This window comes from Canis lupus, chromosome 14, assembly GCF_003254725.2.
Source record: "Canis lupus dingo isolate Sandy chromosome 14, ASM325472v2, whole genome shotgun sequence".
NCBI classification, from domain to species: Eukaryota; Metazoa; Chordata; class Mammalia; order Carnivora; family Canidae; genus Canis; species Canis lupus.
The window spans coordinates 9,887,879-9,959,967 of record NC_064256.1 but is presented as its reverse complement, the minus strand read 5'-3'; the positions used below and the strand labels follow the sequence as shown (position 1 = coordinate 9,959,967).

The 72,089-nt window shown below is 35.1% G+C and overlaps 1 protein-coding gene and 1 pseudogene across 1 annotated transcript; both read left to right on the top strand.

Moving 5' to 3' along the window:
- Positions 1-47,088: 47,088 nt before the first annotated feature.
- LOC112674796 (microtubule-associated protein RP/EB family member 1-like) lies at positions 47,089-48,677 on the top strand (annotated as a pseudogene).
- A 235-nt stretch (positions 48,678-48,912) lies between these two features.
- On the top strand, positions 48,913-54,051 carry LOC112674797 (uncharacterized). Its single transcript, XM_025471175.1, is given in 13 exon segments — positions 48,913-48,917; positions 51,200-51,425; positions 51,427-51,703; positions 51,706-51,892; positions 51,894-52,210; positions 52,213-52,293; positions 52,964-53,038; positions 53,041-53,194; positions 53,196-53,363; positions 53,365-53,566; positions 53,568-53,721; positions 53,724-53,981; positions 53,984-54,051. Coding segments are annotated over 13 exon segments (2,172 nt in total).
- Positions 54,052-72,089: the final 18,038 nt, after the last annotated feature.

Genomic DNA, 72,089 nt, shown 5'->3' with positions numbered 1-72,089 from the left:
TAAGGGCTGCAGCGCGCACGGCGGGACCCGGCGGGACTGGCGGGACCCGGAGCAGCTCGGGGGGCTCGGGCGGCGGCTCCGCGGAGGGGGCTGCGCGGCCCCGGGAGCAGCTCGGAGGGGCTCGGGCAGAGGAAGAGGCTCCGTGCAGAGGGGCCTGCGCGGTTCCAGGAGCAGCTCGGAGGGGCTGGGGCGACAGCTCCGCGGAAGGGGCTGCGCGGCCCGGGAGCGCGAATCCACCAGCGCAGGCTCCGGAGCACAGGGCGCCGGGACACAGCCCAGGATCCGGCCTCCCCCGGGACAGGCAGAGGCCGGGAGGGCCCAGGACAGCAAGGACGCGCCTGCCCCCAGCTGAGCAGATCAGCGGCCCCGCCCCGGAGCCTCCAGGCCCTGCAGACGGAGTTCCTGCCGGAGCTGAATCCAGATTTCCAGAGCTGCCCCGCCACTGGGGCTGTTCCTCCTGCGGCCTCAGGGGGTAAACAACCCCCACTGAGCCCTGCACCAGGCAGGGGCACAGCAGCTCCCCCAACTGCTAACACCTGAGAATCAGCACAACAGGCCCCTCCCCCAGAACACCAGCTAGACGGACAACTTCCAGGAGAAGCCAAGGGACTTAAAGAACACAGAATCAGAAGATACTCCCCGGTGGTTCTTTTTTTGTTTGTTTTTGTTTTTGTTTTGTTTTGCTTTTTGATTTGTTTCCTTCCCCCACCCCCTTTTTTTCTTTCTTTTTCTTTCTCTTTTTCTTTTTTTTTTCTTTTTCGTTTTTTTTTTTCTTTTTCTTCCCTTTTTTTTTTCTCTTTCTCTTTTCTTTCCTTCTTTCTCTCCTCTCTTTTTCTCTTTTTCCCAATACAACTTGCTTTTGGCCACTCTGCACTGAGCAAAATGACTAGAAGGAAAACCTCACCTCAAAAGAAAGAATCAGAAACAGTCCTCTCTCCCACAGAGTTACAAAATCTGGATTACAATTCAATGTCAGAAAGCCAATTCAGAAGCACTATTATACAGCTACTGGTGGCTCTAGAAAAAAGTATAAAGGACTCAAGAGACTTCATGACTGCAGAATTTAGAGCTAATCAGGCAGAAATTAAAAATCAATTGAATGAGATGCAATCCAAACTAGAAGTCCTAACGACGAGGGTTAACGAGGTGGAAGAACGAGTGAGTGACCTAGAAGACAAGTTGATAGCAAAGAGGGAAACTGAGGAAAAAAGAGACAAACAATTAAAAGACCATGAAGATAGATTAAGGGAAATAAACGACAGCCTGAGGAAGAAAAACCTACGTTTAATTGGGGTTCCCGAGGGCGCCGAAAGGGACAGAGGGCCAGAATATGTATTTGAACAAATTCTAGCTGAAAACTTTCCTAATCTGGGAAGGGAAACAGGCATTCAGATCCAGGAAATAGAGAGATCCCCCCCTAAAATCAATAAAAACCGTTCAACACCTCGACATTTAATTGTGAAGCTTGCAAATTCCAAAGATAAAGAGAAGATCCTTAAAGCAGCAAGAGACAAGAAATCCCTGACTTTTATGGGGAGGAGTATTAGGGTAACAGCAGACCTCTCCACAGAGACCTGGCAGGCCAGAAAGGGCTGGCAGGATATATTCAGGGTCCTAAATGAGAAGAACATGCAACCAAGAATACTTTATCCAGCAAGGCTCTCATTCAAAATGGAAGGAGAGATAAAGAGCTTCCAAGACAGGCAGCAACTAAAAGAATATGTGACCTCCAAACCAGCTCTGCAAGAAATTTTAAGGGGGCCTCTTAAAATTCCCCTTTAAGAAGAAGTTCAGTGGAACAGTCCACAAAAACAAAGACTGAATAGATATCATGATGACACTAAACTCATATCTCTCAATAGTAACTCTGAATGTGAACGGGCTTAATGACCCCATCAAAAGGCGCAGGGTTTCAGACTGGATAAAAAAGCAGGACCCATCTATTTGCTGTCTACAAGAGACTCATTTTAGACAGAAGGACACCTACAGCCTGAAAATAAAAGGTTGGAGAACCATTTACCATTCGAATGGTCCTCAAAAGAAAGCAGGGGTAGCCATCCTTATATCAGATAAACTAAAATTTACCCCAAAGACTGTAGTGAGAGATGAAGAGGGACACTATATCATACTTAAAGGATCTATTCAACAAGAAGACTTAACAATCCTCAATATATATGCTCCGAATGTGAGAGCTGCCAAATATATAAATCAATTATTAACCAAAGTGAAGAAATACTTAGATAATAATACACTTATACTTGGTGACTTCAATCTAGCTCTTTCTATACTCGATAGGTCTTCTAAGCAAAACATCTCCAAAGAAACGAGAGCTTTAAATGATACACTGGACCAGATGGATTTCACAGATATCTACAGAACTTTACATCCAAACTCAACTGAATACACATTCTTCTCAAGCGCACATGGAACTTTCTCCAGAATAGACCACATATTGGGTCACAAATCGGGTCTGAACCGATACCAAAAGATTGGGATTGTCCCCTGCATATTCTCGGACCATAATGCCTTGAAATTAGAACTAAATCACAACAAGAAGTTTGGAAGGACCTCAAACACATGGAGGTTAAGGACCATCCTGCTAAAAGATAAAAGGGTCAACCAGGAAATTAAGGAAGAATTAAAAAGATTCATGGAAACTAATGAGAATGAAGATACAACCGTTCAAAATCTTTGGGATGCAGCAAAAGCAGTCCTAAGGGGGAAATACATCGCAATACAAGCATCCATTCAAAAACTGGAAAGAACTCAAATACAAAAGCTAACCTTACACATAAAGGAGCTAGAGAAAAAACAGCAAATAGATCCTACACCCAAGAGAAGAAGGGAGTTAATAAAGATTCGAGCAGAACTCAACGAAATCGAGACCAGAAGAACTGTGGAACAGATCAACAGAACCAGGAGTTGGTTCTTTGAAAGAATTAATAAGATAGATAAACCATTAGCCAGCCTTATTAAAAAGAAGAGAGAGAAGACTCAAATTAATAAAATCATGAATGAGAAAGGAGAGATCACTACCAACACCAAGGAAATACAAACGATTTTAAAAACATATTATGAACAGCTATACGCCAATAAATTAGGCAATCTAGAAGAAATGGACGCATTCCTGGAAAGCCACAAACTACCAAAACTGGAACAGGAAGAAATAGAAAACCTGAACAGGCCAATAACCAGGGAGGAAATTGAAGCAGTCATCAAAAACCTCCCAAGACACAAGAGTCCAGGGCCAGATGGCTTCCCAGGAGAATTTTATCAAACGTTTAAAGAAGAAATCATACCTATTCTCCTAAAGCTGTTTGGAAAGATAGAAAGAGATGGAGTACTTCCAAATTCGTTCTATGAAGCCAGCATCACCTTAATTCCAAAGCCAGACAAAGACCCCGCCAAAAAGGAGAATTACAGACCAATATCCCTGATGAACATGGATGCAAAAATTCTCAACAAGATACTGGCCAATAGGATCCAACAGTACATTAAGAAAATTATTCACCATGACCAAGTAGGATTTATACCTGGGACACAAGGCTGGTTCAACACCCGTAAAACAATCAATGTGATTCATCATATCAGCAAGAGAAAAACCAAGAACCATATGATCCTCTCATTGGATGCAGAGAAAGCATTTGACAAAATACAGCATCCATTCCTGATCAAAACTCTTCAGAGTGTAGGGATAGAGGGAACATTCCTCGACATCTTAAAAGCCATCTACGAAAAGCCCACAGCAAATATCATTCTCAATGGGGAAGCACTGGGAGCCTTTCCCCTAAGATCAGGAACAAGACAGGGATGTCCACTCTCACCACTGCTATTCAACATAGTACTGGAAGTCCTAGCCTCAGCAATCAGACAACAAAAAGACATTAAAGGCATTCAAATTGGCAAAGAAGAAGTCAAACTCTCCCTCTTTGCCGATGACATGAAAACCCAAAAGTCTCCACCCCAAGATTGCTAGAACTCATACAGCAATTCGGTAGCGTGGCAGGATACAAAATCAATGCCCAGAAGTCAGTGGCATTTCTATACACTAACAATGAGACTGAAGAAAGAGAAATTAAGGAGTCAATCCCATTTACAATTGCACCCAAAAGCATAAGATACCTAGGAATAAACCTCACCAAAGATGTAAAGGATCTATACCCTCAAAACTATAGAACACTTCTGAAAGAAATTGAGGAAAACACAAAGAGATGGAAAAATATTCCATGCTCATGGATTGGCAGAATTAATATTGTGAAAATGTCAATGTTACCCAGGGCAATATACACGTTTAATGCAATCCCTATCAAAATACCATGGACTTTCTTCAGAGAGTTAGAACAAATTATTTTAAGATTTGTGTGGAATCAGAAAAGACCCCGAATAGCCAGGGGAATTTTAAAAAAGAAAACCATATCTGGGGGCATCACAATGCCAGATTTCAGGTTGTACTACAAAGCTGTGGTCATCAAGACAGTGTGGTACTGGCACAAAAACAGACACATAGATCAGTGGAACAGAATAGAGAATCCAGAAGTGGACCCTGAACTTTATGGGCAACTAATATTCGATAAAGGAGGAAAGACTATCCATTGGAAGAAAGACAGTCTCTTCAATAAATGGTGCTGGGAAAATTGGACATCCACATGCAGAAGAATGAAACTAGACCACTCTCTTTCACCATACACAAAGATAAACTCAAAATGGATGAAAGATCTAAATGTGAGACAAGATTCCATCAAAATCCTAGAGAAGAACACAGGCAACACCCTTTTTGAACTCGGCCATAGTAACTTCTTGCAAGATACATCCACGAAGGCAAAAGAAACAAAAGCAAAAATGAACTATTGGGACTTCATCAAGATAAGAAGCTTTTGCACAGCAAAGGATACAGTCAACAAAACTCAAAGACAACCTACAGAATGGGAGAAGATATTTGCAAATGACATATCAGATAAAGGGCTAGTTTCTAAGATCTATAAAGAACTTATTAAACTCAACACCAAAGAAACAAACAATCCAATCATGAAATGGGCAAAAGACATGAAGAGAAATCTCACAGAGGAAGACATAGACATGGCCAACATGCATATGAGAAAATGTTCTGCATCACTTGCCATCAGGGAAATACAAATCAAAACCACAATGAGATACCACCTCACACCAGTGAGAATGGGGAAAATTAACAAGGCAGGAAACAACAAATGTTGGAGAGGATGCGGAGAAAAGGGAACCCTCTTACACTGTTGGTGGGAATGTGAACTGGTGCAGCCACTCTGGAAAACTGTGTGGAGGTTCCTCAAACAGTTAAAAATAGACCTGCCCTACGACCCAGCAATTGCACTGTTGGGGATTTACCCCAAAGATACAAATGCAATGAAACGCCGGGACACCTGCACCCCGATGTTTCTAGCAGCAATGGCCACGATAGCCAAACTGTGGAAGGAGCCTCGGTGTCCAACGAAAGATGAATGGATAAAGAAGATGTGGTTTATGTATACAATGGAATATTACTCAGCTATTAGAAATGACAAATACCCACCATTTGCTTCAACGTGGATGGAACTGGAGGGTATTATGCTGAGTGAAGTAAGTCAGTCGGAGAAGGACAAACATTATATGTTCTCATTCATTTGGGGAATATAAATAATAGTGAAAGGGAAAATAAGGGAAGGTAGAAGAAATGTGTGGGAAATATCAGAAAGGGAGACAGAACGTAAAGACTGCTAACTCTGGGAAACGAACTAGGGGTGGTAGAAGGGGAGGAGGGCGGGGGGTGGGAGTGAATGGGTGACGGGCACTGGGTGTTATTCTGTATGTTAGTAAATTGAACACCAATTAAAAAAAAATAAAAATAAAAAAAGAAAAAAAGGAAAAAAAATAAAATAAAAATAAAAATAAAAATAAAAATGAAAAAAAAAAAAAAAAAAAATGAATAAACACATAGAGGTAAAAGCCTGGAAATTATGGCAAACATATGCTTAATATATTATGAGACTTCCAAATATTTTTCCAAAGTGGTTGTACCATTTTAAGTTCCTACCAGCAATGCGTTACATTTCAGCAGCATCACACCTACTACAAAACTTTGACAAATATACTTATCATTTTAGCCATTCTTATAAATGTGTAATGGTGTGGAGTCCCTTATGATTTTGGTTTATATCCCCCTGATGAAAGTGATGTTAAACACATTTTCATGTGTTTATTGGCCAACTTACCTGTCAAAATATTTATACTTTTTAAGAAAGTTTGTTTACCTTCATATAATTCATAAGATTTCTTGATATATCTGGCTACAGATATGTCACATATATGTACTGAAACTGCTCCCATTTGGTGGCTTGCATTTTTGTTTCCATAATAGCATCTTTTGAAGATAAAATATTCCTATTTTAAGAGACTCCAATTTCTCAGTTTTTCAATTATGACTTGCATTTCTGTCTCTTTCCTAAGAAATCTTTGTCTACCCAATGTCACAAAGATGTTCTTTTATGTTTTCTTCAGGAAGTTTTTTAGGATTTTAGCTTTCAAATTTAGGGTCTGATCCATTTTAAGTTAATTTTTCTATATGTTCGTTTTCTCCTAGATGTATAACCAAATGGTTCTAGCAAAATTTTTTGAAAAGCTTTTTCTTTTGCCATTGAATTGCCTTGACAACTTTGTTGAAAATTAATTGAAAATATATTGTTGGGCCTAGTCTATTTCTGAATTCTCTTCTGTTCCATTAATCTGTATGTCTATTCTTTCACCAATATCATACTGTTTGCTAATTGTACTTTAATATTATGCCTTGAAATTGGGTAGTGTAATCAGACCACTGGGTACTTCTTTTTCACAACCACTTTGGCTCTACTGGGTATTTATATATCTATAAAATTTTAGAATTATCATTAATTTCTCCAAAAATATCTGTAGTAATTTTGACAGTTATTACCTTTAATCGATACAATTGATTTTCCCCAAATATAACAAGATATGTTCAATTTTAATGTTCTTTGAGTTGGCAGTGTTCTGTAGATTTCACTGTAGAGATATTGCATGGCTTTAGTGAATTATTCCTGAGTATTTTATTTCATTTTTCTATTGTAAATGAAACTTTTAAATTTTATTTTTCAGTTGTTTTCTGCTAGTTTAAAAAGCATACATTCCTTTTCTTACAAATGGAATATAGATATTCTAACTTTAAATATCCTTTTCTATTAATTATATCAGCTGTATCATACTAAGGTCAATTCTTGTTATTTTCTTTTTATAATAATGAGTCCTATTGTCTGTTTCTTTGCCTACTTGATGGTTTTTAGCAGGATACCAGACAATGTAGATTTTCCTTATGGGTGCTAGATATATCTACATGCTATAAACATTCTTGAGTTTGTCCTGGGATGCTGTTAACTTCCTCAAAAGCAACTTAAAGCTTTTAGGTCTTGCTTGTAAGCTTCTCAGTGGGACCAGTGGATTATTTTATCTAAGATTTATTTGCCCTCCCATCTGAGACAAAACCCATCTGAGTATGCCAGTATCCGATGGAATGCAAGGTTTTCTAATCTGGCTGTTATGAACAGACATTATTCTTGGTAGTTTGTGAGCTGGGGTTGTTTCCCCCTTTAATCCTTTCAAGTAACTCTTAATTTATTATTTTTATTATTTTTCAAGAATATCACTGAATACAGAATTCTGCATTGACACACTTATTATCTTTTTATTTCAGGACTGCAAACATATTATTTCACTATCTTTCAACCTATGTGACATTTGATAAGAAGTAAGTTATCATCCCTATTATGTTTCATGTTTATGTAATTTATAATTTTTATATGAAATTTTTTATTATTCCCCCTTTCCTAAAATCTTTCTGCTTTTGTTCATTTTCCTTAGCTCTCACTTAAGATTCTCTCCAAGATTTTATAACTATTTTTTGCTGCAAAACCAGCTTATGAAGAATGTGCATCCCATTGGAGATACATCCTTAGGCAAGGAGATAACAGAAGGCCGGGAGATGACATATTTAAAGTATTGTTTTAAAACATAAAATAAAATAATAAAAATAAGTAAATAAAGAGAACTATCAACCAAGAAATCTATTCCATTAAAACTACTATTCAAAAATAAAAGAATGATAAAGATATTAACTGACAAATAAAAACTAAGAGAATCCAGTGTTAGCAGATCTGCCCCCCTAGAAATACTAATGGGAGTTTTTCAGGCTGAACTGAATGGACAATAGATGATGACTCACATCTGCATGGAGAAATAAAGAGAGTGGTAAAGATGATGGCACAAGTAAGTATTAATGATAGAATATATATAGTATTCTTTGAAACTCTTAGCTTCTCTATTCTCATTGAAAAGATAACTGTATAAAGCAGTAACTATAAGTCTATATTGATGGGCTATGATGTATAAAGATGTAATTAGTGTGACAAATAGTTTTACAAAGGAGGGTGGAAGGAAAGGAACTGTATTGGAAGAAGATTCTGTGTACTAATAAAAGTAAGTTGGTATTAATTAAATGATGTTGTTTTAAATGTTGGAAGCTAATTGGGATCCCAAGGGCAATTACTAAGAAAGAAAGTCTAAAAAATGTAGAGAAGAAATAACACAGGAATTGGAATGATATACTAGACAATGTCTGCTTAAAATAAGCATCTACATAAAGCCAGAGATTGGTAGAATTGGTTTTTAAAAATCTTATTCACTGTATCTTATGTATAAGAAATAGCTTTAGATTCATAGAGGGCTGGAGTGGTTATCCTAACATCAGATGAAATAGATATTAAGAAAATATTAATACTAGGGAAAGAAAGGACATTTCATAAAGGCAAATGGTGTAAACCATTAAGAAAATGTAACAATTAATTTAAAGAATATGTAACAATTATAGCCATATATGTATATAGGGGCAGACCACAACATACATGAAGCAAAATTGAGAATTGAAAAATATGTAACTAAACAACATCCCCATATTATAAAAGGGAAAAAGATTTTAAATCAATGATCTAAACTTCCACATGAAGAAAACAGAAAGGAAAAGAGTAAATTATACACAAAGCAAACATAGGAAAGGAAATGAGAAAAACTAGAATGGAAGTAAATAAAACAAAGAGGAAAATAATGATAGAGAAAATAATGAAAATCAAAGAGAGCTCTTCAAAATATTAACAGATTTGCAATAAAAACTATACTGATTAAAGAAATATTAGCAGATTTGACAAATCTTTAGACTGACCAAGAAAAAAAGATTTACTAAATAGAAAAAATACTAATAGAAAAATTATTAAAATAGAAAATGAAAGACAGAACATTGGTCCTGGCATTACAGAAATAGAAAGATTATAAGGGAAAGGGAGCAGTGTCAACAACAGTATATTAATAAATTAGACAAGTTAGATGTCACAGAGTTTTTTTTTGGTTTGTTTTTGTTTTTTGTTTTTTGTTTTTTTGTTTTTTTGTTTTTTTTTGATGGTGTTTGAGATGAGGAAAATAGCTATCATTGAAAAGTTTGTTTTTTTTTTTTTATTTTGGTAGATGCCCCTTTATCTTATCCTTCGCCTAACTATAACACAGATTTTATGTTCTTGTTTTGGGTCTATACTCAGTTGATATTTCCAGATTGCCACCTTCTTCAGCTCCAAGAGATAAAAGGAAACCCCAGGGAACTCACTACTGTGCTGTTTCTTGTGTACTGATGTCCTTAGCTGGTCTTTCTTCTCTTCACACTTCAGATTTTTTTTTATATATGTAATCCTCAGGATTCTTTATTGTTACTAATAAATTAAGTATTAAAATGGGTTAAATAAGTGATGTGGATTAAGGAGTACACTCACTGGGATGAGCACTGGATATTGTATGGAAGTGTTGAATCTCTATGCAGTACACCTGAAACTAATATTCCACTATATATATATATATATATATATATATAGTGGAATGATAATAAAGATTTTATTTATTTATTCATAAGAGACAGAGTGAGAGGCAGAGACACAGGCAGAGGGAGAAGCAGGTTCCATGCAGGGAGCCCGATGTGAGACTTGATCCCGGGACTCCAGGATCACGCCCTGAGCCAAGGCAGATGCTCAACCACTGAGCCACCCAGGCATCCCTATTCTATTGTATATTAACTAACTGGAATTTAGATCGAAGCATAAACCTCCCTGAGGTTGTTTTTTTTTTTTTTTTTTAAGATTTTATTCATTTAATCATGAGACACAGAGAGACAGAGAGAGAGAGAGAGAGAGAGAGAGAGAGAGAGGCACTGGCAGGCTCCCTGCAGTGAGCCTGACGTGGGACTGATCCTGGGTCTCCAGGATCACGCCCTGGGCTAAAGGCAGCACTAAACCGCTGAGCCACCCAGGCTGCCCCCTCCCTGAGTTTTAAATGTAGTGTTAAAACCATCTATTTATTTTTATTACTTCTGATTTGTTATTATTAGAAAACTTTACTAATGGTATTACTATATGGAAATGCTAAAGACTTTCTGGCCTTAAACATACTCATTTTTTTGTAAAAGATTCGTGTGCTATTGACAATTGATCACTGTTATGTTTAGGGTAGCTCTCTAAATGTGTATAGATAAAAGTTATTAACTTGTTTGTTGAAATCTTATATATTCTTATGATTTTTAAATTTATTTTTTAATCTCATGATCACTGTGTTATATTACAATGTCACTGTTAAATTATGGGTGAGTTTGTTTCTCCTTGATATTCTTCTTAAATTTTTGTTATAGAGTTCAAGCTTTGTTATTAGGTTAATGTAACATCTTAGTTTTTATCTTTAATTTTGAAAACTTGTTTCTTTTTTCATTATATAGTAAACCATGACTTTGCTTTCATTAATACTTTTACTTTTTCTCTATCTCTTCTGATAGCAGTACTTCTTTTAGAGATTTCTTTTTTTTAGTGTTTATCTGTTATGTTCTTGGAGTTTTGAGTCACATAATTTTAGTGTGTCCTTGCACTTTTTTATTTTATTTGATTTTATACATTTTGGGTAAATTTAATCCATGTTAGGGAAAATTGATATATTTAAACTGTATTGCACCATGCTTGTGTTTTCTATTTGTTATAAGTTGTCTTAACTTTATACTTTCTCATTTCTGACCTTCCATTCATGTCACAATGTATTTTTCATTTGATAAATTAATTTTCTTTGTAGTGGTTAACTTTACGTTCTAACATTGTATATCACTCCTAAAATAATTAAAGTTGTTCAGCATATCTGTCTTCCTCACAAAAAAAAAAAAAAAACAAAAAAACAATGACCTTGGCATGCTTAAACTACTCACTAAAATACTACCTCCCATATTCCTTGTTACTGCCTATAGTTTTCTATTAGTTAAACATAAAATAATTTTACACAGTCTCTGTTTTACATAAAATATTGATTAATTGATTGATTTTTTTAAAGATTTATTTATCTGAGAGAGAGAGTGTGTGTGTGTATGCTCATGCGTGGGTGAGGTACAGGGAGAGAGAGAATCTCAAGCAGACTCCCACTGAGTGTACAGCCCCATGTGGAGCTCCATCACATGACTCTGAGATCATGACCTGAGCCAAAAACAAGAATTTGAGGCTTAACCTACTGACTCATCCAGGTGCCCCTACAGGAAATATTGACTTATATATGTTAAATGCATATTTTATTTTACAAATTTATTTTTCAGACTCCATTTAGACAGCCAAAGCATCATTTTCTTCTGAAATCTAGTTCAGGCGCTTTGTTACACATGAAGTGACATAGGCCTTGTTCACCTAAACAGTGAACCTCTAATCTCTACTGGGTTTAGAATTGTAACTTTATACCACCATCCATGTCACCTCTCCAAACGTGTATTCTACTTCTGCTTCAGCCTTTTCATTTGTTCCTTGTTTATCAGTTTGGTTTTATGTTTTTATTATGTTTACAATATTTTTTTTTCTGTTGCTGGCCTGTAGTTGATAAGATTTCTTCCTGAAATCATAGGATCATAAAAGCGAATTTGAGAATTTTATAATTATTCTGTCATTTTCCTTTTAACTAATGCTTCTTTAGTTATCTGGAGATATTGTTAAAATTTAGTAGCTCTGTGAGAAGCCTAGGATTCTGCACTTTTTGTTTTTGCCCATGCTGCTGGTCCATGAGCTACACTTTGAGTAATAAAGCTTTAAATATCTGTACCATTTTTTCACAGTGATAAGACTGATGATTACAACATTCTGCTTACTTTGATCAGGTTTGACCAAGAGCTCATTATGAGCTCTTCATTCTTTGAGAGTAGTCAAGTTTATCCCTGCCTTGGAATTAGCCCCCTTAGGAAATAGAGTAGGCTTTCAATCATTTAAATTTAATTTTGAGACAGTTGATGATGGATGTATTTCCATCTCTGTACTCTTAAAGTTTACATCAAATTAACCTCACAAAATGACAAAATGTGCCAGTTTACTACTTGTAACTGATCTATACAAATAATCTTGGATAATCAACTGGAAAGTAGGATTTGTGGGTAAAATATATGTAGTAGTTCATGACCAGCACATGCTCTTTAAGAAAGGATTTATTTTTTAGTTCTTGACTTCTCCAATATCTTTAATGTTAGTAAAGCCCTGAATGAGGAAAATAGCATCTTTCTATTTCTATCGGTTTACAACAAAAATTTGTGTATAAAAGCACAACTAATTTTAAGATTTGTGAGACTTTGAGTAATATATTTTTACTAACTCTACAATAATACGATAGTGAAACCAATGCCTGACATTCATATAAAACCCTTAAAAACCATTTATGTTTCAAAGCAAAAGTCGCCCTTGTCTTCTGAATGCCAAGAGGATGATTTTCTCAATTTGTGGACATGTGCTGATACTCTTTCCATTCCTCAAATAACCCAAGGCTGTTCTGCATTCTTGTTTGTCTTATGTGGCACCCTACCACATAAATATGTAACTCCATAACAGTGGAGTTCTTATTAAAGCAACTATATTTTAATTGCTAAAATGAATGCTGAATAGAATGGAATCAGTAAAGTTGTGACTACTTACATTTTGTGCACATTGTACTCTGGAAAAAATGCTGTCAGGTGGCTAGTAAATGGTGAGTTTACATCTTAAATTTATGATAGAAGCTAAAATATATTAATTCATGAATAAGAGTAACAGTTTTTAGCCTATTCTCTTTTCTTACTAGGAAAAGTCCAGTTCTTCCTAAGTAGTACTATTTTACATAATAAAATGGCCTTGAGGAATTCTGCCAATGTCATTTATAGACAAAAACAAGTCTTCCTTCAGCATTAGTCATACAGTGACATTGAAAACTCTTTGGCTTATATAAACATATTCATTGTATTCATTAAAGTAAAATTCCATTCCCTTTTGCTTTCAGTTCCATATGTCTCTACTCCACTCCCCAGTCAGTGATGCAGCACAAGAATCTTGCCCCAAACACACATTTGCTTATTTTGGATCCTTTCTTGCACTGTGTCATAGAACAGCTGGTCAAGTATAGCTACCTTCTGTGACTGTAATTCTAGTGCTGCGGAATAGTTCCTTCTATTTTTATATAAGAAATAAATATCATTTTCTTATAGACTCCTAGAATAATCTTATATCATCAAATTGTTACTATAAAATAATTAGGGAGATTATGAGAATTAGGATAGCATTACTAGAACAGACTGTAGAACAGATAATGTCATGACAGCATTGAAAATGGACTTGCTTTCTCTGCTCAGAATTAATATTTGTCAGCTATCATTTTAAAATACCAAGCTGAAAATTCCACTTACTACTTTTTTAAATAATTAGGATTATTTAATTATAAGTACTACATATGCTATTGATTCAGAAATAATGTATTATAATTTCAGTGTTTGTGCATAAGAAAAATAGTGACAGCCTGGAGGTGAAGAATAAAAGAAAGACAAAAATGTTATTTGTACATAGCTGGGCCTATTTAAATATTTAATAGAGACTATTTTAGAATTTTTCTATTGTGTTTCTTAGCTAAATAGAATTGCTAGTTGCATAATTTGCTAGAGATAATTTGAGTTTGTTGTGCATGGACCAAAATAAATATTTCTAATACTAGTTTGGAAGCTAATTTCTTTGAATTTCACACTTCTGTTGCCTAAATACAGGAAATTTTATTTACACTAAAATTGTGATTTTTTTTCAAAAGCCAACTATAAAATGCAAATTTTAGAGGAGCAAAAAACAGAATGAAATCAGATAACATTAGCCTAAAATCAATAACATTGAGATTAAATGCCAAACAAAATTCGTATTTCTTTCAAAGCTTTGGTACTTCAAAATATGTGCTATTTTAGTATTCTACTTACTGTTTACGGGACTATAACAACAGATACTTGCTACGGTTTATGTTAAGTAGGCCAACTGAAATGATGGTTACCATCCTTTTAAACTTCAGGGCGTTTAAAAATGCCTACAGTTTTGCCTTTTAATATTTTTGAAAAACTGGGCCGTTTTGAAGAGAGATACGTAATCCTTCTCTCTGCTTGGCACAGCTTGCTAAACCTAATTTAATGAACAGAGAAAGGAGAGAGGCAGGGACAGTGAAAAGCCCAAATTCTGTAAAACTCTGTATGATGCCCCTGGAATAAATCTAGTGTGGGAAACCAATGCTCAAACACCCTGAGGAAACAGCCTTTGTTGATTTATGACCATACAGTATACACATAAAAATAACTGAAATATCGTTATAGGACACAAATAAATAAGAGTAGGGATTGTTACACACCAATATTTCTTGGGAAGAAGCATGATTAGAGCACTGCGAACAATCCAACATGTTGAACTATAAATAATTAAAGTTGAATCAAAAGCATCAGAGTAGGCAGCATGACGAACTCATTCTTTTTGTTTGAAGGTATAAGTTTGGGCAACTTTTGTGAATAAGAGAGTTCTAAAAGTGTGTTTCTGGGTACAATGTGTCAAACAATAGTTATAATGTCAACAAACTTGTCATAGAAGTTATGAAGGAAAAAGTCTTTCAGTGAAGAATGATTTCTCTCTAGGCATAAAAAGTGAAAATCAGAAATGCAATAATTAAATCTCCGAAATCAAGAGTTCCTCATTCTCTTTTCATTTAACTACTTTGGAAGAAATAAAGAAGAAGAATAATTTGAAAACATGAAGAAAGAAAAAGATAGCAGAGGAAGGCATCAAAGGATAGTAGTTTTCCCCTCTAGAAATGGAAAAGTGGTATCAAAGCCACCAGAAGAGGGCTGTAATTCCACTTCAAGCAATCAGTCTCAGAAAAATGAGTTCTAGGTTTCCAATAATATAATTCAAATTTTGGAAAAATTTTATAGATTTATTTGCTTAAATAAATGTTTTAGTGATCTTTCTACTAAAGTGAACACAATTACTTAAATATCCTCCCTTTCACTATAGAGCTCTACTATTCAATATGATAGCCATTAGCCATATATTGCTTTTAAGTACTTTAAATGTATCTGGTTTGAATTGATATGTGTCATTGTAAAATGCTCCATTTCGAAGACTTAGTATAAAAAATGTAAAATATCTTAACATTTTATATTGATTACATGGCAAAATTATAATATTTCATAATCAGTTTAAATAGAATACATCAAAATTAATTTTACCTGTTTCTTTAAGTTTCTTAGTGTGGTAATAGAAAGTTTAAAATTACACACATGGCTAACATTTGTGGCACCAGTTATATTTGTATTGGACAGTGCTGGCATTCTGACCAAGATTGTCAGATACAAAAGTGGGTTCCATACCCCTAATCTGATAAAATTCAGTTCCTTTTTAGAGACTTAAGACACAGTCATGCATGTGCACTTTCCTCTCAGGGACAGGGACAATTCTTTTTTCAAACCAATCAAAATTTTAACAGATAATTATTTACTTTCTCAGTATGAAAAACGTGCTGCTAAGCAGTTGGGATAATAGAGGGAAAAAGAAACACACAGACCTTCCAGTCATGAAGTATGTATTTTAGAGAAGGAGATAGAAAATAAACAATATTAGTTACAGAAATCAGCTGATTTGGGTGCTAGAGAGAAGCGCAATGTCTTTTGCTCTGGATATGAGGGGTATCTAACCTAGTCAACATGTATCTCCTGGTACCATGTACACCACTCTGAACATAAAAGATGCTTTGTTTTTAATGGAAATAAAGAGGTTTTTTTTATTTTTAATATTATCAGAAAGCTGTGTGTGGTTAGCCAGTGAGTTAGTTACATTTTAATTTAATATATCATATTTCAGGAATTTTAACAGCATAAAGAATAAAAAACAAATACTTGAAAAATATGGTATCTCGAAGGCAACTGTATATAGTGAAGAAGGCTTTATAGATTCTGTGAATAGTGACCATACAATATAGAAAATAAATGATCTCATTATATTTCTTTATAGATTAAGTACTCTCATTATGCCTTTTAGAGTATGCTAAAGTTGAACTTCTTTTCAAGTAAAAATTAGAGACATTTTGTCTAAGGAAATATATCATGGATTCATTTGCTGAGATTTACAGAACTGCTGTGTTAATGTACTACATTCATTCCAGTTTTGCAAAGCATATTGAAGAAATGAGGGACAACACATCGGAAAGATGTGTTCAAGGAAAGATCATGTATTGTGATTTAATATCAATAAACCATGTACCATGTCTGTGTGTTTTCAAATGTTGTATATTGGCATATGTTTCCAAATGTTATAATCTTCTTACCTCTATCCAACTAATGTATTCACTAGTCTTCAGAAACCCATAAGGCTTTTATCTATATAGATAGATTTTTTTATAGGTGTGCTTTTTACCATATACTGTATTCGTATATTTGTTTACCCATTCATACTGCACTCTAATATGCAGGAACTAACAGTTTATGAGCTTCATAATAGATCAGTGTCTTCATATATATCATTATAGTATAGAAGCTTGGTTTTCAGTACATGGTCATTGCATAAGTCATTGAAGATTCATTCATTTAAAAATATTGAAAATTTACTTTTTTAGCAAGTATTTTTATGGGCTTCTAGAAAGTAATTCTAAAAGTAAAATAAGAAACAAAAGTATAAATTTCAGTGATGTAAACAGGTTTATGTAGTCAGTGTATATGAAAGCATAAAATCTCAATTACATAAAAAATATATATATTTTTTATTATATTGGCTATTATATAGCCATTGTATATGAAGTAATAAATATAGGGCAGCCCCGTGGCCCAGTGGTTTAGCGCCTTCTTCAGCCTCGGGAGTGATCCGGGAGACCAAGGATCAGTCCAGCATCAGGCTCCCTGCATGGAGCCTGCTTCTCCCTCTGCCTGTGTCTCTGCCTCTCTCTCTCTCTCTCTCTCTCTCTCTGTGTATGTGTGCCTGTCATGAATGAATAAATAAAATCTTTTAAAAATATAAAGAAATAATAAATATAGATATATTTAATACATAATATATATTCATCTCAGAACTTCTAGGAAAACAAGGAGCGAAGTGTTCTCTTGGTTAATAGGCTGATTCTTTGTCTTCTAGAGAAGAGGAAGTATTTAACAACTATTGATCTGGTTATAGCAAATAACTTATAAAACATATTGTAGGACAGCACCTTTATTAAAGGTGTGTGCATAAATCAGAACTTTATTTGTTGCTGAAATAATGTTATTCTGGGCATATATGTGTTTTTATAGAGCACAATAGAAATAGTCTTTAAGAAGTCAATGAAGTAACCAAAAATTTATTGAAAGAATTTGCTGCTTATAATTGATTAATTGGGTTCTAGTTTTCAGAAAAATGGAATAAATTGAGCCATTTCTCTTGGAAGAGTAAGAGAAGTCAGTAATTATTAGGAAATAATGACATGAATTGAGAAGTTGGAAAAGTTTTGAAAAGACTTTTAACTCATAGTATTTTTACTCTATTTATTAATAGTAAGGAAAGCATGTGAAGAGATGGAGAGTGAAAGTTTCGAATTGGAAAGAGATAGAAATCAAGAAGGGAAAATCAAGAAAGGTAATAGTTTGCAAAAAGTATTCTTTCTTAGTGAAGTTACCCTTCTTCCAGTTTTTTATTTTCTTAGTTTTTATTAAAGTATACTTCTCTAAAAAAAAATGTATACTTCTCTAGTTTTATTTCTATTCTGCTCCAGTTTACTTCTTTAGCAAATACATGAGTAGCTAGTTCAGTAACTAACATGGGCACTTGAGATGTGTCAGACACAAGATAAAATATCAGTTAATAGTCAAACGTGGTGTAAGTACAGATACCCCCACCCCCCTTACATAGTTTGGGATGCTGAATTCAAGAGAGATTGAATAACTTGCATGTGGTCACATGATAGTGGTAGAAATGAGGCTAAAATAAATCCTTTTACGCCAAAGCTTTCATTCTCAGGTGTTACGAAGAGATTATAACTTCCCAGCTTTGAACTGTCTTTATCTATTCATTTATTTTTTGCTCCCTTCACCCAAAGGTAAATTCTAGATTCCCAATCCTTAAAATAATGACTGGTAATGTAGAAAATGTGAAGTAGATACTTGTTGAATAAAAGAAAAGAGAGAAGGGGGAAAGAAGGAAGGAGGGAAGGGAGGAGAGAAGGAAGGAGGAAAGGAGACAAGAAAAGAAAAGTTCTGAATGAGATGTGTCTGTAAGTTCCCTCTTTTACACTTACTCTACTCTCTATACTGTCATAGGCCTCTCAAGGGAATTCTTAATTATTTTGTCTTATTTTGTTTTATGCACCTGTGAGATGCACAACTTGAGCACTTTGAAATTTTTATCTGATCTTTTCATTCTCACTTAGAAATGGACTCTCAGTACTTAGAAGACATAATCCTAGTGTTAACAGTGACTTGTAGATAAATCACATAACAATTTGGTTCTAATTATGTCATTCCTCTCAACCCCTATTAGTGGTTTCATAAATTCAAGATTCTGAACTCTCATAGCTGACTATTACAAAATGGTGACACACACTTTGACATCCATATATGATATTACTCTGCTTTGAATGTCATTTGCTGTCCTTTCTGCATGAAAAGCTTCTGCTCACCCTTCTCTACCCAGTCAGTTATCACCTTCCTCGGAAACCTCATAGCAGTATGCTGCATACTCAGCTGTCAGCTCTAGAAGCCCTTACATAGCTGTCATCCTTACATGTTTATCCTTTAACACATTGTATTGTCATAATTGTTTACATCTACTAGATGAAAAGTCTAAAATGTTGAGGATCATGTTCTTCATCTTTAAAAATGCCATAGTTGAGTGCTTAACGCATAATGTGGGTTCAATATATTTTTGTCAATTATATGAATAAATTGTCTACAGGATTTCAAAATGGGCATAATAAGATGAAATATAAAAGACCTGGTAGCGTTATACTTATCAAATCATCGTTCATCATGAAATCCAGATGACAGGGAAAAATGGGCCTATCTTTTTTCAAAAGAGAAAAAATTTACTGTAATGAATATTAAATCATACTATCAGTATTATTCAACAAAGGCCTATTGCAAAAAATTTTGTTTTCTAACATTGTCCAAAAGAATTTTTTATAGTCTCTTATATATACTATATAATATATAGTTTTTACACCAGGGATGTTGTGCTCATTTATTTATTCATTCATCAATTTATTAAACAATGTTATTGGGTGACAGTGTGTTAGTTGTGAAATATAAACTATGTCAGATACTGCTCTTCTGTGTGAGAAGGCCTTGAAGCTGGTATGAGTGGAGTAGAAGACGTGTGGCTGTAATGGGGTGAGCAAAAGAGGTGTGAATAAGAAGAGTGTGAAAATTACTGAGAGTAGATTTTAAGCATTGTCAAAATGACAATAAAGGAGTTAACTATATGAGGGAATGGAAGTGTTTATTATATTGATCTTGGAATAACCATGTACAATGTATATGTATATTAAATCTTCAAGATGTACATTTTAAATATATGTAATTATATTTGTCAGTTTTTCCTCAATAAAGTTTGGAAGAAAAAATATCTTCAGAAAAAAATCCTGGACATTGGAAAATAAACTAGTAATAAAGCATTTAAAAAGTATAGAGATGTCTGCAGAACTAAACCATGAATGATCATTTTATGAGTATGTAAATGATTCTGGTTTTAATCCCTAATAATGGCAAAATTAAGAGGTATTTTAAGCATGTTCATGGCAGCCCACTTTTTAAAATATGTATTTATTTGGATAACAAGTGTGAATGAATGAACGTTAAAACATTGAGGACAGTTATCTACTATAATAATCTAGACAAGCAATGAAGAAGGAAAGAAAAATTTAAGGGATAAAGTTGTGAGAACTTACTGATAAATTGGATGCAAAGTATATAAAGTTCAGTGGTTTAAGAAGAATATCATAGTTAATATGGTATTAAAGAGGAGAGAGAATATCAATTGCACTAAATTTTAAACTAAATTAACTTTATATCATGTTTAAATCTATTAAAAATTATAGCAGCAAGTAGAAATTTCAAAAATATTTTTGCCAGTGCATATAGTAATAAGCATCAATTTGGTGTTTATCAATTGATCCGCTTTTGATAAAGGGCATGTATTATTATGTTCTTAAATTTTGTAAAGACCAATTCCACCATATCCTAATTAGAGCTATCTACAGTTAATATATACATATTCCTTGCCTTGGAATTGACTTTAGTTGGCTGTTTTGTTCCCCAACAAGCAGTGGAGTTGGAAAAATATTCTTCTGCTGCCTTGAGATAGAAGGCTAAAATGCCTGAAAAATCACGAGACCTCTTGATGTTTGTCACTTTTCCATGGCATAACCTCAGTAAATTGTGTAAGGAAAGTATCTCCGGGACAGTCATTAAAACTCACGACTGCTTATGAACGTCAGCCATCCAATTGAGCTGTGCCATATTCACGTAACAATGTGCAGTTTTTAAGTCTGTACCTACGATTTCTCTTGCCTCAAGTTAAACCACTGTACCCAGTTTATAAGTAAGTCTGACCCTCATCTTCACCATATGCACCTTTTGACATTGCCACTGTGGTGCCCTTAAATAACATGTTTGGATTAGGCAGCTCCCTCAACCCTCAGCTCACACTAGCAGCCAATCAGTTATTGAAATGTGGATGCCAGAAATCAGAGAAAAAGCTAGCTTAATTCATGGACTCACTTATTTTATTTTTCCTATTTTTTCCATTGTGTCAAAATATACCTAAAGTTGACCATCTTAACTATTTTTAGGTGTATAGTTAAGTGGCACTAAATGTGTTTATAATGTTGTGGGACAGTAACTACCATCAATCTCTGTAACTCTTCCATGTTGTAAAACTTGCAACTAGGAAGTTTCAACATCTAGAAATATCTTGAAACTATACACCCATTAAAGTACCTCCCCATCTCTCCCTCCCCCATGTCCCTGGCAACTACCATGCTGCTTCCTGGCCTCTATAATTTTGACTCTGCTAAGTAGCTCATGTACAAATGGAATCCTACACTATTTGTCTTTTTTTGATGGTGGTTTATTTCACTTACTATAATTGGATGTGCTTATTTCAGACTGTTGTATGATGCAGAAGAAAAAGCTGCCACTATAGTGCCTAGTTGTCACATTAAAATTCTGTCTGTCCTCTGTCCCTTCAATCACACCCTTTGAAGTAGCAGACTTTGGACTGTCCACACTTTTCCCAGGAAACTTAAATAAAGGAAAATTATCCTTCAGCTCCAAGGTCTTCAGCTGTATAGTATGCTTCTTTTCCAATACTCCTTTTATGTCAACAAGGGAAGATTGGAATTACTTAGGAGCTTTGTCATGATTACAGTATGCCACATAAAATTTTAGTTTTTTGGTGCCTTTCACAATTAATGTTTCTGCTTGTTTTCTTTTTTTAACGTAATTTAAGATTAGTCAAGAAGCAACATTCTAGATTGAAATGTTGTTTCAGAAAACAAAATTACATGTGTCTGATGATATTATAAATGTTAATTCCAGTTTTACATCACATACCAAAACGTTTGATAGATTTCTCTTGTTCTTTATCTTTTTCTGCCTGGATTGCGGAGTGTAGATCTCTGTAGCAGAGCATTTAAAACTCAAGAGACCTGATTGTAGATTGAAAGGATTAACCCCAAAGTAATGCTGCTATTATGTTTACCTGGCATTTTTAGTAAGATCATTTCAGATTCTGAAATGTTTTGAACTCCCTCTAAGACTGATTGCATTTGAATGAAGTGACCCTGAAATTATTGTACAGTAATTAGAAACTTATTCAGTGGTCTAAACTGGCAAATCACTGTGTATTATTAACTGCTGCTCTGTTTGTTATGTAAATACTTCAGGTTGCTGCATTGTGCAATGCATGAATTGCTAAAGGGATAAATAATTTACTTTCAAGGCAGATGGCTGCCATTATCCAAGCTAACCCCATGTTCCATATAAAAGTATTGATATATCTTAACTAATTCTTTGAATTCTCTGATCTTTCTTAAGTAAGTATTTTGGTTAATTCTTATCATAATCTGTGTCTACAAAAGTTCAGAAAATTATTCTCCCTGAACAAAAGAAAAGTGTGCATGGAATTGGGAGTCCAAGGGAGGAAATAAAAGGCCTAGTTCTCTGCCTGTGTTCACATGATATTTTATTATATATTCTTTTATTTGTATGTATTTTTTACTATGTGTAAAGCTTTTATTTCCGTTATTTTATTCATGAGCTAATTTGACTTATGGGGTCACATTAAGATACGACATTATGAAGATACTTCCTCAACAATTTGACTAATGCATCTCTGTTCTGCCAACTTATTCTTCCTTCTACTATTGAACTGATATTTTTTAATCCATTCTGATACCTGTGTCTTTTGATTAGAGCATTTAATCCATTTATATTCAGAGTAATTATTGATAGATATGAATTTAGTGCCATTTTATTATTTTGTCATTAGTTCTGTAGATTTTCTCTGTTCCTTTGTCACTTTTGGTCTTTCTTTCCTACTCAAAGAGTTAATATTTCTTGTAGGCTGGTTTAGTGGTCATGAACTCCTTTAGTTTCTGTTTGTCTGGGAAACTCTTTATCTTTCCTTCTAATCTGAATGACAGCTTTGCTGGATAGAGTATTCTTGGCTGCATATTTTTCCCATATAGCATGTTGGATATATCATGCCACTGATTTCTTGCCTACTAAATTTCTGTGGAGAGATCTGCTGCTAATCTTATTTGTCTTCTCTTGTAAGTTAGGGATTTCTTTTGCCCAACTACTTTTAGGATTCCTTCCTTATTTGTGTTGTCTGCAAATTTTGCTACAATATGCCTTGATGTCAGCCTGCTTTTGTTGATTTTGGTGAGAGTTCTCTGTGCCTACAGGAATTGGATGTCTCTTTCCTTCCTTTGAATCTCAGTTATTGTATTATTCATTTTAGCTTGACTAGTTTTTAGGTCTCTTTTCTTTGCTGTAAAGGGCTTTCTGGTATCCTCTGAGCTTTTTCTCAAGCCAGATGATTGTTGCTTTAAATTCTGAATCATTCATATTACTTCTATCTGTTTTGATACACCCCTGGTCATGACCTTTTCTTGTCCATTCTTTTGGGATGAATGTTTCCATCTTGGCATTTTGTCTAGGTTTTTGTTTTCTTCTCTGTGTTAAGAAAGGCTGTTACATTTCCTGCCCCTGAGAGTAATGTCTTTATTAAGAAAAGGTCATATATTGTCCAGGACCCTGTGCTTCAAGAAGTGTCTCTGATATATGCTGTGTGCACTCTGCTGCTGTGATTTGGCTGATCTTTTCCTCAGGTCAGTTCTCTGCAGAGTGTCTCCTTGCCTGCAGTGGGGAGTGTTTGGACCTTGACCAGAGTGTGGCAAGTTTTAACTAGGGGTGTTCCGGTCTGCTTGTTGAAAGAGACCTGATGGTATTTACAGTGGAGATGAAGCTTTGCAGAGCTCATGGTTAATAGACATGGCATGGGGTTTTCTGCTGGTCTTTTGGGAAAGGGGTCCCCTGCTCTGGTTCTCAGGCACACCTGCCCTAGAAAAGTAGCACCTGCAGAATACAGGAGGGCAGGGTTTGATGTAAGTGGTCTAGCCTGCCACTGCTCACTCTGTGCTGCTTACCGAGTGTGCTTATTGTATTCTAAGGGCGGGGTGGGGGGGTTGGTGCCAGCCAGCTCCCTCATCCCTGGAGAGGGGAGTTCCTCACATCTTTCCTGAAAGCCCTCACAGAAAGGTGAACAGTGTCCCTTCGTGTGTCCCAGGTGTCCCTCAGCTCACTGCCTTCACCTTGTTTGTCTGATACATTCACCTTCCTGGCAGCACAGTCCACCTTGGGCTCTATCCCAGGCAGGCTGGCTGAATTTTAAAACTCCAAATGTTAAGTACCTGGGATGGCAAGGACCCATGCTCGTCCTCTGGGGATGGGTCTTGCCTCACTGGGACTGGTATAGGTTTGTCCTAGAAGGGCAATTGCACCAAAGCACATGGAAGTGGAGTTTGGAGTAAAGCATAGCAAAGAGCCAGTGTCCAGGTTAATCACCCTCAACCAGTTTCTCTGCACTTATGCTAGGAGGTGGGGGAGAAAATAGTGCCCAAGGCTCTTTTGTCCCCTGAGAGAGAATGCCACCTCTCTTAGATGTGCTTCAAGAATAGGGAAGCACCTCTTGAAATGCATCCCAGGGGATATGCAGATAGCACTGTCTGCCCTCTGGGTTATCTGCCCTCCTTTTCCACAGGAGCACTGCAGTGCCCTCAGAGCTCTACACCAGCTACACTGCAGACTTCTAAAACTCCAGTCTATCATACCCACTGTTCATAAAAACTCCCAAAAGTCAGCCCCTCTCATTTCCCAGTCAGTGGTTTTAAGGAAATGTTTTCCTTGTGCAATCCCCTGTGTGTTCCTCTGTCTCATGTTCTCTCTCTCTCTCTCTATCATTTCTCTCTATGACCAAGGCTCCCTCTCCTCTCGAGGACCCATGATCCATTTCTCCCCCAAGCCACAGCTCCACACCTCCTACATTCCATAATGTGGCCTCTTCTCTCCCTCAAGTTGTACAATTTGTTCTGTCAGTCCTCAGATCGAAAAATCCTCAACAGAAGATTTAGAGAGAACATATTGCAACATCATAAAGGCCATATATGAAAGACCACAGTTAGTACCATCCTCAATGGGGAAAAACTGAGAGTTTTTATTCTATGGTTGGGAATAAGACAGGATGTTCACTCTCACCACTTTTATAATGTACTTGGAAGTACTTGGAAGTCCTAGCATCAGCAATCAGACAATAAAAGAAATAAAAGGCATCCAAATTGTCAAGGAAGAAGTGAAACTTTCACAATTTGCAGATGACTTGGCACTCTATGTAGAAAACCCAAGAGTCCACCAAAAAATTGCTAGAGCTGATACAAAAATTCAGTAGTGTCATACGATACAAAATCAATGTACAGAAATCTGTTTCATTTCTATATACCAATAATGAAGCAACAGAAAGAGAAATCAAGGAATCAACCCCATTTACAATTGCACCAAAAACCATAAGACACCTAAGAATAAACCTAACCAAATATATACTCTGAAATGTATAAAATATTTATGAAAGACATTGAGGTGACAAAGAAATGCTCATGGACTAGAAGAAAAAATATTGTTAAAATGTCTGTGCTAACCAAAAACAATCTACACATTTAATGCAATCTCTATCATAATATCAGCAGCATTTTCACAAAGCTAGAACAAACAATCCTAAAATTTGTATGGAACCACAAAAGATCTTAAATAGCCAAAGCAATCTTGAAAAAGAAAAACAGAGCTGGAGATATCACAGTTCTGGACTTTAAGTTGTATTACAAAGCTGTAGTCATTAGGACAGTATGATACTGGCACAAAAATAGACACATAGACCAATGGAACAGAATAGAAAATGGACTCACAACTATATGGTCAGCTAATCTTCAACAAAGGAGGAAAGAATGTCAAATCGAAAAAAAGTCTCTTTAACAAATGGTGGCAAGAAAACTGGACAGAGGAATGAAACTGGACCACTTTCTTACACCATACACAAACTTTAATTCAAAATGGATGAAAAACCTAAATGTGAGACAGGAAACCATCAAAATCCTGGAGAAGAACATAGAGAGTAGCCTCTTTGATGTTAGCAATGTCTTACTAGGTAGGAGTCGTGAGGCAAGGGAAACAAAAGCAAAAATGAACTATTGGGACTTCATCAAGATAAAAATCTTCTGCACAGCAAAGTAAACAATCAGCAAAACTAAAAAGCAACTTTTGGAATGGGAAAAGACATATGATAGAGGGTTAGTATCCAAAATCCATAAAGAAGTTATCAAACTTAACACCTAAAACACTCAAATAACCTAATTAAAAATGGGCAGAAGACACGAATAGACATTTTTCCAAAGAAGACATACAAATCACTAAAAGACATATGGAAAGATGCCCAGTATCACTGATCATCAGGGAAATACAAATAAAAACTACAATGATATATAACCAGAATGGCTAAAATAAACATCACAGGAAACAACAGGTGGTGAAGATAGGGTAGGAATGCAAACTGATGGCAACCCTCTGGAAAACAATATGGAGGTTCCTTAAAAAGTTAAAAATAGCACTGCCTTATGATTCAGCAACTATACTATTAGACATTTACCTAAAGGATACAAAAACACTGATTTCAAGGGGTACAAAAACCCCAATGTCTATAGCAGCACTATCAACAATAGCCAAATTATGGAAAGAATCCATATGTCCATTGACTGATGCATGGATAAAAAAAAAGTAATATGCTTATACAATGGAATACTACTCAGCTATAAAAAAGAATGAAATCTTACCATTTGCCATAATATAGGAGATAGAGACTATCATGGGAAGTGAAATAAGTCAGAGAAAGACAAATGCTATATGATTCACTCATATGTGGAATTTAAGAAACCAAACAAATGAATACAGGGGAGAAAAAAAAAGGGGCAAATCATAAGAGACTTTTAACTATAGAGACAAACTGAGCATAGCTGGAGGGGTGGGGTATGGGTTAAATGGTTGATGGGTATTAAGGGGGGCACTTGTTGTGATGAGCACTGGGTTGTTGTATGTAAGTGATTAATCACTAAGTTCTACTCCTGAAACTAATCCTACATTGTATGCTAATTAGAATTTAAATAAAAACTTGAAACTACAAAAAAAAAAAAAAAGGAACGTGAACAAACTAAAACTGCATACAACAAATTATATGAACCTCATACACGGAGTGTTAAGCAAAAGATACCAGGAACAGATCAATACATACCTTATTGTTTCATTTATAGGAAGTTCAATAACACAAAAACCTATCTTTGGTGACCAAAGGTAGACACAGTGCACCTTGAATAGGTAGGAGTTAAATGGTTTGAAATGAGTATGAGAAGAGTTTTTGGTGTGCTGGTAATAATACTATTTATTGATCAGAGTGCTTAGTACACAGGTGTGTTCACTTTAGGAAAATTCATTTGACTATATATGTACAATTTGTTTTTGGGTATTTTGACTGAATTCAAAGATTCATCACTTCTTCCTGAAAAAGAGAAAATTGACATATCAGAGAGTAATAAGAGTCACTGTGGGAGGCTCTAACAACTCCAGCCTCTCTTGAGATAATTTAGTAAGACAGAAACTTGTTAATATTTTAAAAATGTGAATAATTTGACATAATTTATCTATCTTCCTTTTGTCCTTTTTCTCCCCTCTATCTACATTATTTGGGTTTTCTAGAAAAACAAAACCAATAGGTTATTTATATACACATACATAGTATGTGCATATATGCATACATACATAAACACACATATACACAAAGATATTTATTATAAGGAATTGGCTCATGCTGTTATGGAGTCCTAGAGGCCCCACAGTCCACTGTTGACAAGCTGGAGAATCAAGAAAGCCAGTGGTCTAAGTTCCATACCAAGTCTGAAGTCTTGAGAACCAAAGAACCAATGCTGTAAGATCCAGTCTGAGGACGGAAGAAGAGTTAACAGATGAGTCAGGCAGAGAGAACATATTATTATATGTAATATAATATATAGTATATATATTTTCACTTTACCCAGTAATGACGTTTAGTCCTGGCATTTTTTGGAGACATTTTTTTATTCAGTAATTCACAATTCAGCAATATCAAATCTGTTACTTCTTTCCCCATTTTGGGTTTCTAATTTATTATATATTAAAATCGTAGACATTTTGTCTTCAAAAAAATCATCTTGTTCAATTTTTATAAAATCATTACTTTTCATTATGATTCCAATATCTCTTTAAAATTTTAAGAATATTGTTAAGAAACTGATATTCTGTAACTAATAATTATCATCACTATTATTTTTAGCATTCTGGCTCATTAATATGTTTAATGATTTTTAAAAATATGTCATATTGTTTAATTTTTAATTGGTTGGAGTTTCTGGAGGTTTTCATTTGAGGATCTTTTCCTCAGTATATTTGTTTCTATCAGGCACCTATGAGCACTGCCAAATTGGTGCTACACTAAAATAAAATATTAACTAGTGTGCTTTGAACCACACAGATAGCATGAATTCATGGACCAGATTCAGGTTCATATGTGCATATGTTTAGATAGTCTTAAGGGATGCTTATTTTATTTTGCCTGTTCTGTTGTAAGTAGAATTTGAGAAAGGCATATATTCTCACTCTGTAAAGGGTGATTTTTCTCTGCAAAATGTTATTCTTTGGGGTTCCAAGTTTCATGAGAGGTAGAAGTGGAGTGTCTCTCTAATATGACCCTAAAATATTGACAATATTAAAGCTGTCTCTCTTGTACTCTAAGCCAGACCCCTTTTATTTTTTATTTTATTTTTATTTTTTTTTTAGTTTTTATTTATTTATGATAGTCACACAGAGAGAGAGAGAGAGAGGCAGAGACAAAGGCAGAGGGAGAAGCAGGCTCCATGCACCGGGAGCCCGACATGGGATTTGATCCCGGGTCTCCAGGATCGCGCCCTGGGCCAAAGGCAGGCTCTAAACCGCTGTGCCACCCAGGGATCCCAGCCAGACCCCTTTTAAAACCCAGGCTTTATCCTACCAAATATCCCCAAGAAAAATGCCAGGGTCAGAGCCCCCTTTTTTTTTTTTTTTTTTTTTTTTTTTGTTACACAGCTTTCTTAACATTTGTGTAATTGGTTTCCCTGCCATTCCAACCATGGAATAAAAAAATTGTAACATATTTTATGGAGAAATTATTTAGTGTGTTGGACTGAGAGGATTTCCTCAGGAAATTCAGTCAGCATTTGCTGCAAATTTAAGCAAGCAATCTTTCTAAATTTTCAAAAATGTGATTATTTGACCTATATGAGTAAAATCTTTCAGTGGATCACTTTGATTTTAAGATAAATTAAGAAGTACTGAACCTAGTGTCTAAACCTATTTCTTCTACTTAATCTCATTACATCCCAACTCATGCCCTTGATATCAGCAAGTTTGACTTATGCACTTGCATTGCTCTAAGTATGCCCTCATCTCTCGGGCCTCCATGACTGTGCTTTGATAATGCTGCATAATAAAAGACCCTCAAATGGTAGCTAAAGAAAGTTCATATTTATTTTTTTATGCATGGATATGGATATCTGCTTCAGTTTGGGCAGATTTTGAAGCTGGTTGAGATAAACTCAGCCTGACTTCAGGCTTTAGATTCAGGGCGCTCTATTTGTGTTCATTCTGGGCCTTACACTAAAGGAGAAATGGCTCCTGAAACATACCTTTTTCTTGCTGGTATTCAGAAACTCAATATAACAGAACAGGAACACAAGAAGCCTTGGCTCAGAACTGGAATGCTGTTATTTCTCTTCTCTTGTCTTCTCTTGTCTTCTTTCCTCTCTTCTTTCTTTTCTTTTCCTTTTTTTCTTTTCTTTCTTCTCTCCTCTCCTCTCCTCTCCTCTCCTCTCCTCTCCTCTCCTCTCCTCTCCTCTCCTCTCCTCTCTTCTCTTCTCTTCTCTTCTCTTCTCTTCTCTTCTCTTCTCTTCTCTTCTCTTCTCTTCTCTTCTCTTCTCTTCTCCTTTCTCTTCTCTTTCTTCTCCTCTTCTTTTCTTTTCTTTTTTCTCTTATTTCTGCCTGCAAAGAAAGACATGGTGAAGTGGGGTGGGGAAGAGTCCTGCCTATAATGAATTATGTCAGGGGAGGGGAAGTTATATTGTAAGAAAATGATACAATCTAACAAATCTCTAAAAAATGACATTATCGCCTAACAATATCCATTAAAAAAGATATAGAAATAAAAAGGACAGTTTTTACCACGAACGTTAGAACTTATGTTTATATTACTCATTATCTTATCTGCAGAGGTGGTTATGTCTAACTTAATTGATTTTATTATATAGTATATAACAGTATATTTTGAAGTTTTAGAAATTAGTTGATTTACTTCAATTTTTTTACAAAGTTTGCAATCTAAATGTGTCATATACAACATGATGATAATCAGCAATGTGTTATTTCCCATTATCCTTGCTCTAAAGTCATTTTTTCTGAAATTCCATATCATTTGTAAAATTTTCATCTCTTATTTTCTGTTTTTCTAAACCTGAAAATTAACCTACCATGAGATTTCTCCTAAATGCTGCTTCTTATTTTTTAGCTTCTGGTAAAATGTTTTATTAAATATAATTATTGGGATAGACCAAAATTAAAAAGTAATATAACACAGTATATATCAAGGTCTGGATATTTATTAAAGCAACTTCAATACTATATAAAGAGTACTTCATTGTATTTCATAGGTACCAGTATATAATTGCCTTGGCAATGTTAGACTAATATATGTCAATTTATGTCAGTTAAAAAAGTTATTTGCTATAGAGTGAATGTTTATGTCTCCTCAAAATTCGTATGTTGAAGCCCTAATGGTACTTGGTGATGGTATTTGGAGGTGGGGCCTCTGGGAAGTAATTAGGTCATGAATACAGAGACTTCCTGAATAGGATTAGTGCCTTTATAAGAAACATGACAGAGATATCTCTCTTTGCCATGTATGTCTACAATAATAAGATAGCTATCTGCAAACTAAGCTTTCACCAGAACCCAAACATGCTCATATCTTGGCTTTGGACTTTTCAGCCTCCAGAATTGTGAGACATAAATTTTTGTTGTTTAAGCCACCTGGTCTGTAGTATTTAGTTAAAGCAGCCTGAAATATGTTGTTGTTTCATTACAACAGAAAACTAAAATTTATTTTAAGACAAGCAAAGGAGTGGCCAGAATTAAATACATTAAATACATATAAGACACATGAGGATTAATTGTTCATTTTTCAGTATTTAATTAGTCAATTTAGGCAACTACTATTATAACCAATTAGTTGCTTAATTTGAACTAATTAGTTATGCAACTAAAACTGCCATTTAACTCGAATGAAATAAGTGAAACAATCTCTGTATAGATATAATCTAAGAGATATCTTGTCTTCTTACTGAGAGACTTACATGATACACTGATTTTTTAAAGTATAAATTATCCACTTTTAAACATGAATAGCTACATCTGAGGCTCTCCTCAGGTCTATTAATTTTATCTGAGAAAACTATTTTCTTAAAAATACTACTGAATTATCATGTAAATAGTATGATGAAAAAATGTGAACTATAATCTGCTAAAATATTTGGACATTTTTTCATCAAACCTCAGCCTGCATTAAGCTCCAGAACAAAACAAAACAAAAGAGATCCTTGTTTAATAGAAATTAATTATAAAGTCAGCTTCAATGACAGTAATACAACTTCAATGACAGTAATATAATTCCTACATAAGATAGGGTCATTTTATATGCAGAATAGTATAAATATTGTGCCTGTAGCCTAGTGGCAGTTTTTTATATCTGTGATGTAGTATTTCCTCTTTCACAGAATTGAAGCTGATCTTACCCTAAAATCTTTCTTGTGTTCTTTAAATGCAGTTAAAGGGGAATATGAATAAATATTCCTGCAAAATTCTGAAAGGAAATAAAGAAAATCAGGACATTTTCCCCCAGTTTTTCTTTACAAAGGTACCAACATGCACCACAAAAAAAAACATTAAATTCTCATGTCCATTTACTGAAATCATCAAAAACCTGTCAGTAGGGGTTTGGTGGTCTGATCTCAACAGATTGTGCCTCCTCAAAACTAGTAAGATAAAATAAGTAATAATTACACAAGTTTTTACTATCTATCCAGAGTAATAGTTACACCCAGCATGCTATCTTTCAAATAGAGATAACCATAATGGTTATCCCTGGTTTTAGCCCTGACATCACTGCAAAATATATATATATATACATACACACAGAGAGACACACACACGGACACACACACAGACACACACATATATTTAATGTGTTTTTCATAAAAATTTGAATGATTATTTTCCAAAATGAAGATTTTCAAATAACCCAGTATCTAAGGAAATGTCTTCAGTAGTTACAAATTTTTCTTCTGAATTTAAGAGTTTTAACTATCCTTCTCAATTGCCTGTTGATTAAATACATACTAATTTTTAGCATTGCTGAAATGAGTTCTTAAGTAATAATAATGTTCATAGTTTTACAAAAGAATCTGTTAGCTGCCTGAATAGCTTCAAGTTTAAGCGGTAATGAGAAAACAAATTAAATATTAAGAATAAGGGATAATGAAGCTTCAGGGTTCAGAAAGTATCTAATTTTCTCTTCAAATAATATCCTATTTAATATATCTCTTAAAAAGATTTTTAAGTATGAATTTTCCTCAACATCTTGTATATTTTCTTCAGTATCTATTTACAAAATATTCACTAATCACCTAAGGAATACTAGTTACATTTCTTTTTATTTATTTATTTATTTTTTATTGGTGTTCAATTTGCCAACATATAGAATAACACCCAGTGCTCATCCCATCGAGTGCCCCCGTCAGTGCCCATCACCCAGTCACCCCCACTCCCCACCCATCTCCCTTTCTACCAACCCTTGTTCATTTCCCAGAGTTAGGAGTCTCTCATGTTCTGTCTCCCTTTCTGATATTTCCCACACATTTCTTCTCCTTTCCCCTTTATTCCCTTTCACTATTTTTTATATTCCCCAAATAAATGAGACCATATAACGTTTGTCCTTCTCTGATTGACTTATTTCACTCAGCATAATACCCTCCAGGTCCATCCATGTCGAAGCAAATGGTGAGTATTTGTCATTTCTAATGGCTGAGTAATATTCCATTGTATATATAGACCACATCTTCTTTATCCATTCATCTTTCGATGGACACCGAGGCTCCTTCCACAGTTTGGCTATTGTGGACATTGCTGCTAGAAACATCGGTGTGCAGATGTCCCGGCGTTTCACTGCATCTGTGTCTTTGGGGTAAATCCCCAGCAGTGCAATTGCTGGGTCATAGGGCAGATCTATTTTTAACTCTTTGAGGAACCTCCACACAGTTTTCCAGAGTGGCTGCACCAGTTCACATTCCCACCAACAGTGCAAGAGGGTTCCCCTTTCTCCACATCCTCTCCAACATTTGTGGTTTCCTGCCTTGTTAATTTCCCCCATTCTCACTGGTGTGAGGTGGTATCTCATTGTGGTTTTGATTTGTATTTCCCTGATGGCAAAGGATGCGGAGCATTTTCTCATGTGCATGTTGGCCATGTCTGTGTCTTCCTCTGTGAGATTTCTGCACACCATGAGCTGAAGGCACACACTCAAACACTGAGCCATGCAGGTGTCCCCCATAAGAGACCACATCACTACAAATGGCAAGATTTCATTCTTTTTGATGGCTCAGTAGTGTATATTACCACATCTTCTTTATCCATTCATCTGTCAATGGACATTTGGGCTCTTTCCATAGGTTGGCTATTGTGGACATAGTTGCTATAAACGTTGGGGTGCAGGTGTCCCTTTGGATCACTACATTTGTATCTTTGGGGTAAATCTCCAGTAGTGTAATTGCTGGGTCATAGGGTAGCTCAATTTCTATCTTTTTGAGGAACCTCCATACTGTTTTCCAGATTGGCTGTGCCAGTTTGCATTCCCACCAACAGTGTAAGAGGGTTCCACTTTCTCTGCATCCTCACCAACATCTTTTGTTTCCTGAGTAGTTAATTTTAGCCATTCTGAGCCGTGTGAGGTGGTATCACATTTGTGGTTTTGATTTGTATTTCCCTGATACCAAGTGATGTTGAGCATTTTTTCATGTATATGTTGGCCATTTGTATGCCTTTTTTTGGAGAAATGTCTGTTCATGTCTTCTGCTCATTTCTTGATTGGATTATGTGTTTTTTGGTTGTTGAGTTTGATAAGTTCTTTATAAATTTTGTATACTAGCCAATTATCTGATAAAACACTTGCAAATCTCTTCTCCCATTCTGTTGGTTGTCTTTTGGTTTTGTCAGCTGTTTCCTTTACTGTGCAAAAACTTTTTATCTGAATGAAGTCCCGATTGCTCATTTTTGCCTTTGTTTCCCTTGCCTTTGGAGAGGTGCCTTTGGAGAGATCTAAGACCTTGCAGTCTTGGTCTTAGATGTTGCTGTCTGTGTTCTTCTCTGGGATTTTGATGGATTCCTGTCTCACATTTAGGTCTTTCATCCATTTTGGGTCTGTATTTTCCTTGTTATGTAAAGAAATGGTCCGTTTTCATTCTTCTGCATGTAGCTGTCCAATTTTCCTAACACCATTTGTTGAAGAGACTGTCTCTTTTCCATTGCGTATTCTTTCCTGCTTTGTCAAAGATTAGTTGATCATAGAATTGAAGGTCTGTTTCTGGGTTCTCTATTCTCTTCCATTGATCTACATGTCTCTTTCTGTGCCAGTACCATACTGTCTTGATAATTACATAATGCTCTGTAATAGATCTTGAAGTCTAATAGATCTTGAAGTCTGGGATTGTAATGCCACCAGTTTTGGTTTTCATTTTCAAATTCCGTGGCTATTAAGATCTTTTTTGGTTCCATACAAATATTAGGATTATTTGTCAGCTCTGTGAAAAAAGTTGATGGCATTTTGATGGCCAATGATAGGGATGACATTGAATGTACAAATTGCTCTAGGTAGCACACACATTTTAACAATATTTGTTCTTCCAATCCATAAGTATGGAACATTTTTCCATTTATTTATATCTTCCCCAATTTCTTTCGTGGGTGTTCTGTAGTTTTCTAAGTACATATCCTTGGCCTCTTTAGTTAGGTTTATTCCTAGGGATCTTACATTTTTTTTTTTTGGTGCAATTGTAAGTGGTATCAATTTCTTAATTTTTCTTTCTTCTGTCTCATTGTTAGTGTATAAAATGCAACTGACTTCTGTGCATTGATTTTATATCCTGCTACTTTATGAAATTCCTGTATGATTTCTAGCAATTTGGGGATGGCATCTTTTGGCTTTTTCACATAGAGTATCTTGTTATCTGGAAAGAGTGAGTGTTCAATTTCTTTGCTGGCTCAGATGCATTTTATTTCTTTTTGTTGTCTGATTGCTGAGGCTAGGATTTCTAGTAATATGTTGAAAAACAGTAGAGATAGTGAACATCCCTTGCCACGTTCCTGACCTTATGGGAAAAGTTCTCAGTTTTTCCCCATTGATAATGATATTCACGTGGACTTTCTGTAAATGGCTTTTTTGATATTGAGGTATGTTCCCTGTGTCCCTATACTGTAAAGAGCTTTAATCAAGGAAGAATGCTCTACTTTGTCAAATGTTTTTTATGCATCTATTGAGAGGATCATGTGGTTCTTAGCCTTTCTTTTATTAATGTAGTGTATCACATTGATTGATTTGCAGATATTGAATGACCTTGCAGGCCAGGAATAAATCCTATTTGGTTGTGGTGAATAATCCTTTTAATGTACTGTTGGATCCTTTTGGCTACTATCTTGGTGAGAATTTTGGTGTCCATGTTCATCAGGGATATTGGCCTGTAATTCTTCTTTTTGGTGGGGTCATTGTCTGGTTTTGGGATCAAGGTAATGCTGGCCTTATAGAAAGAGTTTGGAACTTTTCCTTTCATTTATATTTTGAAACAGCTTCAGAATAGGTGTTAATTCTTTTTTAAATGTTTGGTAAAATGTTTAAACATTTTTTAAATGTTTTAAATGTTTCCCCTTGGAAGCCATTCAACCCTGAACTCTTGTGTTTTTTTGAGAAATTTTTGATTATTACTCCAATTTCCTTGCTTGTTATGTGTCTGTTTAGGTTTTCTATTTCTTCATGTTTCAGTTTTGGTAGTTTATATGTCTCTAAGAATGAATTTATTTCTTCCAGATTGCCTAATTTGTTGGCATATAGTTGCTCATAATATGTTCTTATAATTGTATTTCTGCGTTGTTGGTTGTGATCTCTCCTCTTTCATTCATGATTTTATTTACTTGGGTCCTTTCTTTTTGATTGATCTGGCCAGGGGGTTATCAATCTTATTAATTCTTTCAAAGAGCCAGCTGCTAGTTTTGTTCATCCATTCTACTATTCTTTTGATTCCTATTTCATTGATTTTTGCTCTAATCTTCATTAATTCTCTTCTGATTGTTTTAGGCTTTACTTGTTCTTCTTTCTCTACCTCCTTTAGGTATAAAGTTTGGTTGTGTATTTGAGACCCTTGAGAAAGATTTGTATTAGTATATACTTCCCTCTTAGGACTGCCTTTGCTGCATTCCAACAGTTTTAACAGTTGTGTTATCATTTTCATTTGTTTCCATGATTTTTTTTTAATTCTTTAATTTCCTGGTTGACCCATTCATCCTTTTGTAGGATGCTCTTTAGCCTCCATATATTTGAGATTTTTTCAAATTTCTTCTTGTGATTGAGTTCAAGTATCATAAAATTGTGGTCTGAAAATATGTGGGCAGTGATCACAATATTTTGGTACCAGATGAGACATGATTCATGACCCAATATGTGCTCTATTTTGGAGAATCTCCATGTGCATTTAAAAAGAATGTGTATTCTGTTGCTTTAGGATGGAATGCTCTGAATATATTTGTGAAGTCCATCTCATCCAGTGTGTCATTCAAAGCTTTTGTTTCCTTATTGATCTTCTACTTAGATAATTTGTCCATTGCAATGAGTGGGGTATTAAAGTCCCTTACTCTTATTGTATTATTATCAATGTGTTTCTTTAATTTTATTATTAATTGGTTAGTATAATTGGCTGTTCCCATATTAAGGGCATGAATGTTTATAATTGTTAGTTCTTGTTGTATAGAGCCTTTAATTATGATATAGTGTTTTTCCTCATCTTTTATTACACTCTGGTTTAAAATCTAATTTATCTGATATAATGCAACAAAACCAGCATGTAGTAAAAAATTATAATAAACATACAAAAAATCAGGAAAATGTGGACCATAGTCAAGAGTAGCAATGATCATTACAAACAGATATTAAGATATCCTAGATGTTGGGATTATCACACCAAATTTAAAATTATTGTAATAAAAATGAAAAAGAAACTTTGTGGGAAAGCTAGAAAGAATAAAGCTATGGGAATTTTAGCAGAGATATGGAAACTACATTAAAGAACAAATAGAAACTTTTAAATTACACATAACACATACACACATGTACACAAATACATCAGAAAATAGGAATTCAATGAAGGTGCTTAACTTAAGACTCTATACAATAGGGTAAAGGATTATTGAAGAGAAAATATACAAACTGAAATATAAATATAAAAGGGGAAGAAGAAATAGGGCATCATCCAGGATATGAGAGAAAATATCAAGTGGTCTACTATATATGTATTTGGAGTTGCAAAAGGACAGAAGTAAGACAAGGAGAAAAAATAAATATTTAGAGAGAATGACTAAAAGAGCCTTTGATAAACTGATTTTAAAAAATCAACCCAGACCCCAAAGAAGTTCAGTGAATTCCCCCAAAAAATGTAAACAGATAAATATAAAATATATAGGCTCATTCTTACATGCAAACACACACACACACACACACACACACACACACAGCTAAATTGCTTAAATTTCAAGATAAAATCAAAAGAAAAAAAACCTTCTTATATATAGGAGAAAAATGACACAATAAAGACTGACTCATGCCAGAAATAATGAATAATATTTGAATGTTTTAAGTACCAAAAAAGAAAATATAACTCTAAAAATAGAATTCTAACTGTAGTGAAATAATCTTCACAAAATCGTCCTCTGACTGATGAAAGCTATGTGATTTTCTCCTTAATAGATCTTTACTATGAGGAATGTGGAAAGAAGTACTTCTTGCTGAAGTAAAATTATGAAATACTGGATATGTAAGAAAGAATGAAGAGCACAGGAAATGGAAAATAACTGGTATTATGCAAACATAGTTACTTTTCATAGTTTCTTTAAAAGATTAATAAGTGATTAAAAAATCGTGTTAACATTATAATATAGCATTTATGGCATACATAAAAACAACTAATAAAATAACATAAGCATAAAAGTTTGAATAAGTTTTTTACACCATGGATGTAGTAGCATGTTGTTTGAAGCAACAGTGTTGTAACATAAAAAATGCATATACTCACATGGGGTTAGTATCCAACATATATAAAGAACTTATACAATACAACACACACTCACACAAAACCAAAAAGTAAAAAAAAAAAAAAAAAAAAATGGGTAGAAGACATGAACAGACATCTTCTTCTCCAAAGAAGATATACAGATGGCCCACAGACAAATGAAAAGATGCTCAACCTCACCACTAATTACAGGGAAATGCAAATCAAAACCACAGTCAGTTATTACCTCACTACCTGTCAAATGGCTAAAATCAAAAATACAAGAAACAGCAAGTATAGGTAAGGATGTGTAGAAAAAAGAACCCTCTTGCACTGTTGGTGAGAATGCAAACTGGTTCAACCACTATGGAAGACAATATGGAGGTCCCTAAACAGTTAAAAATAGAAAATCCTATGATCCAGTAATGGTATTACTGGGTATTTAATTAAAGAATACAAAAACACTAATTGGAAGGGATATGTGCACCCCTATATTTATTGCAGCATTATTTAAAATAGCCAAATTATGAAAGCAAACCAAGTATTCATTGATAGATAAAAGGAGAGAGTAGAAGTGGTGTGTGTGTGTGTGTGTGTGTGTGTGTGTGTGTGTACATATACAATGGAATATATATATATGCAAGGGAATATTATTAGTCATAAAAAGAATTAAATCTTGCAATTACTAATGACATTGATAGAGCTGGAGAGTATAATGGTAAGTGAAATAAGTCAGAGAGAAAAATACCATATTTCACTCATATGTGAAATTTAAGAAATAAAATGAATGAGCAAAGTTTAAAAAAGTAAAATCAAGAAACAGAACCTTAACTATAGAGAACAAAGTGACACTTACAAAAGGGGGGAAATGGGTGAGAGGATGTGTTAAATAGGTGATGGGGATTAAACAGATACTTCCCATGATGAGCACTGAGTTAATGTATAGAATTGTTAATCAGTATGTTATACCTCTAAAAGTAATAAAATCCTGTTTGTTAATTATACTGGAATTAAAACAAAAATATATTAAAAATACATATGGAAATCACTAAAAACAGCCAAAAAAAAAGACAGCTAAAATATCAAGATAGGAGATGAAATAGAATACTTCACTCATGAGAAGGTAAAAAGAAAGAACAAAGAACAAATTGCTAAATATCAAACAAATGTAAAAATGGGAAATTCATGTTATGGGCTGTTGGTGTTCCCACAAAGTTCATGTGCTAAAATCCTAACCACCAGCAAATATTAGGAGATTGGGCCTTTGGGAGGGCATGTCATGAGGGTGGAGCCTTCACAAATGGAATTGGTGCTCTTAGAAAAGCGCTCCCACAGAGTTCCATAACCCCTTCCAACATGAGAGGACACAGTGACAGTCCACACTCTGGCAGCCTGTAAAAGTGCCCTCATTTGACCATGGTGTCATGTGATCTTGGATTTATAATTTCCAGAATTGTGAGAAATATATTTCTGTTATTCACAAGTAATCTCATCTGTGGTGTTTTGCTATAGGAGCCTGAATAGACTAAGGTAGGCCAGCATAATTCATATCTCAAAACATGAAAAGTAATACAAGAAAAACATTAGAAAACACTATTCCACTTGGATATAGATACAAAATTTCTTAAAATACTAGCAAATAAAAATCAACAATAATAAAATAAATAAGCAGTGTTATCCCAGAAATTTAAGTTTGGTTTAGTTATAGAAAATTAAATGTAATAAATAGATCAAATTAGAATAAATGAGAAATTATGTAATTATCTCAATAACTGCCTCCAAAAACCTTGAAAAATTCACTTTTTATGTACTGTTATGTAAAAAATAATACAATAACAAAACTGTCAGCAAGCCTGACAGTCTGATAATGGATATTTATAAAAAATCTACACTTAACAACACTATAAAGTTGGGACATAAACACTTTCCTCCTAAGTTCAAGGAGATGGCTAGGATACTTTCTCTTGCCATCTCTATTAAACATTTTCTATAGATTTTAACCCATATACTAAGGAAAGATAAAGAAAGTTGTAAATATTAGAAAACATGAGGCAAATCTTTTCATTCACAGAAGACATTATTGTCAATGTTTAAGATAAAAATTTTCTTTATACAAACTACTAAAATGTATAAGGGAGTTTAATAAGGTCAGAAGACAGTACACAGCAATCCATTTTGTTTCTATATTATTGGAATGAAATTTTTAATGTAAAATATGTTAGCATAAAAATCAAATGTCTAGGAATAAATCTTTTTAATGTGAAATGACTTTAACTTAGAACCTACAAATCTTTACTGAGAGAAATTAATAAAGACCTAAATTAATGAATCAAGTATCAAATGTATCAAGTTTAGGAATTGGAAGAATTGATATTGTTAAGGTGACTTTTCTCCCAAATTGATATGTAGTTCTGGTCACTTGTTTTGAAGAAACAGACATGGTAATTCTGTAACTTATGTGGAAAAAATGAGGATATAGAATAACTAATTCAGCTTTCTTTTAACTTATCAGCTTTCTTTAAACTTAAAAAAAAATCTAAGGATATAATTACTTGATTTCAAGAATTATGAAACTATTAAAAAAAGAGAGTGATATATTGGTATATGGAATTACAGAAGTATAATTAAGTAGAATGTCCAAAAATAGACATTCTTATTCAAATTCAATAAACTTATATTCACATATTCAATAAACTGATTTTGACAAAGATTCTAAATCCAATATGGAAAGAAAAATCTTTTTAACAAATGTTGAAATACTGGATATCCATATTAGAAATAAATGAAGCTCTCCTATAACCCTTCAAAACATCAAAATACCATAAGATTTTAGAGGAAACAAGGAGTATATTTTATTGGACAGGAAACAAAAATCATAAACTATAAAACAAAATGAAATAAAAAATTAGTCAACAACAAAAAATTAGATATCTATTCACCAAAAAAAAATTAATAAAATTAATACAAAACCAGAATACTGGGCAGCCCTGGTGGCTCAGTGGTTTAGTGCCACCTTCAGCCCAGGACCTGATCCTGGAGACCTGGGATCGAGTCCCACATCGGGCTCCCTGCATGGAGCCAGCTTCTCCCTCTGCCTGTGTCTCTGCCTCTCTCTCTCTCTCTCTCTCTGTGTGTGTGTGTCTCTCATGAATAAATAAATAAAATCTTAAAAAAAAAAAAAAACAGAATACTGAGGGACATATCCCAAAATGTATTCTGACTGAGCATTTATCCAAATATGTAACATATACAAATCAATAATAAAATGATTAATAACTGAATATAAAATGGATAAAAGGTATGGATACACACTTCAAAAGTTACAAATAACTTATAATCACATGAAAAGATGCTCAAGACAGTCAATATGCATATTAAATCAATCATGAATTAATTTAATTAAATTAATTACATTAATGATGAAATACCACTTTAATGAACCAGAAGGACTGGACCAAAAAAAATTAAGATTTATTTATTTATGAATTTATTTGAGATATTAATGATATTAATCTTAAAAAATTTATAAGAGAAAAAAAGCAAGAAAAAATAAGTATATATTGCATGGATCCAAAGTCAAAATTTATCCATGGTATTTCAAATTAGATAATATCATGGGAAGGAAAGAGGCACAGAGGATCTTTCTGTTGGAAAGAATGGAAAAAAAAGAAAAAAATTTAAAAAAAAAAAGAAAAAAAAAGAAAAAAGAAAAAAAAAGAATGGAAATGTACTGCATCTTGTTTGAGTGATAGCTTCATAGATCTTTTAAAAACTAATCTAAAACACTGCTTAAAATCCATGCATTTCTTTTAGCAGTAATTAAGAAGCAAATCTTGAATTTCTAAATCCATAGGATCTGAAACAATATAAAGGCATATGCTGCTGTAGCAAAGTTTCATACTTCTTGGTCACTGCTGATTTGTCAGATGGAATGTCGACAAAAATAATGAAATATCTGCTTTGAAGAATCAGTTTTCTTATCTGATATGGTAAAACAATACCACAGGATACTGAAATATTTTGTTTAAGAACAATAAGACTGAGTGTCCAGTGACTTGCCCCTGGTAAAAATATTTTTCAACATCTGTTTAAATAAAACCTGTTAAAAAGTAAATGTATTTTATATATTATTAAGTTAATAAGGTTAGTTAACCTCCTAAGTCAATAGAGATGTTTTCAACTGAAAACTTAATAGAGTGTGGAGGATAAAACTCCTCTGGTTATTAATCGCACCACAATGTGGTTTTCCCAACAGGGTGTCTCTTCTAAGTAGCACTCTACCATCTGCAACCCCTAGGCAATAAATTCTGAAGATGGATGTAATAGCAACTTGGAAACAGGACTTTTCAAACTGAAAGATGTTATTATTCTTTCCAGTATGCTACTATTTGTGCGGTAAGGCTACGTATCTATCATGCCTTAATTCCTAAGTAATTATACCTTAGATCTGAGGCTTGAAATCATAATCAACCAAAAACTGGAGTTCCTGATAAAATTGGAGTCCAAACTATTGTGCTAACAAGTAGCTCAGTGGTTTTAATCTATAGCTGCCTATTATAATCAGCAAAGATTTAAAAATAAGTAAATAAAGAGCCTGAGTTTCATCCCAAAGGAATTTAATTGTGATCTAGGAAGTCATGCTAAGGCATCAGCAATTTTTAAAACCTTATCAGTTGATTTTATTGTGCTACAAGGGTTTAGATTTGCTGATAACAAACACTAAATATTGATACCTGAACACATCAGAGGATACAAGTGGGGAGCAGACAGGTGGGCATAAAAGCCCAATTATTGGGGCAGCCTGGGTGGCTCAGCGGTTTAGCGCTGCCTTCAGCCCAGGGCCTGATCCTGGAGTCCAAGGATCGAGTCCCACGTCAGGCTCCCAGCATGGAGCCTGCTTTTCCCTCTGCCTGTGTCTCTGCTCTCTCTCTCTCTCTCTCATTCTCTCTTTGTCTCTCATGAATAAATAAATAAAGTCTTAAAAAAATCCCAATTATTACTAAAACGAGCACACTAGGAGCAATATAATCAGCTGACAGACAGCCATGATTGGCAGCCCTGGGGAAAAAAAAATATATGGATTACCTTGAGCTACTGAAGGATGAAAACAAAAGAAAGTTATATTGGTCAGTAATTTTATGTTCAAACCTTTCTTATTAATGATTTTGCTCTTCTGCACAAAGTGAGATTTCGAGTATGAGGAATGCTGCAAGTGGTGGTTCTCATGTGCATAAAAATCACCTCTTATATAAATTGTAAATGAGGTCTTACTCTAGAAGTTCTTTCAAATCGTTCTTTGGTAGGACTCCTGAATCCTTTTTTTTTTTTTTTAATCCTTTTTTTTTTTTTAAGAAAAAATTCATGAAAGACACACACACACACAGAGAGAGAGAGGCAGAGACACAGGCAGGAGAAGCAGACCCCATGCCCGGAACCTGATGTGGGACTCGTTCCTAAGTCTCCAGGATCATGCCCTGGGCTGAAGGCATCGCTAAACCACTGAGCCCCTGGAGCTGCCCTGAATATGCTTTTTAAATCCTATTTATTCCGATGCAGTTTGTCCACAGTTTGCATTTGGATAAATAGTGTCTTAAAGGATGGAGATGTCCTAGACAGAATAAATTATGTGGTGTAAAAACGAAATGAAAGCAATATTTAGGAAAAGAAAATGTAACAAAGAAGAAAGAAAATAAATTCTATCATTTGATCATGTTTTTTCATAGAAAAAAACAGAATTATCTTTATTACAGAAAAATACAGATAACTCACAGCCCATGTCAGCTATAATCAGTAAGAAAATAAAATCACATCTAACATCAGGTATAACATTAACATTCTATGATTCAGTTATAGTTAGGTGAAGTGTAGGATTAGCCATGTATTTGGAAAAGCATTTCCTGTTTATAGGTAAGGATTGATTCTGACTCCGTGTGATTTACTTCTTGATTCAAGTGAGTGTTTTGTCTAGTGTCTGTTAACAGTGATCAAATGTGATTGCAATTGGAATCATTTGGGGGATATTTCTAAAAACACTCATATTTGGATCTCATGTCTACGGACACACCAGGGCAAAGCTTGGGCATTGAAGTTTTCGAAGTTCTTCAGATGATTATTAACATGCAGATTTTGAGAATGACTGCCTTAGGTAAAAGCTGGCTTACTAACATTACTGGTGGGGGAAGAGAGGACTAGCTGAGGACAAAGCATATTAACAAGTCCTTGAAACAGGCAGAGTGACCTTCCTCTAGGAACTCAACTACTGCCTCGATGTTCATACTTTACTAAGGGCAAAAGGGAATCTTAGCCCAACTCCCAGGATCTTGTGAGTCTACTTTAATAAATAAAAATTCCTTTAGAAACTTCCTTTATCTCTAAACCCTCAAGTTACGTTTTGGCATTCATCCCCTAAGCAGGTTGCCCACTGATAAACATCTGAAGGGTCTCATGACTCAGGTTTTATCAGATGGTAATAAGTGACCTTTTCCCAACAATAGCTAGCCCTCAGGGTCCTGGAAACCTTGCTTCTGAAATTCCTTAGAGAGTACGCTATCCTCAAACCCCTCCCAACTCCCAGTTATATAATCAACCACGCCTCACAGACCTGGGCAGCCACTCACCCTGCCCACTGGTCCATTCCTCATACTTTAATAAAACCACCATTTTGCACTAAAGACATCTCAGGAATTCTTTCTTTGTCGTTGGCTCTGGACCTCATCTATATTCCAAAACTTTATCAACCAAAACTCAACTAACTGAGAATTATGCGTTAAGAATTGTTTTAAAGGATCTGAACTCCTAAGTGAGCCTCAGCTTTATAATATTGTCAAATCACTGTATTATGGACAAACTGAATCTTTTTTTTTTGTTTGTTTTTGATGGCATCATTTTATTTTTATATTTGTATTTAAATTCAATTAATTAACATATCCTATATTATTAGTTTCAGAGGTAGAGATCAATGATTCATCAGTCTTATATAATGCCCAGTGCTCATTACATTACCCAGTTACCCCATCCCCCAGCCTCGCCCCCCTCCAGCAACCCTCAGTTTGTTTCCTATGATTAAGAGTCTCTATGGTTTGTCTGAATCTTTCTTAGAGAAAAAAAAAATGAGGTAATTGAAATCAGTGCAGAATTATAGTTGGAATTTTGCACAATTTACCCTGCTTCCCTGTTTTTCCTCTGGCTAGCCAAATGAGTTTCCCTGAAGCCAATACCAGAGCATATGTTTGTTCCATTTTTCAACAAAAATAATTATATTGACCTACCTAACACTTCTTTATAAGAAGTTTAAAATAAAATATTTCAAAGGCATTCACAGATCTAAAGTTATATGTCAGTGATAAATAATCATTGCCTTTTGTGTTTGACTCCCTCTTCATTGATCATACTGCAGGTCTGTTAAGATCTTTGACTCCAGAACCTATTCACTTGCCAAATATTTTAATAAAAGGTATTTCTAAGGAAGCACAACTGCACATAATCATGCTATTTCATTTTATGGCTGTAGCCATAAAAAATATTTTGCTCCTGCAAAGTGACGGAAATAATAGTACTATTAATCCAGATAGGTAAATATTTTTTGTTTTTGTCATGTTTTAAAAATAATAACTAGAATTTATTTCTTTTAAATTTAGTCACTTTATAAAAATTTTTTATGTGACTCTATATCTTTGATATGAGATGGATACTCTGTATAGTTTGGGTTTATTAACTATTTTCTTACATTTTGAAGATTGGTATCATATTTTTTGTAAAACAGTGCTGTTATTACATCAAAAAATCAAAATAAAATGCAAGTAAGATCCCAATAAAAACCCCAAACTTCCTATCCATTAATAAATTTACCTACTAGTAATAAAAGCTCATGATAGGCAAAATTCTAAATAGAAGAGTATAGAGTAATTGTCAGTTTTTAGTTATTAAAAGTGTAGATTTTACATTTATATCTGTTCTTAACTAAAATATTTTAAATGATGCACAGCATACATGTAAAACAATATAGTAAACTATATTATAAACTTGTAACACAGCCAGAAATGTGTTATTTTACATATATGTCACAAGAAATACATTTAGTAAAGGATGATAATGTTGATAACCAAGGAAATCAGAACTTTAAAAGTCAAGTTTTTTTCCCCAAAATTTTTCTAGTGCAAACATTACTCATAAACAGGACATATTTACTTCACACACTTATCTTCTTCCCAATGTGCATCTTTGATAAATATCCAGGTATCCTAAAGCATCCAGGTAAAACATAGTTGAGATGAAAAATAGATAAAATACTGATATTGTTTTAAGAAGAACTTACATTTTTGAGTGTCCAAATAAGCAAAATAAAAATAAAATGTCACAATATAAACTATACTTAAAATAAATACTATAAATTTAAACAAATGAAATAAATAAGTAATACATTGAGCCAAAGCCTCTTAATAGCATGTCATACATATTTAAGTAATACACCATTTAAGGAAATAATTTGATTCAAATACAAGAAAGGAGTAAAATTATCTACTACTTTAAGATACTCAATTTTAATGCCATTCATTGAAGTAAAAACATCGTTTTAATAATCTGTGAAATGTTGGTCGGGTGGTTTGAACCAGACGAAGACAGAACCGAAGCCAGGCACAGGCAGTGGACGTGGTCCCGCCAGGAGCCGAAGATGGCAGTGAACGTATACTCAACGTCCGTCACCAGTGATAACCTAAGTCGACATGATACGCTGGCCTGGATCAATGAGTCTTTGCAGCTGAATCTGATAAAGATTGAACAGTTGTGCTCAGGGGCTGCCTATTGTCAGTTTATGGACATGCTATTCCCTGGCTCCATCGCCTTGAAGAAAGTGAAATTCCAGGCTAAACTAGAGCATGAATACATCCAGAATTTCAAAATACTACAAGCAGGTTTTAAGAGAATGGATGTTGACAAAATAATTCCTGTGGACCAATTAGTAAAAGGAAAGTTTCAGGACAATTTCGAATTTGTTCAGTGGTTCAAGAAGTTTTTTGATGCAAACTATGATGGAAAAGACTATGACCCTGTAGCTGCCAGACAAGGTCAAGAAACTGCAGTGGCTCCCTCCCTTGTTGCTCCAGCTCTGAACAAACCGAAGAAACCTCTCAGCTCTAGCAGTGCAGTTCCACACAGGCCCATTGCAACGCACAGAACTACTGCAACCCCTAAGGCTGGCCTGAGTGTGGTGCGAAAAAATCCTGGTGTGGGCAACAGGGATGATAAAGCAGCTGAATTGATGCAGCAGGTCAATGTATTGAAACACCATTGAAGACTTGGAGAAAGAGAGAGAGATTTCTACTTTGGAAAGCTAAGAAACATTGAATTGATTTGCCAGGAGAAGAAGGGGAAAACAACCCTATATTGCAGAAGATTGTGGACATTCTCTATGCCACAGATGAAGGCTCTGTGATATCTGATGAAGGGGGCCCACAGGAGGAACAAGAACAGTATTTTTCTTTTTTTTTTTTAATTTTTATTTATTTATTATAGTCACACACAGAGAGAGAGAGAGAGGCAGAAGTATAGGCAGAGGGAGGAGCAGGCTCCATGCACCGGGAGCCCGACGTGGGACTCGATCCCGGGTCTCCAGGATCGTGCCCTGGGCCAAAGGCAGGGGCCAAACCGCTGCGCCACCCAGGGGTCCCGGAACAAGAAGAGTATTATTAACAGCCTGGACCAGCAGAGCAACATCCGAATTCTTCACTCCAAATCATGTGCTTAACTGTAAAATATCCCCTTTTATTATTCTTAGAGGACTCACTGGTTTCTTTTCATGAGCAAACAGTACCTCTGCTTAAAGTGCACTTTGCAGAAGTTTCACCCCTTTTCCAATGAGTTTGAGTTAGGAGCTTTTACCCTGTAGCAGAGCAGTATTAGCATTTAGTTGGGTCACCTGGGGAACAGAGAGGCTGACCATGGGGCTCACTGTGTGGATGCTGATAACACTCACTGCTGGAGAAGGTGCTTTTATGTCCTACACTGAGGTGGAGTCCTCAGTAGAGATATGTAAAGACTGATTTGAGTTTTAAGCTAATGTGAAATCTTGGCAGAGAACGTTTTAATAAATAAATGCCTTAAGAGTATTTAAAATATGCTTCCATATTTCAAAATATAAAATGTACCATGACAGGAGATTTTACATGTTTGATATGGTGTCTGGGAAGGAGGACCCAGACCTCTGGACCTTTGGAATCTGCTGTTCACAGGCCTTGCAGGGCTGCTTGAATCCTTGAAGTGTCTAGACCTTGGCTCAAAAGGGAAGTTTAAAAAGTTGCTCTGTAAAGCCATTTGGTGTCCTTGACCAATCGTATCTCTCCTCTAAGAAGCAAGAGGCATTGTTGCCTGGATGAATAGAGGGCATGTTTCAGCCCTGAGATGTTTGCGTTGAAGAGCTTGAATTTCATTGAACATTTCTCTGACGATTTTTCCAGTTACCCCTAAAATTTCTATGTATTGTGTTTTTGGGAAATGAGGTATGTCCAGTTTCTAAATCTAACAACTACTTTTGGGGACTTGCCCAGATCTCTGGAATTTGAATGGGGGTCATGTCCCATTTTACTGTCTTTTAAGTTTACGTTGAACATGTTTCTCTTCTCTGCTCCCCATGCCCACTGGGGACTCCTCTTTGGCTCCTTAAAGTTTGCTGCTTAGAGTGTAAGTTCAGCAGGCAGGTAGTCACGCCGCAAGTTCTTTCCAGACCTCTGGCAAAGGGAGTGACCAGTGAAGGCCATTGCTACCTTAGGATCTGCAAGGCTGGCTGTTTTCGGTACCTGCTGTCCACCGCCCTCCACTGTTATCGGAATACTTTGCCAGTGCACTAATCTCTTTGGAGATAAAATTCGTTAGCATGTTACTAAATGTTAATTTTCTTTTGCAGAAGATAAGTACCGTGTCTGAATTAATTATTAATATTTAAAATATTTAATTCCTTAACTCTTCCTCATTGCTTTGCCCCTAGCCTATTCAGTTCCTTTGTTTGGCAGAATTCTGCAAAATGTGTGTCACCCACTACTGAGATTGTTCAGCCCCTGATGTATTTGTATTGATTTGTTCCTGGTGGTAGCTGGTCCTAAAATGTATGTAGAAAGCAGATATTTTATGATAAAATTGTTGTATAGTGCATGCTCTGTGTGGAATTCAAAGGAAAACCCAGATTCAGTGATTAACAATGCCAAAAAATGCAAGTAACTAGCTATTGTTCAAATAACAGTGGTGCTATTTCTCTTTTGTGGCCTTTTAGACTTTTGTTGCCCTAAAATTCCATTTTATTGGGAACCCATTTTCCGCCTGGTCTTTCTTGACAGGGTTTTTTTCTACTTTAAACAGTTTCTAAATAAAATTCTTTATTTCAAGAAAAAAATAATAATAATTTGTGGAATGTTGTAAATATTATGCTCTTATTTTTATGAAGGCATGACAACGAATAAAATTTTGGGGTTACATACGGTTTATGTTTTTTTCTCTTCTTTCAATTCCAGACATATTCACTATAACACCAAGTTTTAGTTTTTGGTATATTCTCTTCAATAAACACAAAAGCTTTGGGGCACTGGGTGTCTCAGTGGTTCAGCATTTGCCTTCAGCTCTGGTCATGATCCCTTGGGTCTTGTGATTGAGGCCCGCATCAGGCTCCTTGCAGCCTGCAAGGAGCCTGCTTCTCCTTCTGCCTATGTCTCTGCCTCTCAGTGTGTGTCTATCCTGGATAAATAAATAAAATCTCAAAAAAAAAAAAAGACAAAAGCTTTAAAAGTAATGTATAGCATTGAGGCAATGAGAGGAAGAGACTGGAAAAGAGAAAGGAAGAACAGTTTTGAACTTCACATACCTCAGTTGGTGACAAATTTCTAGGAACTGTTTGTTCTTCTTAATGTTTGTTCTCCTTTTAAATGAATTTTTAGCTGCCTTGCACCTTGCTGGCACAGACACTTACTTGTCCTTTATCAGCTGTGAAAATAAGTTTAAAAAAAAAAAAGTTCTCCGGGAGGCAGTTGTGGTGTCTATTTCAAAGTGGCCAACTCCTGCCCACTGGCCTTGGCGGCACTCATAGGAGGATCATTAGGGAAGCGCAACTGGCTAATTGATCATGGTGTTTCTAGAAGTGAAGCAGATAAGCCCAATAAATTCTTACTTGATCTGTATAAGCAGAGAAGTTTTAGGTCGGGGTCAAGTGAACAGAAGCCTAACTTGAACCATAAAAACAAAGTCAGAATCACTCAATCAGTTACTGATTTGAATCCATTTATAGACATAAAAGCCCTTGTATGAAGGAGAAGCCAGGTCTCCTTGAGGAAGGACACCAGTAGACTACAAATAATTTATATTGTTAATCATTCTCCTAACTTTTCCCAAAGTGACCTATGACCTTTTACTGGGGTAAAAGTACATGGGAAAGAGAAAATAATCAGGAATTTCAGTGACTCCTGGGCACTGGCTCTGCACTAACACTAATTATAGGAGACCCAAAACATCACTGTGATCTACCAATTAAAGTAGGCATTATGGAGGTCAGGTGATCAATGTAATTTTAGCTTAGGCCTATGTCACAGTGGGCCCAGTGGTTCCACAATCCTTTTTGAGGATTTCTCTTCTGCATTTCAGAATGGATAATTAGAATAGATATACTCAGCAGCCGTCAGACTCCCCACATTGGTCTGACTTGTGCAGTTAGGACTCTTATGGTGATCTGAGTGGACATCCCTAGGACAGCCTCTATCTTGGAATATGGTAAATGAAAGTAATTCCATTTTCCTGGAAGGATTACAGTGAGTAGTGACACTTCACTTCAAGGGGCTTTGAAGTTTACGGGGTTGATGATTTCCACCACATCCGCATTCGACTTGCCTATTTGGTCTGTACAGAAGACAAATGGATCTTGGAGAGTTACAGTGGATTATCATAGCCTGAACCAGGTGGTAACTCCAATTGCAGCAGCTATGACAGATGTGGTTTAATTGTTTGAGCAAATTAACACACCCCCTGATTACCTGGTATGTAGCTATCGAGCTGGCAAGTGCCTTTTTTTCCATCCCTGTCAATAAGGTCCATCAGAAACAGTTTGTTTTTAGGTGGCAAGGCCAACAAAACACCTTTACTGTCCTATTTCATGGATACATCAGCTCTTGTGCCGTATGTCATAATTTAGTTTGCACAGATCTTTATCACTTTGCCTTTGCATAAGTTATCACATGGGTCCATTCCATTGATGATATTATACTTACTGGACCTAGTGAGCAAGTAGTAACTACTCTAGACTTACTGGTAAACATTTGAGAGCCAGATGGTAGGAAATAAATGCAAGAAAAATTAAGGGGACTTCTGCCTCAGTGAAATTTCTGGGGGTCCAAAGGTATGGGGCATGCTGAAATATCCCTTCTAAGGTAAAGGGTAAATTGTTGTATCTGGCTCCTCCTACAACTAAAAAAGAGGTGCAAAGCCTCTTGGGCATCTGTATTTTATATAGAGCATATTCTTCATTTGGATGTGTTACTCCAGTACATTTACTGAGTGATTCAAAAAGCTGCTAGTTTTGATTAGAGCTCAGAATCGGACAAGGCTCTGAAACAAGTCCAGGATTCTGTACAAATTGCTGTGCCACTTGTGCCATATGATCTAGCAGAGCCAGTGGTGCTTAACGTGTCAGTGGCAGATAAGGATACTATTTGGAGCCTTCGGTAGGGCCCTTTCAGTGAATCACAGCACAGGTTCACAGGATTTGGGAGCAAAGCCCTGAAATCATCCTCAGATAACTATTCTCCATTTGCAAGGCAGCTTTAGGCTGCTACTGGGCCTTGGTTGAGACTAGACATTTCACCATTGACCAGTAAGTTACTATGTGGCCTGAGCTACCCATTATACATTCTTATTTGACCCATTAAGCCATGAGTTGGGTGTGCACAGCCAAACTCCATCATGAGTTGAAGTGAAATGTAAGTGATTGGACCCAAACACACCCTCAAGGCATAAATAGGATGATGTGAGGAAGTGGCTCAAATGCCCATTTTCCAACTCCTGCTATGCTGCCTTCTCTCTCCCACGCTGCATCTGTGGCTTCATGGTGAGTTCCTTGTGAGGAAGGCTAGGCCTTGGACTGGTTTGCCGATTATTCTGTACAATATGTGGCACCAATCAAAAGTGGACAGCTGCAGCACCACCCCACTCTTTCCTGAAATATCCCTGAAGCATAAGTGGTGAAAGTAAATCCTCCCAACAGGCAGGACTTCAAGTAGCGTTCCTGGTTGTTCACTCCACTTGGAGGGAGAAACAGCCATACATGTGCTTATGTACCAACTTATTGGCTATGGCTGGTGGTTTGTCTGGAAGGTCAGGGACTTGGAAGGAATGTTATTGGAATATTGGTTACAAGAAAACCTAGAAAATAAGTATGTGGATATACCTAATATATGGAAGGGAAAAAATGAAGAATTTGTTTTATATGTGAATGCTTACCAAAGTGTGATCTCAGCAGAGGAAGAATTGTAATTAAGTGGATAGGATGACATAGTCTGTGGATACCACTCAGCTCATGAATAAAGTCATGGTGGCAGGGATGGAGGTCAAGCATGGGCTCAGCAATATGGACTTCCACTCATCAAGGCCGCATGGCTATGATCGTCCCTGAATGCCCACTCTGCCAGCAGCAGAGACCAACACTGAGTCCCCAGAAAGGCACCATTTCCTAGTGTGATCAGTCAGCTACCTTATGATAGGTTCATTATGTTGGACTGCTTCCACCGTGGAAGTGGCAGGGTTTTTCTTACTGGAATAGAGACTTACTGTGGATATGGACTTGCATTCTCTGAATGCAATGCTTCTGCCAGAACTGACATTCATGGACTTACAGAATGCATTATTCATTGTCATGGTATTCCACCTAGGATTGCTCCTACACAGCAAAAGAGGTGTGGTAGTTGGCTTTTCTCTTGGAATTCACTGGTCTTACCATGTTCCTCACTGTCCTGAAGCAGCTGGCTTGATAGAACAGTGGAAAAGTCTTTTGAAGACTTATTACAACACCAGGTAGATGCAATACCTTGCAAGGCTGGGCAGTGTTCTCCAGAAAGGTTTGTGTATTCTGAATTAGCAACAAGTATATGGTACTGTTTCTTCCATAGCCAGGATTAACAGGTTCACTAGAAAAATTTTTACTCTCTATTCCTGTGAACATATGCTTTCCTGCTCTAAAGATTCCAGAGCGAAGAATAATTCCACCAGGAGATATAACAGTGACTCCACTAAACTGGAAGTTAGGACTGCTGCCCAGCTGCTTTGGACTTCTCATCTTCTGAATTAACAGGCAAAGAAGAGAGTTGCTTTGCTGACTAGGGTGATTTATCCTGACTACCAAGGAGAAATTGGACTACTACTCCGCAATAGATACTGTGAGGAACAGTATGACTGGAGTACAGGAGATCCCTTAGGCTGTCTCAGTATTACCTTGCCATGGGAACAAGGTCAGTAGAAATTACAACCCAGTACCTGTGGGAATACCATTGACTCAGACTTGTCAAGAATGAAGGTTTGGGTCACCTCACCAGGAAAAAACCATGAACAGCTGAGGTGCTTTCTGAAGGCAAAGGGAATATGGAATGTGTACTGGAAGAATGTTAAAATACTAGCTACAACCATATGACCAGTTATAGAAATGAGGGTTGTAATTATCATGGGTATTTCTCTTTATTTTGTTCTGAACACATTTGAATAGATAGTTATAAAATATCCTTTTTTTCTTGCTCTTATCCCTTTATATAACATAAGATGTATTGAATTTTATATCATAGTATTTAAGCATTATTAATACTGTATCCTAATATTTAAGTTATAAGATATCAAGAAGGATAAACCACTCAGATTTTTCGTCTTTTTCTAGGGAAGGTTTAGGGCATTTTAGTTGTATGCAGAATAGTTGCATTATGGAACTATGGTGGAACTATGACCTCATTATTGCCATTATTTAGAGATTAAATATAGTTTAAAGAGATGTTCCAGCGTGACAAGGTATAGACTTGTGATGGAGAATTTTATATGTCACTTGAGGGGGCTAAAGGATGGCCAGGTATCTGGCTAAATATTATGTCTGAGTATATTTGTAAGAATATTTTCGAAGAGATTAGAATTTGAATTGGCAGTCTGAGTAAAGTGGATTGACCTCCCCATTTCAATTTATTGAGGGCCTGAATAGAAAAAAAAAAAAAATGGTGGGGAAAGAGAGAATTTGCTCCCTCTGTGTCTCCCTCCCTCTCTATCTCTCTCCATCTCCCCCTTTCTCTATGTTTCCCTCTGACTATATGAGATGGGGAATCACTCTTCTTCTGCCCTCTCTGCTCCTTCTTCTCAGGCCTTCAGACTCAGACTGAAATTTATACCGTTGGCTCCTGGTTCTCAGGTCTTTGAACCATACCACCAGCTTTCCTAGGTCTCCAGATTGTAGAAGGGAGACCATGGCACTTTGCAGCCACCATAGTCATATATACCAGTTCCTTATAATAAACTTTATTTTAGATATATATCCTATTGGTCTCTTTTTCTGGAGAACTCTAATACAAGTGCATAATCATTCTTAACTCTTTGATTCTTTGAGTTATTTTTCTTATTAAACAGAGCAATCCTAGCACCCTTTTCCCACTAGCTCTTGTCTTGAAGGAAGAACCTCTACACCATGCTACTATAATCATGTTGCTTGCCTTAGAGCTAAGAGTGACTCCCACTGAGAAATGGGTGAAAGAGATGTGCTCTCCTTTTGCATTTTCTCCTAATGCATTGTCTCTGAATGCAGTGTCAAAGTAGTTATCTGAATCTTTCTGTGTTTTTTTTAATTTTTTGCTTGTTTAATTTTTATAAACAAACTTGCAATATTTCTGGACATTTTCTTTATAGCATGTTTTCATGAACAGAGCATACTGAACATTCTAATTATTTATTTAAAATTTTGCTTTAACTTTTATATGCATTTTGCTTATGAAAATATCATAGTTTTCTAAGGAAATAAAATACTAAAATATAGAATAAATTTATCACCTCTCATTTCAGAGAGTTTGCTGCTGGGCTGCAACTTAAAGTTGATATCCCTCACATTGATGGGATGCAGACTCAATAGAACCCTTATAAATGATGTAACTCTTTCAAATAGTCTTTAAACACAACTGTTGTTAGGAAATTAGAGAAGAAGCCAGGGACAATTTTAAAAATGTAGGAGCATGGGACAGAAAAGTGTCAGTCAAGAATGCCACCAAGACTTATCTTTTAACCAGGAAACTGATGTCATTTATTTTCTCATTTGTGTATCAGTCTTCTACTGAACCAAGAAGATTTTTATGACCTTCTCAAAACTAGTTTCCTTCATAAATCCAAATCTTATTTCAAAGTTTCACTTTATTACTTCATTTCCTTTTCTTTTTCTGGCAAGTGAACCAAATCCACAGAACTGCCAATGGAACTTTCTGAGGTCTTATGTGAAGTGTGATGAATTTAGTTCAACTCCTCTAGCAACAAAAGAAAGATCTGAAAAAATGTAATTTATTGATAAAATAAAACCTAGCACTCCCAAAAATATAGTGTAGATGCAAAAAATAATTTAATAATCAAAGTAATTCTCCTATCTTGCTTGGCACATAACATTTCACCAAATTTCTGTATGTGGACATGAAGGCAGGAGTTTAGGAAATAATACCAATTATTTAAAATATATAACCAAGTTCAATAAAGCATTGGAGTATAAATGAATTTTACTGAAAATAATGAAAGTGGTTGACAGACTGGTAGATGTGTTCTTTCTCCTTTCTCTTTTTGTGGAGTTAGCATGAGGACACATGTTTTGAGCTTTATACAAGAAGTCAGGAATGGAATTTCTGATTAATTCCCTTGATTAAGGAATGGAAGGAGAAGAAGGGGGAAGAGTCAGGGACATTGTATATTTTATTTTTCAAACCAAATCTCTACACTGAATCTGAATCACTTAGAGGCCTTATTAGACCACAGATTGTTGGGCCCACCACCAAAATTTCTGATTTAGTAGGTTTTGGAAGAGGCCGGATACACTGAATATCAAGCAAGTTTTCAGGTAATGCTATTCTGGAGATCACATTTTGAGAACCACTGCAACAGAGTATAATGGAAGATAAGTAGAAGTTTCCAAGGAGATGAGATGGTCCAAATGTCAAATATAATTGAGTATTCAGGAATAATAAGTACTGAGCACTGACAACTTGATTTCCTGTTTTAGCATATTTGATTTCCTTAATTATCCTACAAATGATTTAGAATTTAGTAAGTTCAATTAATGACATTAATAGCATAAAAAATTGCAAGTATATGTGTATGGCTAAGAAATTAATGCAGTAAATATAAATTGATTAAAGGGTTGATGATAAAGAAGGCTTTGAAAGGATAGGTAAGGGTTTTTAGGGTCTTTCATTCTGAGTCTCTTAAGATAATAAACAAAATGATCATTTTTTCCCATGCTTCAGTGATAATATGAAGAAAATGTTATCTTCTTAGTGCTGGTAGGAATTCCATTGTAAAAAGGGATGAGCTTTATAGGACTGGCCAGAAGCTTTATAGGACTGGCCAGAAGTGTGGCTCCCACACTTTATGCAGAGGAACTTACTGTAATAAAGGAGAAAGGAGGAAAAAAGAATAAAGAATTTATAAAACTCAACACCCAAAAACCAAATAATTCAGTTAAAAAATGGGCAGATGACATGAACAGACATTTTTCCAAAGACATACTGATGTCTAGCAGACACATAAAAGATGCTCAATTCATCATCAGGGAAATACAAATCAAAATTACAATGAGATATCACCTCACACCTGTCATGATGACTAAAGTTAACAACAAAAGAAACAACAGATGTTGGCGAGGATGCAGAGAAATGGATATCCTCTTATACTGTTCATGGGGATGCAAACTGGTTCAGCTACTCTGGAAAACAGTATGGAAGTTCCTCAAAAAGTTAAAAATAGAACTAGTCTATAATCCAGCAATTGCACTACTAGGTATTTACCCAAAGGATATAAAAATACAGATTCAAAGGGTTACATGCACCCTGATGTTTTTTTTTTTTTTTTTAAAGATTTTATTCATTTAATCATGAGAGACACCAGAGAGAGGCAGAAGACACAGGCAGAGGGAGAAGCAGGCTCCATTCAGGGAGCCTGATGTGGGACTTGATCCCGGGACTCCAGGACCACATCCTGGGCCAAAGGCAGGTGCTAAACCACTGAGCCACCCAGGGATCCCCCTCACCCTGATGTTTATAGCAGCATTATCAAATTATGGAAAGAGCCCATATGTCCATTGACTGATAAAGAGAAAGAAGTGATATATGTATATATATTATATGTATAATATATATATATGAATTCATATATATATATATATATGAATATTGCCTAGCTATCGAAAAGAATGAAATCTTGCAGGCACTCCGGGTGGCTCAGCGGTTATCGCCGCCTTCAGCCCAGGGCGATCCCGGAGCCCCGGAATCTAGTTCCACGTCGGGCTCCCTGAATGGAGCCTGCTTCTCCCTCTGCCTGTGTCTCTGCCTCTCTCTCTCTATGTCTATCATGAATCAATCAATCAATCAATCAATCTTAAAAAAAAAAAAAAAGGAATGAAATCTTGCCATTTGCAATGATGTGAATAGAGCCAGAGTGTATTATGCTAAATGAAACTCAGCCAGAGAAAGACAGATACCACATGATTTCATTCATATGTGGAATTTAAGAAATCAAACAGATGGACATGGGGGGAAAAAGGCAAGCCAGAAAACAGACTCTTAGAACAAACTGAAGGTTACAAGAGGGGAGGTAAGTGGAGGATGGGCTAAAAGGGTGATGAGTATTAAGGAGGGTATTTGCTGTGATGAGCCATGGGTGTTGTGAGAAATCACTGAATTCAACACTTGAGGGATGCCTGGGTGGCTTAGCGGTTGAGTGTTTGCCTTTGGCTGAGGGTGTGATCCCAGATTCCCGGTTTTGAGTCCCATATCAGGCTCCTTGCATGGAGCCTGCTTCTCCCTCTGCCTGTGTCTCTGCCTCTCTCTCTCTCTCTCTCTCTCTCTCTCTCTCTGTGTGTGTGTGTGTGTGTGTGTGTGTGTGCCTCATGAATAAATAAATGAAAGCTTTAAAAAAAATTTTTTAAAAGCTTGAAGAAAAGGAGGAAAAAAGAGACTGGAAAGGATTGTATGGAGTGATCCAGTGGCCTGGGGCCAGGAAAAGAATCACCTCTACTAGAGAGCTTCCAGTGAAATTCTATGCAATGTAATCATACTTCTCTCTGGTACCTCTTCATCATAGAGCAGATATAACTGGGCCTCTTGTGGAGGCCAGTGAAAAAGCTAGCCTGTGCATATAGATTTTCACACAGATCCAAGACACTTAGAGCTGATGTACATTGATGTGTTAATTCAGTAAATTAGCACATAAAATAACCTCTTTGTTCTCCTAATTTATATGTGATAATTTAAATATAAGACTGAAAGATTCTTCATAGTGATCAAAAAGTTTAATCATCACTATTTTAGCATCTTACATAAAAAATAAAATTTCTAGTATCTTCAGAAAAATCAGGATATTTTCACCGAAGGGAATATAATGGAAAACTCTAATTCATGGTAAAAAGATTTCTTTATGTTGTATCCAAATCCATTCCTTCCTAACTTCAAACCACTGGCTTTGATCTGTTAGTTCTTCCTTCTGAGTTAACATACATACAATGTAAATATCTTCTCCCTAATGTTCTTACAAATATTTTAGATATTATGTTTATTTGTGGTTCTGTTTTCATTTCATCTACTCTTTTAGCACATCATGTTTATTCATCCATTCTTTGTTAGGGTTGGCTTTCATTTCATGTAATAAAGATACTCATCTAAGCTCACTGAAGTTTGTCACTGTTCCTCTTCTGTTACTATGGTGTTGAGAGCCAGATGTATTTCAGACAATTCTAGGTTGTAATCAGCATTTGGGGTTGTCTTTTTTTTTCCCTTACCATTATCTATTCCCTCTTCCAATAACAGAATTTTCTTGGGGCATCCCCTTTCCCAATACCTTTTTATATGGTTTAGGGGCACTTAGAACCAACTCTGATCACACAGGAGCTTATCTGACCCTGTCATAACCAAACAGAGCATCATATCATCTGGTAATGGTAGTTGGTCCAGGATAGACAGTTGTTGCAGGCTGATCAGGCAACTTAATCCTGGGGCTCTTTGGAAATATTGAGAGGAGAGAGTCTCTCTTTCCATGAACTTGGAGCTGTCTTGATTTAAGCCTGTGTTGCTGGGGGGAAACCATGTGGAGAAAATCTGCCTGAAAATGAAACCCACAACAAAGGAAATCAGAATCAAAAGAGACTAGTTAATGATGACATCCTTTGAGTCTTTGGAGCTCAAGAGGGCAAGAAAGCAGCTCAGCTCTAGGAAATCATAGATTTTCTGTTTCTACTTAAGCCAATTTTGGTTGAATATTTTTTAGTTCTAATTTAAACACGAGTTAGTAGAATCAGCATAGGGTGAAGAATGCTGGAGGCATAAAGGTTGGGAGTCCTACTTCTAAAATTTTCAGGATTGTAAACTCTCAGTGGAGTTCATTAATAATTGCATTCTCTCTGTTTATAGACTGGTTGTTACTCAGAGTCTGGGCAGTGGAGCAATAGCACCAGCCCCCTTATCTTGAAGCTTATTAGAAATGCCCTCTCCCAATACCTACTGAATCAGAATCTGCATTTTAAAAAGATATCCTGTGACTTTCTCCTTCCATGAGAATGTGAATTCCTTGAAGCAAAGAGCTTTTGGCTGCTTTCTTTTGTGATATCACCCAAACATCTAAGGCAGGTGCCTGGTACAAGGTGGTTAATAGATATTTGTTGGAATGATCAAATTCTGATACCTATAAGAGCCACATGGTTGACATCCACTTATATCTCAGATATCACCTTATATTACTCTCCCCCTTTTTTGTTCTGGTTTAGATATACTGCTTTCTTTTTTTTTCCTTTAAATATGCCAGGGCCTTTCACTTTGTCTTAATTACTTCTGCACATTTTTTCTTTTATACATTCTTTACCCAGATCTTCACATATTTATCTCCTGTTCATCATTCAGGTTGCAGATCGAATTTCATCTCCCCAGAAATATCTTCTCTGACAGACGTCAAAGTTACCATCTTCCCACAAAACCATCCCTCTGTATAATAGCTCTGTCCAACAGAGAGTCAATGTATCTATTTAAATGTTTCATTTTACTAACAGCTTTATTGAGATATAATTCACATGCATAAAATTCATTCCTTTAAATAAAATGTAAAATTCAGTATGGTCTTTGGTATAATCACAGAACTGTACAATGATCACCATCAATTTTAGAACATTTTTCATTACTCCGAAAAAACACCTGTTCCCATTAGCAGCCTTTCTCTAATTTCCCCTTTCCCCAGCCCCTGGCAAACTATTTTCTATTTTTACTTGTCTTTTGTGAATATTTTGTTTAAATGGAACCATACAATATGTGGCCTCTTGTGACTGGCTTCTTTTATTTAACAAACGTTTTTAAGGTTCATCCGTGTTGTAGTGCATATCAGTATATCATGTTTTTATGGCTAAATAATATTCCATTGTATGATACTCTACATTTTATTTATCCATTCATCAGTTGATGGACATATTTACTATTTTTCCTTTTTCAATATTAAGACTGATACAGAACATTTTAATGTTCTTTAATAAGAAAATTTTTGCACAATTTTTTGTGTGAACATAGGTTTTCAGGTCTCGGGGGTATATACCTAAGGGTAGAATTGCTGGGTCATGTGGTAACTTTAAGTTTAACAATTTGAGAAACTATCAGACTATTTTCCACATTCCTCAAGCAATGTATTAGAGTTCCAATTATCATTATTCTATGTCTTTTTAATTTTGGCTTTCCTAGTTTGTGTGAGATGGTTTCTCATTTAGTTTTCACTTATATTTCCCTAACGACTAGTGATGTTCAACATTGTCTCATGTGATTATTGGCCATTTGTGTATCTTCCATGGAGAAGTGTCAATTTACAATTTGATAATTTTTCAATTGGGTTGTCTTTATATTAAGAATTCTTTTTATATTCTTATCAGATATATAATTTGAAAATATTTTTTGTCATTGTGTGCACTGTCTTTAACATTCTTGACAGTGTCCTTTGAAACACAAAAGTTTTTACTTTTGATGAAATCCAATTTATTTATTTTTGTTAATTCCAAGGTCATGAAGATCTACCCCTTTGTTTTCTTTTAATAATTTTATACTTTAGATTCTCACAATTAAGTCTATGACTGATTTTAAGTTGATATTTCTGTATTGTATAAGTTAGGGATCCAACTTCATTTTTGAATTGTGCCAATATAATTAGTTATGCCAGTTGTGGACTCAATTATGCCAGCATAATTTTTCGAAGAGACTAATCTTTTCCTATTGATTTGTCTTATCCTATTCAAAATTCAATTGACTATAAATGTAAACTTCTTTCTGGACTCTCAACTCTATTCGTCTATGTGTCATTCCTTTTGCCATGTTGTCTTTTGATTATTTTTGCTTTGTAATATTTTTGAAATTGGAATGCATGATTGCCCCAACTTATTCCATTTTTTAAGATTGTTTTTGCTGTTCTGGGTCCCTGTATCTGCATATTAATTCTAGCATCAATTTGTCAATTTCCATGCACACACATAATATACCTAGGATTTTGACAGGGATTATGTTGATTCTAGATCAATTTTGGAATTATGGCCATTTTAACATTATTAAGTATTCCAATCCATGGGCATGGAATTTCCTTCCATTTATTTAGACTTTCTTTACTTTCCTTAATTTCGGAAGATTTGTATGTAAAAATCTTGGGCTTCCTTTCCTCTTTATTGTTATGTATATATTTTTTTCTTATTGACGCTATTATAAATTGGAATATCATTTTTTGATTGTTCATTGCTGATGTGTAGAATTACAAGTGATACTTATATATGAATCTTGCATCCTGAAACTTTGATGGATTGATTTATTAGTTATGATAGCTTATTGTGGATGTATATAGTGCACTGTGGTTTGAAAATATACTTTGCAGGGTATCCCTGGGTGACTCAGCGGTTTGGCGCCTGCCTTCCACCCAGGGCGTGATCCTGGAGTCCCAGGATCAAGTCCCGCATCGGGCTCCCTGCGTGGAGCCTGCTTCTCCGTCTGTCTGTGTCTCTGCCTCTCTCTGTGTGTCTCTCCTGAATAAATAAATAAAATCTTTATATAAATATATAATATATATAAATATATGTTATATATATATATAATGCTTTGCAGTTATTTTATTGAGGATTCCTTTCATATGATCTATCACTTTCTCTGTTTTTAATAGTCATTGTTTTAAGCTTTGAACAGTTTTACTCTGATGCATCCAAGTGTATTTCTTTTTGAATTTTTCTTACATGAAATTTGTTGAGCATGTTGGATATGTAGATTAATGCTATCCATTAGAATTGGGACTTATTCAGCTATTTTTAATTCAAATATCTTTTCTGCCTCCCCCCTCCTTTCTGGAACTCACATTGTGTGCCTAGTGGTACACTTGATTATGTCCCATATTTTTCTAAGATTCTGTTCATTTTTTCTCTTCTTTTTTAAGGGAGTGAGGACATTGGGTATGGGTATTCAGTCAGAGTAATGGCAATTGACCTTTCTTCAGGTTCACTGATTCCTTCTTCAATCAGCTGATATCTGTTCTTGCAACTCTCTAGTGAATTTTTCATTTCAGTTATTGTATTTTTTCACTCTACAATTTTTGTTTTTTTTCTTTTTATTGATATTCTCTACATAATTCCCATATGTTCCTTTAATTATTTAAATATGGCTTCCGTCAGTGCTTTGAACATATTTCTTTTTTGTGTGTATCTCCCACACTTTCCTGTCTTTTTTATAAGTATAGTAATTTTAAAATTTAAGTAATATAACATGGCATCTCTGAAAATCAAATTCTCCCTCTCTTCAGAGTTTATTGTCATTACTATTTGCTTCTCTTGATGTTTGTTTAGTGACCTTCCAGTACTAATTTCCTAAAGCTTATATTCTTTAAATTGTGTGTCAGCTGAAGTCTCAAATCAGTTATCTTAGAGATCTGTTAATAACTGGACAGAAATTTTTCTTAAATGACTAAACCAATTGTTATTTGAGACTGACAGGACTTCCTCTGTGTGTTATAATACAATTTTAATGTTTTATCAAACAGTTTGTAACTCTGCCTTAGCTTTTACTTCCTGCTTACACAGGGCTCACAGTCAGCCTGAGGTAAAAGATTAGGTTTTCTGAGACCTCACCTATGCATGAAATCTGTGAATATGTTTGTGCCTTCCAGGTTCCCAGGAACATATTGAAATTTTCAAAAGCTCCTACAGACATCTAATTCCCTAGTTTTTTAAGTTTTCTTTTTTTTTTATCAATTTATTCTTAGCCCCAACTGGTATTTTTACCTCAGTCTAATGCAATATTAAAACAATTGTTGCTGATTGTTTACACCAAGCTTTCTGGGGATATGGCTGTTTGCTCAGTATGAACCCTCAGTCAAATAAAAAAAAAAAAAAAGCGAACCCTGCTTTACTAAGGAGCTGCCAGAGAGATTAAACAGTGAACTTTCTGGGGATGGGCTTTGTGGGATATCAAACATATTCTGACTTCTTTGTTGCAGCTATACTTTATTTTTACAGTTATTATGGGTTTGATGTTGATGTTGTTTTTCCTAGCTACCTCAGAGCTGAGGAGAGGGGATGGTAATATTTCAAATTAAAATACAGCACAATTCATTGATCTGACATTTAGCTAAGTTTCTTAAGTAAATACTCATGTGATTGTTGCAACTTCAGTTAATTAACAGAGTTCTGAAAAATATTGATTGTGACTTTTTTGCCCCTTGTTGTTATTTTATGGAGAAGTGGTTTTTCACATTTCTTTCCTCTGCCATTCTAGAAATATATCCCTGTCTATTTAATTTATATTGAAGTTAAATATAATTAAAATTTCAGTTTCCGAAGTTACACTACTTATTTTTAAAAAGTTTAATAGTGGCTACCTTATTAGGTAGATAGGTTATTTTCATTGACACAGAATCTTTTATTAGACAGGCCTATTCAAAAATATTACTTTATTGCCCATCAAGTAATTGTTTGGATAATAAACTGTTAGTTCCTTATGGGTAGTTATTTATTCCTCTGGACTGTCAGGTCCACTAATATCTGAGTTTCTCAGTTGCGGGTCAGGGTAGTCACACAATTAACTTTGTTTCTGACGAACAAAAGGCTTAGGTTGTAATTTGGCACTCTTGAGCATTCACATTATTGTAGTCTTGAAATAAAATTAGAAAAATAAATTGACTCTTAATTTTAGGAGGCCTTGAATGCAAAAATTAGGAGTTCAGGCATATAATTCCCATTTGCCAATTTATAATGTTAGGTACCAATTAGTGGTTGCTTATTGTGTTTTGTTCAAAGAGAGTCTCAGGCTACATTAAGGTTTTGTAGAATATTCCCAGTTCCATAAATGTGTTCTTTGTTCACAAGAAGTACAAGTGGTGCTGTATTTTCTACTTGTTAGTTTTATTCAAACATGCATTACACAGATGGGAGAAATCATGGGGTTCTCTTAAATTTTCAGAGGCCCTTCGTATTAATGATCTCATTTTATCTTCATAGCAACTTTGATACTGGTTGTATTATCCATATTTTTAGAGTGTGGACACTGACAAAGAGGTTAATTAGCTAACCCATAAACACTGAATTACACATGGGAGGAGTTGTTTTGTAGCATATGTTGGCTAGTTTCCAGTCTTTTAAATATAAAAGATAGTACACTGCATACTTTACTATATGCATATCAGAATATGTCTCTTGATTCTAGGTTGTATAATCAAATACCCAACATTTTATTTTATTTTATTTTTAAGATAACCCATTTTATTTATTTTTTTTTAAGATTTTATTTATTTATTCATGATAGTCACACACAGAGAGAGAGAGGCAGAGACACAGGCAGAGGGAGAAGCAAGCTCCATGCAGGGAACCCGACGTGGGATTTGATCCCGGGTCTCCAGGATCACGCCCTGGGCCAAAGGCAGGTGCCAAACCGCTGCGCCACCCAGGGATCCCAATACCCACCATTTTAAATAACAATTTGTATCAGTTTATTTTTTAAAAACTTGTAATCCTTATTCACATTACTTGTAACATCCAGAACTCAGAAACAAAAAATAATGTGAAAATATAAAGTGCCAGCAATTTGCAAAGTGGAAGATAATAGATACTTTGTTTCTGATTGTGATCAAAATTGTATATTCATGTTTTGCCAGTTGAATTCTTTGGGAAATAGACAGGAACACTTTTTAGGAGTTCAAACTTTTATTGGATGTAACACCTATGAAATAAAAAGGAGGAAATACACTTGGGCAGAGTCATTGTGCCATTACACAGACACGTTGAACTCTGTGTCAGCTCATTGAGGAGCTCTAAAGAAAAAAAAAAGGTCTATTAGAGAAGTCTTGCTTTGGGTGGAAATGACTAGGCCTTTGTGGCTCCACCTTGCTTAGTCATTAGCTGGGAGTTATCCTTGGAAGAATCTAACCTTAGCTCAAAAATGAGGCCAAATATAAAAGAGCTAACAGCTAGAAACTGCCTACTACCCACGTTCCTAGAAAATGGACAGTAAAGGAGAATCTTGAAGGACAGTCGGATTGATGTACGTTCATGTCTGCCACACACAATCTATCACAAAATCAATATTTTTAAGCATAATAAATCATTACACTGTGGAATTTGTATATTTGGTATAGTCACAAATATCCAAGCAGTTCATCATATATGTACTCTTATGACTACAGATAACAAAAATGATCATTTTCTGGGCAGGGGTTTTCAGCAAACTCAAAATTAAATAGATAGGTGTTTATGCATTTACAATCTGATGTTAATTACCTCAATGTTTGGATCTTCTCTATTTTGGTCACAGAACTTTATATTCAGTAGGCTATCTTCCCTAATAAAAATTGGAGACAAAGTAGCAAAAATTAACATATTTCAATGAATCTTAGCCATTCCTAATTGTAAGATGTAGCACTATGTGCTGCTAAATGAAATGACCAAGTAGGCAATGATACAGTTGTATTTTATGACATTTATTGTAAGACATAATGAGATTTCAGAAGTATCAACATGAGAAAAAATGAATTAATTGCAGAATCATAGACATTTGATTTTTTTTGTTGTTGTTATATTCCCACTGGTGGTTTTGCCTCAGAAAGAACCAGTAATCATTTATTCCTCTGCCTAGAAGAAAGCCAATGATATATTGGAGTTTCTGGCTCATATATAATTCAGAACTGTACACTCTTGCCTCCTTTCCCCCCTATTACACTTGCCCTGGCCCTTCTCTTATTTTCTTGCTTTCCATTGTGTACAGTCTTGACCACTAAAGATTCCTACTCTGTTATTAGTCAGTATAAGCTAACATTTCATAGTCTTATAAATAAATATTTATTTTTTACTCATGGTAAACATCTGTGACATAAATGGGACTGTGTTCAAGATGTTATTTAGGGACCCAGATTGATAGAACACTACCATCTTGTGATGGAGACATCTTAACATGTACTTCCAGACGAGGATGAGCTTCTTGTTACCAAAGTGGTAGGTTCTTTTTCTACACAGTACCATTCGCCAAACATCCAGATAACAAACCAGTATTTGATGTCAAGCAGGTAATTCAATGGCCAGAGAATGGAGAAGCAGAGCTCAGGCTCTAAAGGTACCTTCCCCCAGATTAGATCTCATTTAGGTATTTATGGGATTAGGGTAATTAAGGGGCCAGCAATAAAACTGATCTCAGAGATTTTGGGGGGAAGGAGGGCCTTCTTAGAATTAGAGTCTCACTTCTTTTCTTCCCTTAAATGGATGCAGTTGGATCTGTTATGGAACTGGTAGGTTTGTTTTCTGTTATGACAATTATATGATAATGATCTCAAGGTCATCTGGAGGGCTGGCAGGGTGTCTGAACTGGATGGAACAAGTCAAAAACTGGGTCTCAGGGGCTTGTTTGGAGCTTGTGACTTCTGGCATCCGGCCTTAGTTTTTGATGGTACGTAGCACCTGCAAGCAGGGTAGAAAACTGGGTTATTGTGGCTTGTTAGCAAGTCCATAGTGACATTTTGTCTCAGTCAAGAAGACCAGAAGACAAACATTACTTTATCTTCCACTTAGTTCACAAAACTAGTCAGATGGCTTCACCTGAATGCAAAGGGACTGAAAGTCATACTTTTTGCATAAAAAGTAAGGGAAGAATTGTGTGTCAGTTAATTGGAAGAATATACCTACATTCTAACACAACTAGTAAGTTTGTTATAACTCACTTACATCTCATTATAATTACTGAATAGTGTCTTCTAGAGACTTCATGCCTTAGAATATAGGGATGACATTGATTCCACACAGCAGGTCTCCTTATGAAACTATGGCTAATTCATCAATTTGAAACACATCATTGAAATCTACTCTTATGTTGCTATTTTCTTGATCAGTACTTTCTGTTCTTGGTACATTTCCTATCCTCTTAGAACTATCCCACTCTTAATTCCATCAGCCCAGAAAAGATAAAAACACATTTATAATTTCTAAACAAAATGTTTATTAATAAATGTCTAACATACCTAATTATTAAAATATTAAAGTAAGTTATTAAAGTTAAAAATAATTTCCCATCTTTTTGTGAAATTTAAAATATTGTCTTTTTACATTTTTCTATTCATCTTGTTTTTTATGCACTTCCTTGTATTTTGCCATTCTCATATTTGATAATACTATGTCTACCGGTATTTCTTCTACATCTAATTTTATCTTTTTTAATAGTCTCCTTGTTAAGACTGGATCTAATGTATAGTCATATTTTTATTTCAAAAAAACTTAAATTAAGCTCTTTTATGTCTCTACTGAATCCCTACTTGCTAATTGAGATAATTACATTTGGTGTTGACCAAATTCTGAGTGTAATACTTAAAGAATTCAAGTTGTTCAATACAAAATATACCACTTTGATCATACTATGATATATAACAGAATTCTTCTTCTGATGTATTAATTTATAAGTAATTAAAATTTGGTTTTAACTCAATGGCTATAATGATTTACTACCCTTATCACTAATTCCATGACCTATAAATTCTAATTGTGGTGAACAGAAATATTTTCTCCTATTATTTATTCATCAGTGTTTTTTATTGTAACTATTAGTTCTAAAATGTAATTTTATATCTTTAAGTCTTAATGGATAGGTGAGCAGGAAAACTGACAATATATTAATGGGGACTTTCTGTAATACTTATTGACATGAACAATGGATTAGATTCTACCTTAATGCATTATATTTTGTAACCTGGTTGACTTATGGCTTCCTCTTCTGCACTGCTAAAATTCTTCTTTATTTAAATAAAAAAAAAAGTTTTATTCTTTTCCTATGGCCCTGGCATTCACTGGAAATTATCTGTTTTTCCTCCAGAGAGGTATCTGAGATCCCCTAGCCTAGGTGACTCTACTTAGCAACAAGTCTATCTTTCACAGCATTTAGCAGACCTGAAGTAGCAACGTGGCTTTGTCCCCTTGAATCAATTTGCTTTAGTGACAAGAGAGGATTGTGATTAGATAGTAAAAGTAATTAATTCATCTTATAGTATTTAACTTCATGCTAGAATGTCAAGAACTCCAGCAGTCAGAATTTCCCTTCCTTGCCTCATGAGTATTAACTCAGCAAATTACATATTATGAGTCTGAAATTCTAGATCCAAGGGAAGAGTTTCTAATTAGATGTCTTCCTGAAATATATGGAAAGGAAGGAGGGATTTGAATAAATAGGATGAAGACGACTGCTACTAAGTCTTAATTCTATGAGTTGTTATAATGCATTTCATGCTATAGATGATAAATAACTTCTGTGGTTATAAAATATCTTAAGTCCTAATTCCAGATATTGGTGAATGTTTTAGTTATGTAGATGAGTGCAATTCAGCTTCAGTGTGACATTAATAAGTTTGGGAAGCTGTGTTTTGAATGAATAAATGAAACATTAAATATTTGGAAAGCTATTAACAAGCAAATACATGTTGTACTCCCATAATAGAAGCATGAAATTCATGAACAAAAAATGTACTGTAGACAATCTCTACACAGAATATTACTTGTGAAATATTACAAAATAGCAATTTCCTACAGAGGGACATCTCCCACTTTTTAAGTAATAATAATTATTATTAGAATATTAATACTTGTCCATTATGTAAGGATCAAAAAGTGAAAAGAGATCTCATGCTTTAAAAAATGTACTAGAATAATAAGATTTCTCAATTTCTGTTTAATTCATCTAAGATAATAATGTTGCCTACCACAGATAAGTCTTCTGAAGGCTAAGGAAAAATGATCTCATGCAAGCTATGATGGCTATTTTTGAGAATGAAAAATATGTTAGATGTCACAATTATGTTTAAAAGAAGAAGTATTTGCTTAGGTGAATAATATTAAGGGAGATTTTAAAAAGATAGGCAACTTTGAACACTTACAGCAAAATCTTTGAAAAGACATGATTTTTCAATTATGAAAATAACTATTTAGTAGTGCTGTGCATAAGAAAAATAAAAAATGAAAGATCTGGATAGGTTTATTTTACACTAATTCTGTTATGCTGTTTACTCATCTGCAAATATTAGTGATCACGATAATTTTGAACCAATGCAAGTTTTTATCCTTCCTTACATTTTGAATGGCACTGCCATTTCACGAATCAAAAGATAGAGTGCGTAAATAGTCAAAAGCCAAAGAAAAAGGCCATCATGGAGGAATTTCCAAATAGTACTACCAAAGATCATGAAGCAAGTATGATTTGAAAGTGAGTCCAAATTAAATTAGTATAGGATGGGTATAAAAAGCTATGGGTTCCTTGAAAACTTGAAACCTTCCTCAGGATCACAAATGCAATTGGTTAACACAGAGACAATAGGACTAACTAAATTGTGGAAGGTATTAATAATGCCATGTTTCATGCTGGTAGCATGGAAGTATGTATATTGTAATTTGACAAGTCTGGATTTTGAAATAGCCTTTTACAAAAGTTTTTACAAACCAATTCACTCTTTTACACTTTAATATATTTTATAATTCTCAAATCAGTTTTCCCTCTTCCATAAGAACTCTGATAAGGAAGTTATACTGAAAAAGAACATGCATTGAATGTTTGTTGTCAAGGGTGTCATCAGGAGACCTATCAACAGGAGAGTGTTCATCTCCTGAACCTTTCTATGCACCCATTTAACACATCTAAGAGGGTACCTCAGAAGGCTGAAGGAAATAGATCCTGCTAAGTATCTATCTATTAATGGTGGGTCAAATATCAGTTTTACAAAAATCCTACATAGCAAATATATGTGTAAGGTAAAGATTTCCCATTTGAGCTATCTCACTAAAGGTATGCCCTAAATGAAAATGAAATGTTAATATTCCTAGGAACAGAAGAAGTCAAATTACATAAGGAAGCGCCATAATTAAAGAAATATTGGCAGCGATAATATAAAAGGCATTATACCGAGAAAATCACATAAGAAAGAAATATAGGCCAAGATAGTGAGCTTCATGTGTGTTTTCCATTTTGTCTAGTCCATCAGATAGTTTACTCTAAATCTCTTTAGAAGATACCTTCTTAAATCTCCCCAACAAATTTGCTCTTTAAATATTTCTCATGATGAAAAGTCAATTAGTTCTAGCAATGTCTATAGGGCAAAAAGTATCTTAAACATTAAAACATTTTAGAGACACAGTTATTTGCTTTGCTCTCCAAAGAGAAAGTAATGACAGTCCCACTATGAAATTGTTGAAACATTAATGATTCCTATATAGAGGCATAATTAACTAATACTAGATTTACAACCAATAAAAACACCTGTGGTATCTTAGACCAGTTGTTATTATAAATTTATCTGACGATCTAGAAGTAGACAAGTAGATAAATTACTAGGAATAAGGGACACTTGCTTAAGATGCTTGAAAGCATTCCAAGGAGAAACTATATAACTGTTGTAAATTGTGTAATATGTTAGCATATCATGTGGCATATATGGTAGACTGATTGCCTGTATGATTTCCTATGAAAAATATTAGATTCCAGGATCTATCAAACTAATAATTTCCCTTCCATACTTAGAAACCTCGTATCACCATGATGTAGTATAGAGTCCCTAAGTGCAGGAGCTTTATGGGAGGGGTTGAGGTTTGGAAGAGTATCTATTCAGGGAGGTCATCTGTGACTGTCATTCTATGAAGAATATATTAGGATTATAGGAGGAAATGGTAAATATTGATCTGCTTCTTGAAAAAAATTTATGAGACAAAGTTTTTTTAAAAATTACAAATTCATGAATTAGAGGAACTTCCGTTTTCCATATTTAGTCTTAGAATCAAGAAACTTATGGTATGAGTTCATTTAATCGTTTACTAAACATGCTACTATGTCTCTGCCATTGTGGTAGACACAGAATATACAAATAGGACTTAAGTTCTTACCCTCAATAACCTCACAGTTTGTAAGGAAAGGAAATATGAAAAAAATAGAGTA